At 57.5% G+C, this 67,985-nt stretch overlaps 3 protein-coding genes across 5 annotated transcripts in view; 2 read left to right on the forward strand and 1 right to left on the reverse strand.

Annotated features, from left to right (window-relative positions):
• Positions 1 to 2,296: 2,296 nt before the first annotated feature.
• PDE2A (phosphodiesterase 2A) lies at positions 2,297 to 43,803 on the forward strand. The gene is made up of 31 exons (XM_064726084.1): positions 2,297 to 2,607; positions 20,790 to 20,841; positions 31,790 to 31,879; positions 32,382 to 32,470; positions 32,908 to 33,017; positions 33,477 to 33,532; positions 33,608 to 33,667; positions 33,766 to 33,925; positions 34,013 to 34,065; positions 34,555 to 34,629; positions 34,740 to 34,781; positions 34,867 to 34,935; positions 35,050 to 35,180; positions 35,309 to 35,420; positions 35,507 to 35,546; positions 35,990 to 36,053; positions 36,144 to 36,222; positions 36,305 to 36,482; positions 37,409 to 37,521; positions 37,778 to 37,855; positions 38,055 to 38,177; positions 38,382 to 38,452; positions 38,811 to 38,933; positions 39,037 to 39,124; positions 39,234 to 39,281; positions 39,389 to 39,463; positions 39,620 to 39,719; positions 39,949 to 40,061; positions 40,320 to 40,358; positions 40,505 to 40,611; positions 40,821 to 43,803. The coding sequence occupies exons 1-31, from the start codon at positions 2,540 to 2,542 to the stop codon at positions 41,044 to 41,046; spliced, it is 2,832 nt and encodes a 943-aa protein (XP_064582154.1). The 5' UTR covers positions 2,297 to 2,539; the 3' UTR covers positions 41,047 to 43,803.
• A 1,849-nt stretch (positions 43,804 to 45,652) lies between these two features.
• ARRB1 (arrestin beta 1) lies at positions 45,653 to 58,960 on the forward strand. Of its 2 annotated transcripts, XM_064726096.1 has the most exons (16): positions 45,658 to 45,991; positions 51,088 to 51,118; positions 51,709 to 51,769; positions 52,168 to 52,212; positions 52,546 to 52,742; positions 53,412 to 53,471; positions 53,591 to 53,658; positions 54,098 to 54,233; positions 54,313 to 54,397; positions 54,488 to 54,560; positions 54,871 to 55,008; positions 55,204 to 55,287; positions 55,484 to 55,507; positions 56,361 to 56,431; positions 56,808 to 56,859; positions 57,493 to 58,960. In XM_064726096.1, exons 1-16 carry the CDS (start codon positions 45,972 to 45,974, stop codon positions 57,602 to 57,604), a joined length of 1,257 nt encoding a protein of 418 aa, XP_064582166.1. In that variant the 5' UTR covers positions 45,658 to 45,971; the 3' UTR covers positions 57,605 to 58,960. The 2 variants fall into 2 exon arrangements, with proteins under 2 accessions (XP_064582175.1, XP_064582166.1); XM_064726105.1 differs by lacking the exon at positions 55,484 to 55,507 and having other exon boundaries at positions 45,653 to 45,991.
• Positions 58,961 to 62,469: 3,509 nt separating this feature from the next.
• Positions 62,470 to 67,985, reverse strand: part of WDR73 (WD repeat domain 73) — a 5,835-nt gene continuing 319 nt past the window's right edge. Inside the window, exons 3-8 of one of the 2 annotated variants that reach the window (XM_064726119.1) lie at positions 67,614 to 67,702; positions 66,873 to 66,961; positions 65,714 to 65,781; positions 64,902 to 65,075; positions 63,456 to 63,830; positions 62,470 to 62,870 (exon numbers count right to left, since the gene is read on the reverse strand). In XM_064726119.1, coding sequence (XP_064582189.1) covers positions 62,632 to 62,870; positions 63,456 to 63,830; positions 64,902 to 65,075; positions 65,714 to 65,781; positions 66,873 to 66,961; positions 67,614 to 67,702 — 1,034 coding nt within the window. In that variant the 3' untranslated portion in view covers positions 62,470 to 62,631. The remainder of the gene's footprint in view (positions 62,871 to 63,455; positions 63,831 to 64,901; positions 65,076 to 65,713; positions 65,782 to 66,872; positions 66,962 to 67,613; positions 67,703 to 67,985) is intronic. The other variant, XM_064726125.1, reaches the window with a different exon arrangement.

Genomic DNA, 67,985 nt, shown 5'->3' on the forward strand with positions numbered 1-67,985 from the left:
GCTAGTGAAGAGCAACCCAAATAGCTCTTTTTGGTGCAAAATCTCAACACACTAAGCCAAGTTCCCAGTTTGGGAGCGTGGTTTGGGCCTGTGGTGCAGCACACAGCATGAGGAGACAGTGCAGAGGATGCAGGTACCTACAGAGGGGTGCAGTGGAGCCTGCAGACCCCAGACATGCTCCTGGATTCACCTGTGTGCCTGTGCTGGCTGAGAACAAAAGTCCATGGCTCCGTGCTGCCAGCAGCCCAGAGATGCTGAGAGCAAAGGAAAGAGCAGGGAAAAGAGCAGGACAAAGGCACACACTCTGCAGTGTGATCACCATGCTGGAAAGAAGGGATGGAATTGAGGGGGACCTGGACAGGCTGAAGAGGGAATACTGTGCCAGCCTCATGAAATTCAACAAGGTAAGTCAAGGTCTTGCACCTGGCTTGGAGTATTCCCAAGCACAAACACAGAATGGGTGGAGAATGGATTGAGAGCAGCTCTGAGGAGAAAGACTTGAGTGTTGAAAAGCTCAGGATGCCCTGGTCATGTGCACTGACAGCCCAGACACCCCCTGTGCCCTGGGCTGGTCCCAGGAGTGTGGGCAGCAGGCAAGGAAGGGATTCTGCTCTGCTCTGCTCTGGTGAGACCTGTCCTGCAGAGCTGCTTCCAGCTCTGGGGCCCAGCATCAGAAGGACACGAACCTGATGGAGGGAGTCCAGAGGATGCTGTGGAGATGCTCTGAGGGCTGGAGCACATCTGCTGTGGGCATCCCTCTTATGGCTGAGAGAGTTGGGAGTGTTAAACCTGGAGAAGAGAAGGCTATGGGGAAACATTGGAGCCCCTTCCATTAGCTCTGTTGCCTAACAGAGCTCCAAGGGAGCTGGGGAGGGTTGTTGGACAATGGCCTGGAGTGACAGGACAATAGGGAATGGCTTTAGTGTGACAGACAGTAGGATTAGATAGGATACTGGGAAGAAATTCTTGGCTGTGAGGGTGGTGAGACCCTGGCACAGGCTGCCCAGAAAAGCAGTGACTGCCCCATCCCTGGAAGCATTCAAGGCCAGACTGGGTGGGGCTTGCAGACACTTGGTCTAGTGGAAAATGTCCCTGCCCATGGCAGCGGAGTGGAAATGGAGGAGCTTCAAATGTCCCTTCCAGCCCAAACCATTCAGTGGTTCTGTGATCCTGAGTTAAGACCTTCATCAGCTGGATGATCTCCTCACAGTCTTTGTCCAGGACCTGGTCCCTAGGAGCTTCCCTTTTTGTCTCTAGTGCTTGCACTGGAGGAAGCCGAAATGCTTAAAATATCTTTAAAAGCTCAGGTTGCTGATGCTCCTTCTTGATTCCCTCCCCTTGTGCCAGGAGGTTTCACAGAAACCTCTGACCTGAATTCAGTGTAGGATGGGTGTCCTTCCCCAGGGTCCCTCTTGGGAATGTAACATCCATGCGTGGGGTCATTGCCTGGAGAGCACAGGCAGTGCTGGCACTGCAGTGACTTTTATCCTTCTCCAGGCACCCTCTGACAATGTCCCACCCTGCTGACCCCTCTGACACTGTCCCACCCTGCTGGCAGCTCACACTGCCAGACTCCAGCCCACGGGGCCCAGGACAGGAGAGCAGCAGGTTCAAGCTGGAGACCACCCATGTGGCTGGGACTGTTTGCAGGGTGTCCACTATCTGGCAGGGACCTGTTTGTGGTCCAATGCTGCCCTATATGATAAAATCACAGAACCATGATTTGGAAAATCCCTCTGAGACCACTGAATCCAACCATTTTCCAGCACTGCCAAGCCCACCACTAAACCATGTCCCCAAGTATCACACTTACATGGCTTTTAAATCCCCACAAGCATGGTGCCTGCAGCGTTTGACAACAGTATTGGGGAAGAAATTGTCCCGAATACCAAATCCAAACCTCTCCTGAAAAACTTGAGGCCATCTCCCTTACAGAAGAGGAAATATATTGCTCAGTGCTGCTTAGTGCCCTCGGGAAAGCAATTCACCTGTGGTCCAAATGTTGCCTAGTGCAGCTTATTGCCCCTGGGACAGGAACCTGTGGGACCGGTGCTGCTCAGTACCTCTGGGACAGGGACAGATGGGAACACTGCTGCCCAGTGCTGCCGATGCCACCGGGGCAATAACAGCGCACGGCAGACGGGGCTTGCGCTCCCAGCAGGGCCGGAGGGGCGAGCGGGGAGGGCAGGTCCCGCGGGCGCTCCGAGACAAAGGCGGGCGCTCCCCGGCGCGGCGCGGCGCACGGGCGAGGCCGGGCGCGGCGCGGGTTGGGCGGCGGCGGGCGGCAGGTGCGGCCCCTCCGGCCCCTCCGGGCCCTCCGCCGAGCGGCGCGGCCCCCGCCCAGCCCCGCGGAGCCGCAGCAGCGCCGTCAATCAGCGTCGCCCCCGCTCCGTCCTCCCCTCCCGCACGCCTCGGCGCGCTGCATCGGGCTCGGTGACAGCAGCGAGCTGAGCGCGGCGGGAGGCTCCGCTCGCAGCCGGCACCGAGAAGCGGGCGCGGCGGCGGCGGGGCTGGGAGGGCTGCCGAAGCATGCGGAGCCATGGGCCAGGGCTGCGGACACTCCATTCTCTGCCGGAGCCAGCCGTACCAGGCGGCCGCATCTGACATGTGAGTTCCCTCCCGCCGGCACCGGGGATGGGGGACCACGCCAAGAGGGAGGGATGCTCTGGGAGTAATGCCGGGCAGAGGAGCGAAGGAGACGTCAGGGACGCAGGAAAAAGTTCCTCCTGCCTGACAGCTGTCAGGGAGGGGGTGGCAAGGAAATGACAAGAGACTGCGACCCCTCCCTGTTCCCCACTCGCCACCTCTGTTAGCCCCGGGGCAGGTCATCGCCGGTGTTTCTGTGCCAGAGGGCTGGTGTGAACTGAATCTCCCGGTCTCCCCATCACCCTCATCCCATAATGATTCCCTGCAAAGGTAGAAGGCTCCTGGCCCAGTGGTGGGCCGCAGGGGGGCCCGGGTGACTTTGTGAAATTCAGGTCAGCCTTCTGAATTGTGGTTTCGGCAGCTTCACACAAGGCAAGAGAAGCCAGCCCCTGCACAGCCACCCGCTCACCAAACAGATTTGGGGGTCCCAGTGTCACAGTGCCTGTCTGTGTAAGGCCAGGTGGGGATGGGGCTCCCGGGGTCACGGTGGTCTCCTGCTGCAGCGGGCACAGCAGGCTTTGTGTGACAGCGTGGGTGACCTTGCTGAGGGATGACAGTGCTCCCTGGAAGCAGGGAAGGGCGATACTCTGGAGAGCCCACGTGGCAAGAGGGGCAGCTTGCAGTGTGTGGATCCCCAGTGCCCAGAGGCTTGGCGGGGCTGGCAGAGCCCCCCGTGTCCGTGCACCCCCGTGTGCAGCGCTGGCTGTGCCGCAGCTGCTGGGAAGCAGGATGTGCGTGGATGTTCACAGTGCATGGGTGCTCTGGGCACCAAGGATCTGGGGTGCTCCCAATCCCTCCTCCCCCTGCTCCAGTGGGAGCAGATCCCACATTTTGAAAAGCCCTCTGGGAGGTTGGGCTGGACCACAGGAAGAAATGCAGGTCTAGGGCAGAAAGGAGGAAGGCTTCTCAGTGCTGGATTCCTTTGTTTGACAGTGCCAGCTCCACATGCTTGGGCTCTGGCCGAACTGCCTGGCTCAGCCTCTCACACTAGGACCACCAGAAGCAGGAGGGACTGGAATGTGCCCAGGAGCAGCCTGGGCTCTCCTGGAGCAGGTGCTTTAGGTGATGGCAGGACTGTTGGGGTGCAGGGAAGCTTCCATCCACTCCTGCTCCAGTGCTACACATTTCCCTCACCGAATTTTCACACCTTTATGAGTTGACCTTTGGGTGAGAACCTTCTCCCTCTCCACTGAAAACACCCTCCAGCATCTCTCTTGCCTACATGCAATGTGTGCCTTGGATCTGTTTTCTCAAGGCCCCAATAGGTGCTGATCCTCCCACGCTTCCGTGGGTGCTGGGTCTGTCTCTGCAGGCAGCATCCTTCCCCCAGCTCTCCTGGCTCACTCCCTGGTGCTGTGTGTGCTTTGTTCCCTGCAGAGATCCTTCCCTGGTGCTGCCTGAACACGTGCACGTGTCCTTTTCTTTAAGCAAAACACACAAAGGTCTTGAAATGCCATGCGAGCCCCATGTTCCCTCCTGCCTCTGCTGCTGCTGTTTAAAGGCTTTTTAAAAAAAAGTAAATGACAGAAAAGCTTGGTGTAGCAGGGCTGGCTGTGCCCAGGTGGGAATTGGCAGGCAAGGTGGGAATGGTGAGTCCAGCTGCTTCACCCTTTTAACATGGGATATGTCCTTCATATTTGTCCCTGCTCCTGTGAACCCCACGGGGTACAGAGAGGTGGAAAAGCTTCCCAGGAGTTGCCAGAGGATGATGTCCTCGGCCCTGCAGTGCTCCCTGGAGGGGCTGCAGTGTGAGGCTGGTTGTGGGGAGGGTGCTGCTGCTCCCTGCCTCCCCTCCAGTCCTGCTCTGTTCCATGGGCTGCCAGTGCTGCTGGGGCTGGCATCCAGAGGTGGCCCAGCTCTCCCATGTGCATGGTGCATTTTTTTTTTGCAAGGGGATGCAGGTGCAGCATTATCCAGGTCACGTTTTAACCCATTTCCTCCCTTTCTCCTGCCGGGATGTGTGCTCCCAGGTGGGTGGACGCTGACCTGGTTAGAGGTGGGTGGGGTGCCAGGGTGCCTGGAGCTGCTGCTTTCACAGCATCTGACAGCAGCCGGGGCTGGGGAAGCAGCTACTGAGCTCTGCAGATGGAAAACACAGAGGAAGAGATGCAGCTCTGAGCATCCCTGCGGGAAGGATCCAGCTCAGCGGAGGCTGGGAGGGGTCAGGGCTTCCTTCAGGGCACAACACTGTCTGGGACACAGGGAGCATGAGCTCAGCTGTCCTTTGGAAGCCTTGGAGCACCTGCAAACCCCTTGGAGAACCCCAAGGTTCTGGTGCCCAGACCCTTCATGGTTATTGCTGGTCCCTGGGCTGCATGTGTAAAATGCCATGGAAAATGCCCACCCCATCACTCCATTGTCCTGGCAGTCTGGCTGGATGGCTCTGCTCCCCCTCCAGGCACTGCTCCTCAGGGAAAGGGGTTCAGTGGAAGGAGGTTAACCTGGTCCCCCATTGTTGCGGTTCTTAGGTGAGGTTCTCCAGGTTTTTCAAAGCCTCAGGCTCTTCCTGCATTTGTAGCTGGGGCTCTTCAGGATCACCCAATCACCCACCTGCCTGTGCACCCACCCTGGAGCCTGGAGGTGCCTGGCAGGGAAATAGAGGGAAAACTCCTGGTTGCAAGCTCCCTGCATTCTGCATATGCCAGGAGCTTCCCAGCACCCTGCTCCTATCCATGGGAGGTCTCCAGGGGGAGTGAGGAATTTCCCCTCCGTCACCCCAGGGCATCTCCCAGAGAATCTCCAGCTTCTGAATATCCAGTTGCTTGGAAGTGATGGGATCTGGGCCAGATTCTGGCTCTGTTAGTGAGGATCCTCACCAGGTGTGCCCTGGCCATCATCTGCAGCAGAGCCTTGCTCATCCCCTGTGAGCTGAGCTGCTCTGGGGGCTCTAGGGGGCTGAACATCCATCTAGGGATGAATACAGCATTCCCTGGGGGCAGCAGTGGATGCAGCAGCAGTTTCTGGGAATCCCTCTTTCCTCCTGCTGCCCTCTGACCCTGGTCATTGCTTTTGTCTCATTGCCAGCTCCCACGTGGCTCAGTGGGAGCTGTGCTGGGCTCAGAAATGCCAGCAGGGCCTGGAGCTGCCTGGGAGTCTCTGCATGTCCAGCTTTCTCCTGGAGTGAGCTGGATAGGGAGTGTTGGGAGAGGCTTTGTTTGCTGCCATGGCTCCATCTGCACAGCAGCAGCAGGGTCAGGCAGTGCAGAGGCTGCTGAGCGGGCAGCAGGCAGCCTGAGCTTGGCTTCTCCCAACCCAGGTGTCAGGGGTGGGTGGAGGGTCTCACCTGCCTTAGCAGTGGGAGATGACAGCAAGATTTGATGTGTCAGGGGTTGGAGCCTGAATTGTGGGATGATTGGTTTGGGTTGGAAAGAACCTTAAAGCTCATCCCGTTCCTATGTCCCTGCCGTGGGTAGGGACACCTCTCAGTACACCAGGTCCCTCCTCATCCAATCTGGCCGTGTAGAAATGTGTAGGAAGGTGTTTGGAAACACCTTGTAGGAAGCTGTCCTCAAACCTTGTCATCCACACAGGATCCCCTGTGGGGAAAGGACCAGTATGGCAGCCTCAGGGACTTGCTGGGTGCCAAATGTCCCTGAAGCTGGTTGTTTGGCAGCAGCAGCCCTTGGTCCTCTCCTGTCCCCAAATGCTGCTCCCAGCAGCAAATCCTGCTCCTGAGCCCTGCCTGCATTCCTGGTGTGTGGAGTCAGAGAGGAGGAAGGACACGGGAGAATCTTGGGTGGGTTCAAGCCTTTTGGGCCTTTGTCAGTTTGTATATTCTATGATAAATTAAATAGGACAAAGAGAGGGATTTGGAAGTGGAATGGGGTGCATTTCCCACTGAAAATATGAAACCCAGACTTTTTTTGGCTGGGCCTGGGGCTGGGTTGGGGCTTAGCCTGAGCATTGCATCCATTGAGGACAGCCTCACTGTGTGTTTCGGCATCCCCAGAGCCCTCTGCTCTCCACCCAAAGAGGGAAAAGCAGACAGCAGAGCTGCCAGTGCAGCTCTGGGACAAAGTGCTGACTTAGCCAGAAGCCTCCTCTGCCTTCCAGTTGCTTCCCAGCCCCTTCCCAGGCTGTTAATAACTTGCACGTTTCAGCTGGGTGACTCAGAAGACGGTGAGCAGATATTTATAAGGCACATTTGAAAGGCAGAGACTGGTGGAGGGTTTTTCTTCCCCCTTTTCTTCTCTGGAGCTGGTGCCAGCTGAACGTGCCTGTGCTTTGCTTGGCTGTGAGGTGAGGTCTGGAGGGTGACCTGTCCATGTTCCCTGAAGTTCAGGGTCTGTTTCCTATGGCATGAGGATGCTGATGCTCCAGTGAAAACCTCCCTGCACACTTAATGTCACCCCATGGCAGCAGAGCACTAATGCCAGTGCCTGTGTGGGCAAAAGCTGGCAGGGCAGCCAGAATTTGGGAATGCAGGGATTTGCAGCCCCTGCTTGTTCTGATGGTCTCAGCCTGGCTCTGAGGCATGGAGCCCTGCCAAGCAGTGGCATGGATCAAGCCTGGTGAGGATGTTGCTGCTTCGTGGTGATGCTGTGGGATGTCTGTGCAGCTTCTTGGTGGTTTGGGGTTTATCCTCACACCAGAGCTGCCCTGTGTCTCCACAGCCCTGTCCTCAAGCCAACACTCGGCTTGAGCCGGGCTGGAAGGACACAAGCTGTGGGTGTTGCTGTGTTTTCCCTTGCTCTCCCCAAAATGGGGTCTTTACTCGTGTTTTTTACTGGTGTGATTACAGACAGGAGGATGGCAGCATCCTTCCTGCATGGAAAAAGCAGGTGGAAGCCATGAAGGCTTTAAGTAAGAAATTGGGGTCAAGGAAGGTGGTGCTAGTGATGGGGAACAGTGCCAGAGTCCTCAACCTCCTGACTCAGGCGGGGTGGTGGCAATTTTCACGAATTTGATTGTCAGCTGCTCAAGCCAGGAACTCCTGCAGTGGGATGGAAGTCCTGCACTGGGATGGAACCCCTGGAATGGGATGGGACTCCTGCAATGGGATGGAACTCCTGCTCCCCTCCTGAGAGGAGGGTGCTGGATCCTGAGCATGAACATCCTCAGGAGCTGCAGGAGGTGGGGACCCCCTCGGTCCTTCTGCAGCACCTCAGGGGTAGAGCTTGGCCTCCCTTTGGAGGCTGAGGGGCTGAAGCTGGGCCTGAGGTTAGGATTAGGGTCAGGGTCAGATCTAAGGGTAGGGGTAGATCTAAGATTAGGGTTAGAATTCGGGTCAGAGCTACTGCTAAAGTTGGACTAAATTTAGGTCTGGGTTTAGGGCTATGATCAAGTTCAGGGCTAGTTTGGATTAGGGATAGGTTTAATGTTAAGGCTAAAGCTAAGTTTAGCTTTAAGGTTAGGTCTAGAGCTAAGATAAAAGATTTAGGGTCTGGTTAGATCGAAGAGTAGTGTTAAAACTTAGGTTAAGTCTAGGGCTGGTGTTTGGTCTATGGCTAAGTTTAAGGTTCAGATTAGTATTAGGAGTAGTACTAATTTTAGGCTTATGCTTAGGTTTAGATTTAAGCTTAGGTTTAGGGTTATTGTTAGCCTCGGATTAGATTTAGGTCTAGGGTTAGAATGATGCTTCAGGTTAGTTTTAGTGTCTGTGTTAGAGCTAGATTTAAGGCTTATTTTATTGTTAGGGTTATAGTTAGGTTCAGATTTAGGGCTAGGCTGGGTCTGGGTTCAGGGTTCCAGCTATGCTAAGGTGTAGGTTTATGGTTAGGTCGATGACCAGTGTTATGGTTAGTGCTTGACTAGGGTTAGTGTCAGGTCTGCCAGGACAAAGGCTGCAGTGCTCCATTCTCCCTCAGCAGAATATGCTCCATTTTCCCCACCAGCACAGCCTTGGGGCCTTCCCATCCATGTTTTCCCCCTTTGGTTGAACCAAGGCTCTCTGGGACCTGTCATGGGCTTTTGTTTGGTCTTGCACCTGTCCTGGCCTCACTGGGGAGTGGGACAGGTGCTGAGTCAGCAACATTGCTGGATGAAACCCCCAAAACTGGGGATTTTTGCTAAAGCTCAGATGAGGAAAAACAGTACTGGCTGTGGACAATGCAGGTCTTGAGGCATGAGGAGTGTCCCTGTGGAAATGCCAGCCAAACTTCAGAGGCATTCCCCAGAATCAGCCCAAGGGCACTAAGGTGCCCTTTGGGTGCTGTTTTCCTTTGGTCAGACCCAGGTGCAGGTGGATGCAGCAGAAGAGCCAGGTGAGCTCTTGCTCCAAAGGATGCCACAGGAAACAAGCTGCTCATGGTGGGAGCTGGGTATGATGAACCCTGGGAGGCTGAGGAGGAGGCTGAGGGGACTGCTGTTGGATCTGACTGTCTCCAGGGAAATTATCCTCCTGGGAATGGCTGTGGGTCCCAGTCAGGCATCTGTGGCTGGTCCTGCACCTACCAGATCAACAGGACACAGCTGGAGCTGCCTGGGGCAGGATTTGTGCTGTGTGTGCCATGCTGTGGGCTGGGCAGCATGAGAGGGGCCACCAGTGCCAGTAGCTCCACGGGGTTTGGGAACCCCGAGGTCAGGCTAATGTCCTTGGGGCCCCCCATGTCCCGTTGTGACCATTCTCCCTTACCTCAAGGAGATGAAGCAACCTGTCCCACTGTGCAGGGATGGAAAGAAGGGATGGAAAGAAGGTCTCCTTCCCTGAGAAGCAGCGTGGGAGCTGGCTCCTGGCTCTGTGGGTGTGCTGTGCTGGTGGAGATGGAGGGCTCTGCGAAGGTGGGGTGCTGCTGGAGAAGCCCCTCTCCCCCGCAGCGCGGGCAGGGACAGGGACAGCAGGGACAGGGACAGCAGGTCCGTGGGCTGCCGAGAATGCAGAGTCAGGCACGGGGTGTGTTGCTGTGCACAGAGCCTGCAGCGATCTCCACGTGCCAGCTGACAGTGCAGGAGCTGCAGCACGGCCAGGGGGACCCCAGCTATGCCCCCTCCCTCCTGCAGCCCCCGATCTGCAGGCACAGCAGAGAACCACTGTGCTCCCAGGAGGGACCATGGGGATAATCTGGGAACCCTGTTGCCATCCTGACCTGTGCAGCTCAATTGGATCCCAGCTCCTGAACCTGCAGGCACATCAGAGAACCACTGTACTCCCAGAAGAGACCATGGGGATAATCTGGGATCCCTGTTTCCATCCTTTCCTGTGCAGCTCAATTGGATCCCAGCTCCTGAACCAGCCCTGTCATGGGCACTGTGGCACAGGGAAGAGGATGAGGCTGGGGACACTTTTCAGGTGGCACCTGGCTGCCAGTCATCGTGCCAGGGCTCTGTCCAGGCACAGGGTGGCGGGGGAGCTGGAGCCAGCAGTTCAACCACAGAAAAGCCATTAATTAATGGAAAGCATGGTCGAGGAATAAAAGCCTGACTGCTCCGGCACTGGTCCCAGTACCAGCGGGATCTTGGCTGTGCCAGGGAGCAGCCCAGAAGGGTTCACCAGAGGAGATTTAATTTGGATATTAGGGAAAATTCCTTCCCTGAAGGGGTGCAGCACAGGCTGCCCAGAACAGGGTGGAGTCCCCATTCCTGGAGGGATGTAAAAGTTTTGTGGATGTGGCATTTGGGGATATGGGTTAGTGGCAGGCTTGGCACTGCTGGGGGAATGGTTGCACTTGATGGTCTCAGAGGGCTTTTACAACCTCAATAATTCTGTTTCCATATTCCATGTGGCATCTCCATGCCAGTCCCAGGGCTGAGCTGCATTTCTCTGCCTGTTCCATCTCTCCCCCAGTACCCACACCAGCCCCACCACTGGCAGTCCCTACAGCCCATTCCCATTCCCAGTTTCCCCCTCCCCTCCTCTCAGGGAAAGCTGAGGCTTTGGAAGCCGAAAGCTCAACTCAGCTCTGGGAAATGGGTTGAAAGTGTCAGACAGAGCCACTCTTGCCCTGATGAGCCTCCAAGGCATGAGTGGCTTTGAGCTGTGTCGTCTCTTGTCCCTCCACAGATGGTCCCCACTCCCTAACTCTGCACTAACTCTGGCTCATGGGAATATTTGGATCATTTGAGAAGAAGTCCTGGCCCAGTAAGTGGCTCCCACTTGTGCCATGTTCACAGATGGATGATCCAGTTAGAAATCTGTGGTGTTGCTTGGGAGACGATCCCTGCTCCTAGAGCACTGTTGTTAATGGAAAGCTTGGGGTGTGGAAAGCACAGGCAAGATCCTGGCTCCTGCTCCATTCTCACTATTTTTAAGGGAAAACAATGCTGGAAAGGAAAAAAAAAAGAAAAGAAAGCAAAGTGAAAAAAACATGCTGAACCACGATCAACTGCAGCTTGCTTTCCTCCTCTAGTTACCAAATAAATGGACTAATTGAAAGATGAGTTGGCAGCATCTGTAGGGTTGCATTTATCCAAGGATAATTCCCCAGGGATTCAGGGTAACTGTGTGTTTTCCCTCTCACCTGGCTATGCTCCTGCCTGGTTTGGCTCCCTTGGGGTGCTGGTGGCTTTGCTTGGAGGTCCCCACGGTGGTGGGATTTGCAAGGATGCCATGCAACAGGGATGGAGATCATGCAGTAGGGACAGGGATTTGCAGCCTTGCAGGGCTGCCAGGCTTTCCAGCCCTATCACTGAGACCAGCTGCATTCCTGTGGCTCCTGGCACCCCTGGGGGTTTGCAGGGATGCCGTGGAGTGGGGACAGGGATTTGCAGGGATGCTGTACAACAGGAATGGATTTACAGGAACGCCATACAGCGGGGATTTGCAGGGCTGCCATGCAATGTGGACAGGGATTTGCAGCCTTGCAGCGCTGCCAGGCTTTCCAGCCCCCCCACCAGGGCCAGCTGCATTCCTGTGGCTCCAGGTAGCCCCGGGAGCTGCTCTCCAGCCTGGCAGTGGGGGCAGCTGCTTGCACAGGACCTGATGCTCCAGGGCGGAGCACCCGGAGCAGCGTGTTTGCCGAGCAAACAGGGTTCAGCCTCCGCAGCCGGATCAGCGGCCTCCCCTCGTTTGCTCAGCAAACAAATCCCACCCGGCAAAGCTCTGGTGCCACCGCTGCCCTTCCCGCAGCTCCTGCCAGCTGCCCTGGTACTGCCATGCAGCACCTGGCCATTATTGTGCAGCCTGGAGTTGTGCAGGGCTCCTGATGGCTTCAAATGGAACACGGCAGCTCAGCAGCCCTCCCTGCCTTTCCTGCCTGCAAATGCCAGGGTGCTGAACCGTGTGTGGGATCTGTCCTGGGGATGTGCAGGATGAGATCCTTCAGCTCCAGTGAAATGGTTTTGCTCTGGACTGAGCAATTGCAGGATTTTGTCACTGCTGGAGGCTGGGGGAGAAGGAAACTGCATTGGCAGGTGTTGGCCTGGGAGGCTGGCTGCCCTGGTGATGGAGGAAAGGTGTCTGGGTGTGTGGGGCTCCTGGAGCACTGTGCCATGCCATTGCTGCTTCCCTTGCTCCAGGCTCTCCATGGCCGCAGACTGGGTTCCCTCTGGGGTCCTGATCCCCCCATAAAACACTGCCCACAACCCAACTGAGGTGGGGACAGATGCCACCTCCCCCCCTCCCTTTGCCTGGAGACTGTGGGATGTATCCCAGCCATTTCATGGGCTGGTTGCCTGCTGCTCCAGCTGTCATCTTTCTCTGCTTCCCCTTTATTTTCCCCTCACAGATGCACTCTTTAGCCCCTGCTGCCTGTGGAGACGGAAAAACTCCCTTTGTCCAGCACTGTTGGCTACCTCAGGGACCCATTTTCTTCCCTGAGGTGCTGGAGGCATATTCTTCTTTTTATCTTCACTCCCAGAGCAACAGGACTGTGGCTTGGTCAGGGTGTGACTGTGGGTACTGAGCCTCCCACCTCACTGCACCATCCCTGGCCAGGCACTGGGGTCACCCCTGTCACCCCATGGGGACACTTCTGCTTTCCCCTCCACAGAGCTCTCTGGAGCTGGGGCCAAGCCACCCTCCAGCCTTCCAGCTTCTCTAAAGTCACCAGAGTCACTTGTGCACTTATAGGCCACTAAGTGCTGTAATTACAGATATGCTTTAATTAACATAATTGTGTTTCTACGCAAATAAAACATTTGGCACAGTTAATTCCAAGGCTGCAGCTCCAAACACAAGGCTTCCTGGCCCCCCTGTGGAGGTGGCAGGGGGGCTGGCAGAGAGTGGGGCTCTCACCTCCCTGCCAGAAAATCATCCCAGTCCCAGCCAGGGCCTGAGCCAGAGCCCCCCTTCCCCTCTGGAGTGCCCTGCCCTGCTTTGGTGCAGACAGCTGTGCTGGCAGACACTTGGATCGCTGGGAGATGGCACTGGCCTTGCTGGAACGCTCTGTTGGCCTCAGTGGAACAAAGCACTGGGATTTCTGGGATGCAGCAAACCCAGTGGTTTGCTGGGACACAGAGCTGGACTTGCTGGGATGCAGCCCCAGGATTGCTCAGACGCAGCACTGGGTTTGCTGGGCCGTGGTGCCCAAATTGCTGGAGTACCACGTTGGGCTTGCTGGGATGCAGCCCTGGGTTTGCTGGGACACAGCAGTGCCCTTGCAGCAGTGCCAGGGGTGCTCACCCTGGCTGGGCAGTGGGCACAAAGGGTGGATCCAGCCCCTCCATCCATCCCAGAACATCCCCCTGAGCTGCCCCAGGGTGTTTTGCCCTCCCAGCACCCAGAGAGCTCTCACTCCCCATTCCCTCTTCAGCAGACCCCAGAGCTCCCCACGCTCTTGGGAGCCTTTGGATGAAGGCTGGAGCTGGAGGCAGCATGCCAGCCCTTTGCCAGGAAGATGCCAGGAAGAGCTGGGAAAATGGCTGGTGCTTATGTGCTAAAATGCCCTTTTCATTTGAAAAAACAGAAGAAAAGGGGAAAAAAACATATTCCATTTTTCTCCAGCTGAAAATGAAAGTGATTATGTAACGAGCAATAAATTACAGAAAGGAATGAGTCATTGGAGCAAATCCCAAGAAAGGCACAGTATTTTTAGCTCCAACACCCTGTGCTGTATTGTGCATTAACCCTTGCAGGACTTGGGCCCCCACTGCAACCTGCCCCTAGGGTGCCCCCCCCAGAGGCATCATAGTGGTTTCTGTGAGGATTTTATCCTTGTGGCATTCCCAAGGGAAGATGGAAATGATGTAAGCTGTGAGCCCCTCATCCCATGGTCCTCCTTTGTATGGGATGCTTATGGGTGGTCCAGGGAACACTGCTCACCCCAGATCCATGTCCCCATCCTGGGCTAAGCCCCTGCTTCTCTTCCCCTCTGCTCATTCCCACTGGGATAATAAATCCTGATCCCTTCCTGAGACCCTGGGCACCACTGTTGTTTCCTTGCCAAAGAGCCTGAAGAATTAATTAGGAAATAAAAGCGAGGAACAAATTAATTGGAAAAGAACTAGCGAGGGAGCAAGTGAGCAATGCTGCTTTAATCCAGGTTAAATTGGGGAGTGATTGCTTTGCTAGCAGAAGAGATGATGAGGGAGAATTGGAGCAGGCAGGTGCCAGGTGAGACAATGGCAACAAGCATCCAGGTGCCAAGGGCTGCCCATGGAGAGCTGTGCTGAGTGGGGAGCAAAATCCTGAGGGTGCCAGTAGGAAGCTGGAAGAGGAATCTGGAAGAGGGGCTCAGGGCTCAGAGTGTCCCAGGTATGTCTGACATACCACTCAGACCATTCTGGGGAGCCCAGAGCTTGGAGCACCCCTAGAAAGAGGGTCAGAACATTCTTAGGATGGAGGCATGGAGCACCCCTGGGATCAGGGCTTGGAGCACCCATTGGAGCAGGGCTTAGAGCATCCCTGGAGTCAGGGCTTGGAACATCCCTTTCTGAAGTGACACTATCATCCTGTGGGATCAGGCACCAGTGCAGGGACAGGGACCCTATTCCCTGTGTGCCACATTTCTTTGGGGTCTCCAGGCTGATGGGAACCAGGCCTGCTTCTCTGCCTCTGAACAGATCCCTGGGTGCTCATGGTAGCACCCCACTCCATTGTCACCTGGCAGCAACCCCACCCCTAATAAGGGGCCAAGGACAGTGGCATGGACCAGTGAGAGCAGGTGGCCAAGTCCTCATGGCCTGCAGCTGGAGTGGGGTCGGCTCAGAGTGACACAGCCAGTGCCAGTGGATGTCATCTCCTCATCTTTTATTTAACCTGGCAGTAAATTCCTGTCCCCCATATGCTTGGGCTGGGCTGGGACCTTCCTTATTGCTGCTGGGCCACCTGGAATAGTGGCGTGGCACTGCATGTCCTGGGGCTGCTGTGCCCCCAGTACACACTGTCCCTTCTCCTGCTGCACACTCTCATTCTGGCACACAATTTCCCCAAAATCCATGTGACCCTCCAGTGACATCCTGTTCCTCCAGGCAAGCCCTGTCCTTATGGACATGTGCTGTCCCTTGTCAAACATGCTGTCCCTCTGCAAACGTGCTGTCCTCTCAGGCACCTGCTGTCCCTCATACACGTGCTGTCCCCAGGTGTGCCATGTCCTTCCAGACACAGGGCGTCCCCCAGGATGGGGGACATGTGCTGGTCCCATGAGTGCATGCTGTCACCCTGGAAGCAGGTTGTCCCTCTGGACACACGCTGTGCTGCTGGGTCCAGGCTGTCACCCACGGACACGTGCTGTCCTCCGGGATTCAGGCTGTTTCCATGGACACACTTGTCCCTGTGGATGCATGCTGTCCCCATGGATACACAGTGTCCTGATGGATACATGCTGTCCCTTTGGATACACGCTGTCCCTTTGGACACATGCTGTCCCTCTGGGTGCCTGCTCTCACCATGGCATATGCCAATCCCTGGATGCAGGCTGTCCCTATGGATATCCCCTCTCCCTCACCCCTCTGAGGGCACAGTGGGGGTGTGTTCTGTCCCTGCCCACAGGACAAGCTCATGGGACAGGTGTGTGCAGCTCAGGAGAGGAAATCCCACCAGCCAGGCTGAAGATGCTGGTGGCCACCATGACCAGAGCTTGTCCATAAGGACTGTCTGAGCTGGCTGGGAAAGGATTCCAAAGAATGGAAGCAGAGCCAAGAGCTGTCTCAGCCCCACAGGGACCTGACCAGCACAGTGGGGCCAGCAGGGCTCTGCCATCCCATCTGTCCCCCCCCATTAGCCCTGTCATGTCTGTGGGCTGCTGGTGGCCCCCCGGCCCTGCTCTGAAATGTCCCCACAGAGACCCTCCAAGGGCTCCATCACTCATTCATCAGTGGTATCACTTATCAGCTGGCCCTTCCTTATCCCTTTGTCACCCTTCCACAGAATCCACTCAGTTGGAAGAAGCCCACAAGGAGCATCCAGTCCAGCTCCTCGTCCTCCCCAAGAGTCACATCACATGCCCAAAATACTGTCCAAATGCTGCTTGATCTCTGTCAGGCTTGGTACTGCTCTGGGGCACCTGTTCCAGTGTCCAGTCACCCTCTGGGTGAAGAATCTTTTCCTAATATCCAACCTAACCCTCCAATGACACAACTTCAGACCATTCCCTCGGGAGTGTCACTGGTCACCAGGCAGCAGAGGTCAGTGCCTCCCCCTCCTGTTCCCCTCACAAGGAATTTGTACCTGCAATGGGGTCTCCTCTCAGTCTCCTCCTGTCCAGGCTGAACAGCCCAAGTAACCTCAGCTGTTCCTCATACAGCTTCACCTCAAGGCCCTTCACCACCCTCACGGCATTTCTTTAGACTCTCTCTAGTGGCTTTAATGTCATTTTTACTTTGTGATGCCCAGAACTGCCCCCAGCACTCGAGGTGAGGCTGCCCCAGTGCAGAGCAGAGCAGGACAATTCCCTCCCTTGCTCAGCTGGTGATGCTTGCCTGGTGCTCCCAGGACATGGGTGTGACTCGTGTGACTCCTGTTCAACTTGCTGTTGTCATGGAAAGGTCTCTTTCCACTACACTGCTTTCCAGCAAATCATTTCCCAGTCAGTGTGTGCACTGGGGTTGCCCCATCCCAGATGCAGAATCCTTGTTGAACTTCACACACGCGGCAATTGTCCAACTCTCCAATTTGCCAGCAGCCCCTCCCAGTTTTTTATTGTCTGTGAACTTGCTTAGTCTGAACTTCCAGTCCTGTGTCCAATTCATTTATAAAGATGTTGAAGAGTGCAGGGCTTTCTCATCCCTTTGTTATCCTGCTTTGAATCCAAGGACAGCCCAAGCCCCAGAGCTGATGCAGCCAGGTCTCTGCAGCTGGCACCTCTGGGGGCCATCCCCACTGGGGGGCTGGTGCCAGGACACCCCATCCCTGCCCAGCCTGAGATCATTCAGCTCTTCCTTGTGTCCACACATTCCCAACTCTCCTGCTGCTCCCAGCAGCTCCATGCAGTGAACCCACCCGATGCCATGGAACCTTCTAGCACCCCAGCCTGTGAATGGCATTGCTTGGGTGAGGGATGCCACAACATTCCCTGTCCCTCAGCATTCCCTGTCCCGCAGCATTCCCTGTCCTGCAGCATTCCCTGTCCCACAGCATTCCCTGCCCTGCAGCATCCCCTGTCCTGCAGCATTCCCTGCTCTGCCATATTCCCTGCCCCACAGCATTCCCTGTCCCTCAGCATTCCCTGTCCCACAGCATTCCCTGTCCCTCAGCATTCCCTGCCCTGCCATATTCCCTGCCCCACTCGGGCACTGCATCTGCATCCTGGGCACTGAGTGGGATTTATCCATGGGGAAACCACAGAGGAGTAAATGGGATATCGATTGGGTGCCATTGTGGGGATTAGTGCAGAGAGGAAGAGCAGATGGATTGATTTCTGGTGGGGTTTGGAGCTGCCAGTGTACCTTGTGCCAGCAGCTCCAGACAATAACACCCCAATTCATTCACGGATCCAGCAGCTCCGTTTGTGGCCGTGTCCCCAGGCTCAGCTGAGCCTCTGTCATCTCTGTTCTTGGGCAGGACCCCAGCCCCATGTGCCACCTGCACTGGCCACTGTGTCCCCTCCTTTCCCAGAGGACAGGGATGCTCCAGAAGGCAGCACAGTGCTGTGCCTCCGCAGAGCCAGCATCCAGCCCTGGGTCCATACTGGTGCAGTTTAATGGAGCACTGCTGATCCTACATGGCTCACAGCACTCCTGGCCCAGCTGGGAACAGCCATGCTGCCCTCCTGCCCTGCTCTCCCATCCCAGTGCTCCCAGGATTTCCAGTGTGCCCACAGATGCTGCACAGATGGAGAGAAATGGGATTTCAGGGTTACACAGGGTGTGAAGGCTCATCTTGGTGCCTTAACCCCCCAAAATCTTCAACTTTGGGAGTTTGGTACCATTTTGCTGCCAGCACCTCCCAGGAAAAGATGGAGTGGGGTTTATGTGAGTGTCTTTGGTGTGGAATATTCCATTAGCATGGAATAAAGGTTAATATTTACTTGTCTGCATGAACTTTATTCCCACTGATGCCATCAGACACCCTCCAGATGGGATGCGGCGTGGCTGCTCCCCAGTTCCCAGGAAGAGACAGGAGGCACAGCACTTTATTGATCCACTTCAGGCCAGGAACAAGGGAAAACGACAGGATGGATGGAAATGTGGGAAGCTCACACTGCTGCCTCTCCTGAGCACCTACAGTTACTTCCCAGCAGCTCCAGGGCTGGGTTCTGAGGCTGTGTGTGTGTCCATCTGACTGCTGTGATGTTCCCATCCAAGGAATGCCATTCCTGGGGCACACAGAAAAGCCAGGGATCAGCTCATAATTACCCCGGGACTGACTGGGAGATGAGCAGTGATGCATGGATGCAACAGTGGTGCTGCAGCACAAGTCCCTGCATCCTTGCATCCCTGCACCCTTGTCCCATTCCCCTGTTCCCAGGTGCCCCTGTGTCCCTACACTGCCATGTCCCTGTGTGCCATTTCCCTGTGTCCCTGTACCTGTGTCTCCCTCTGTCCCCAGGCCTTTGTGCCCTGTGTCCCACCACTTGTCCCCCAGCTCCTCCCCACCATATCCCTGAACCCTTGTGTCCCTGCATCCCCTGCGTCCCACCCCCTGTGTCCCATGCCCTGTGTCCCTGTACCCCTGTGTCCCATCCCCTGTCCCCAGGCACCTCTGGGCGAGCCCAAAGGACAGCTCCATGCTGTGTCTTTGTGCCCAGCAATGTCTCTGTGTTCCCTGGGCAGCTGTGCTGGCTGTGAGCTGCTGTGGGTGGCTCTGGTGACAAGATTGTGCCAGGTGGCAGGACATGGATCCTGCCAGCACCCAGCTCCTTGGGGTGTTCCCACTGTTGGCCCCACAGGGAACTTGCTGTTCCCAGCTGCTTTATTCATGGATCTCCGGACCCACATCCGTGCCAGCAGGACCTGTCCGGGCTGGGGTGACACTTGGTCACACCTGCAGCACGGTGACCCCAGAGCGGGGGATTCCACAGCCTGATCTCGGGGATCTGGCGGCTCTGGTGGTGTCCTAATCAGAAAGATGGGCGCTGTGAGCCGCTGCCCTGAGGGGTATCCATGATCCTGTGCCACCCCAGGCGAGAGACGCCCATGGCCCTGTGTCACCCGCAGGGTAGAACCGGCCCGCGGCCGGGGCGCTGCGGCAGGGTCCGGGAGCTCCTGGTGGCTCTGGCCGCTAGATGGCCCCGCGGCTCCACGGCCCGCCCTGAGCCTCCCCCGGGCTCCCCGGCCCACCCTGAGCCTCCCCCGGCCCACCCTGAGCCTCCTCTGGGCTCCCCGGGGCTTGGGGAGCAGGGAGCAAGATGGAGGGTGCAGCATGCAGTGTCCCTAAACTCTACCCTGCTTGGCCCCTGCCTCGAGGTGGCATTTCCTTATCACCACCTGTCCTAGTGAGGGTTCAGAGACCGTGCGAGGAGTCCTTTGCAAACCCCCAGCCAGGGGGTTTTGCAAAGCCTCGGGGCACCCTGTCCCTGAAGGGCACCCTGGGGACAGGGACACAGAGGTGCAGCAACACAGGGGTGCCTGGGCAGGGAGTGGGACACAGGACTGCAGGGACACAGGAACATGGAGGGGCAAGGATACAGGGGTGCAGGAACATGGGAGTGCCTGGGGAGACAGGACTGGAGGAACACAGGAACATGGAGGGGCAAGGATACAGGGTGCAGGGACACGGGAGTGCCTGGGGACACCGGAGTCCCGGCATCCGGAGGAAGAGCAGGCCATCCTCCTCCAGACTAGAACATTCTCTTCTGCCCAGAGAAGGAGGAGGGAGAGGGATGGAGATTATCACACTGCCGATATCCCTCTCACCATGCGATATTCCTCTCACCGTGTGGCATGTGGCCGTCGTGTTGAGGATGTCCACTCTCCGTGCAGATTCCCTGGGGCCATTGGGGTAGGGGCAGCATCCCGAAATCCTTGTAAGCGCCGGAGGGACGGGAGGAGGTGTCAGTCCTCACTGAAGGCAATGGGGGGTTAATATAGGAGGGTGGGGGTGAACAGACCCTATAAAGAGTTCCCAGGATGAGGGTTCCTCCCTATCCAAGACGCTGGGTAGGACCCCCTGCAGTATCCTATAGGATAGTATAGGATACTGCAGGGGGTCAGGGGCAGGGGAGGCTTTCTTTTCTGAGCCCTGCATCAGGGTTACCCCAGGGCGAGGGAAGGGATGAGATTCGGCCCCTCCGTCAGGGAGGATGAGGGGAAAACTGCCCCAACCCAAACGTGAGGCGCAGCCTTTGAGGTGACAGGGGTCTCTTTATTGGGAGGTGAAACACGCCCCAGAAGGGAGAAGGGGCAAGGGGAAACTCCTGGCTCGATCTCCAGGAGGGCAGGGTTTAACACGGAGGGGGGTTGTTGCCCTCCCGGATACCAGAGCCGTGAGGGCACCCCCGGCACCTGCCCCGCAAGCTCCAGAGTGGGGAGCCATGCCCTGATCCTCCCACACATGGGCGCCCCCGCCCCACTCCCGTTTCCCCCTTCACCACCCCACACTGGGACTCCCACCCCTGACCCCCTCCCAACACCGGGGAGTGACATCCCGTCCCGATTCCCACATCGGGACCACCCTCTCAACCCCGGGGACCCCCACCCCCGGCTGGAGAGTGATGTCCGATCCCCCGGCCGCCCCACAGCCCCCACCCATCCGCGCTTCCCAGCGCCCCGCGGAGCCCCGCAGAGCAGGTGCGGGGCGTGTCGCGATCGACCGTGTCGTGACGGGGCGTGTCGCGGCGGGGGCGTGCCCGCAGCCCGCGGGCGGTGCGGGGGTGCGCGGGACCGGGATGCTGCCGGGATGGTGCCGGGATGGTGCCGCGGCTCCTCATCGCGCTCCTTCGCTTTTTCAGCCGCGGGTTCCTGCGGGCGGGGGACGCCGCTCCCGGCCCCGAGGCGCTACAGGTAGGGACGTCGGGACCTGCACCCCGAGGGCTCCCCCGCACCTCCCTCCCTCCCTCTCGGGACCCTCCTCTTCTCAACCGGGATTTCCAACCCCCAGCCGCATCCCCTCCCATTCGGGACCCCCATCCCAGCTATCTATCACCCGTTCCACCTGGGACCCTCAACCCACCCCCCATTCCCCCGCCCCATCCCACCCGGGCGCTCAGACTCCCCTCCGCTCCTGCCCGGGACCCCCACCCACGTCCCCCGACACTTGGGACACCCGACTCACCTGCCCTGTTACTGTGGACCCCCACCCCAAGCACCTCTCCTCCCAGCCGGGACCCTCCGCCCTCCTACCCTCCCAGACCACGACACACGATTCACCCCCTCTCCCACCCGGGACCCCATTCCCGCGGCCTCCCTTCCCACTGGGTCCGGAGGTGGGGGGATCCCCGCGTTCACGCTGTGGGGCGGGGTTGGGAGTCGGGGCTCCCGATTCGCCGTGCTCGGACCCCCCATCCCTTCCCAAGGGCGGAGGGGGCTTTCTGCACCCGCTTGTCTCCCCCTTTTCGGTGGGGGGCTCTGAACCCCACGGGGAGAGCTTGACAGGGAAACTGAGGCACACATGGGGCTCCCGAGGCGGGGGTGACGGTGCCGTTTTGTGCCGTCGTCCCTTCCCCCCCGCCCCGACCGCATCCGAGGTTCGAGGACACGCAGGGAGGAGGCAGCGGGCTGGGGGGTGCGGATCCCGGCGGGATCCCGGGAGGAAATGGGCTGGACTGGCAGGGAGGGGGGCGGCTCGGTCCCGGGGGGACCCTCACGCCCTCCGGCAGCCGCGCCAGGAGCCGGGCCGCGCCATGGGGACTCTCCAGGACAGTGTAAGCGACCCTGGGGAAGGGGACACCATGGGGGTCCCGGGGGAGCTGTGCCCTCGGGCTAGGGGTCCATCCTGCCCTGGGGCTTTGGGGTGCGGTGTGCTTGGGAATGCCTGGGGGTTTCATTTTCCTGGGGGGGTTGGAGTCCCCCCTTCCCTGTGCCCCCTCGCCCCTCTGGCCATGGGAGCCTCAAGAGCTCGGCTGCGAATTCCATCCTGCTGCCAGACCTCGGGGTGGGTGTGCGGGGAAGGACAGAGCCCCTTCAGCACCCCCAGCAGCACCCAGCCCTGTGCCCCCCACCCTCCTTACACCAGCTGCACATTTTGGAGAGATGGAGGCTGCATCAGTGGGAAAACACTTGGTCCCTCCTGCTCCTGCGCCTTCGAGCACACCCAAATTTGGGGAGGGGGTGACTTGAGGGGGGTTCTTCCCCTCTGTTCGCCTGGATGGATCCCTGCCCTGCGTGCCGATGGTTTGGGGTGTGAGATCCGTGGCCTCCGTCCCCCCGGGGGTACAGCTGCTTGTGGGGGCTCCAGGGGGCTGCAGGTCCAAGACAGGAGCGAGGACCTGGAGATTGAAGCTGGGAAGCGAAGGGAAGGAAACGCTCTCTGGGAAATTGCCGAAAGCTGCTGACGGAGAGAAAGAAGCTGAGCAGGGCCAGTGTGCCCCGGGCGGGGGGAAATGAGCCCCCCTCCCCCTCCGGATGGCAAGGTGGCGGCTTGGGGACATCTGAAGTGTCGCTGAGCACGGCGGTGGGGTGTGACCCTGCTCACCGCCCAGCGCAGGGACACGGGGGTCCCCGTGATCCCTGTGGGTCCCAGCCCTCCAGAACCCAACTGGGCCGGACCCAGGAGGCTGCTGGCAGCTGGGCAGGCTCTGAACGCTGGGCACAGCCCCCCAAGAGGATCTGGGGTGGGAGGGGGTCAGGGAGCCACAACTTCCAGCCTGGGAGGGACAAAATGCACCCATAGGGAGGGGGTGGGCAGGCTGGTTTTAACCCAGTGCTAGTGTGGCAACGAGGAGGAGGAGGAGGAGGAGGAGTGGTCACACGGTGGGGCAGAGATGCAGCCCCAGCCCCAGTGTGTGAGGCCACAGTGGCAATGGGGTGTGACCCAGGGTGTATGAGGAGTGAGTGGTGGGGATGGATCCTGCCCCTTCTCCAGCACATCCCAGCCTAGGGGGGATGAGGAACAGCTCATCCCCAACAAAATACCACAGCACCCCTCTCCCCATTGGTGTCCTGGGTGCTGACTGCATCTGGAACTCCCATCCCCGAGCCTGGAGGGCATATAGGGGGTATATACGGCTTGGGGCATTATTCCCCTCCAACACCCAGCAGTGGGGTGAGGCTGAGAATGTCTGTTCCTGCTCTCCCTCCCTGCCACGAGCTGCAATGCAATTACTGGCAGACTGGGTCATGAATCAAACGGTAATTGATACATGTTCACAGCCTGGAGAAGCAGGAGGGGCTGTGGGGGACAGTCAGGCACCTTTACTGACCTGCCAGGGACTGGGGGGGCTCAGCCAGCACCACGGGGCTCCTCCTGCCTCAGTCCCCCCGTGTGGGGCCAGCCACGTTCAGTGGGCCCAGGGCCTGCTGAGGCCAGTGAGGGGACATGCGTACGCGGGCGTTTGTCCTTGCGTTTCCTCTGGCAGACACAAACACATCAGCAGGGCAATAAAGGGGAGGAAAGGGCCGTGGCGGCTTCTTTCCATGACATGCAGCAGGGCTGGCTTCCTCCCACACTCACCAGGGTCAGGGACAGAGCTGGATCCCCAAACTTGCATGGCTGGGTGCAGCACGGTGTTTCCCAGCCAGGCCTGGGATCCCCACAGATCAGGGATCAAGGAGTGATCGAGGCTTGCAGTGTGGAGTCAGCCTGTGCTGGCACTGCAGTGCCTTGCTGATGGTTTTTGACGGGCAGTGGGGTTTGGGATATGGGTTTCAGTGCTCTCATGCCCCGTGACATCACCCAGGAAGGGAGGTCTGGAGTGGGAATGCCCTGCTGGACCCCAGGCAGGGGAGCTGGGATGGGGATGTTCCTGCTGCACCCCAAGCAGAAGGAGTTGGAGGGGATTAGCCCTGCTGCATCCTCGGCAGTGAGAGCTGGGACAGGATGCTCCTGTTGCAGGATGACATGGTGGCATCTTCCCCCTGAATGGGATAGGCCCCGTGCGTGACCTTGGCTTTTTGGAGTCGAGCTGTGACATTTGGCAGGGAGGTGGTGGGCTGGGATCCCCTGCAAGCCTGGCTCTGGAGGGTGGTCCTCTGGGAGCTGAGTCCATGGATCTGGGGACTGGCCTGGGACCTTTGCAGCTGAATCCTGATGCATACCCACCCTGGCCACTCCATGGATGTGGGGGAGAGAATGGTGGGGACCTGCCCGAGAGAGCCATGGGGTGGAAAATGCTGGGGAGCAGTGCTAGCTCCCAAGTCTCCCTCCTCTTGGTGCAGGAGAGAGCACTGCTCCTGGCCTGGCTCTGGCAGATGCAGGGTGTCTGGCACCTTTGGATGCCCTGGCCACAGCTTTGGAACCCCCCCAGACAAGGGGGGGCTGGAGGCCAGACCGCTGCCTGGGTGCTGACCTATTAAACACCAGCACTGTGACCCTTTCTGCCATGCAATGGGCTTTGGTCTTCTCCTGGCTGTGCCTCAATTTCCCCATCCGAGCAGTGAGACACCCCAATTCCTAGACCCCTTCACGGCAATTAAGAGCTGCATCCCACCATCAGACCCTCCCAGGCATGGAAAATAAGAGCAGTCCCTGTACAGACAGAGTGGAATCCCCCAGGGGAGCAGCTCTGGCAGCCCCCAGCCCCCCACACCCTGCTCCGGAGCACTGCCCAAATCGAATTCCTCTCCAGCTGCAGATGGCCAGGAATTCAATTTTCCCAGATCCCATCAGAGTCTGATAAATGAGGTCCCTAATCACTGTGCAGATCCCATTAGCACCAGCCATGCCAGGAGGGGCTGCACGGATGGATGTGGGAATGCTGCGTCCCCCTTCCCACCCCACTGATTCCTATCCCCCCAAGGGATTTACATGTCCCCTGAGCCCTCTCTGACTGCATCCCCTGAGCTTTGCCATGATGATCCCAAGCAGAGCCAGGCATGGAGAGCCCTGCATGGCTAATCCATCAGAAAACATCTAGGAAAGTCCTGGAAACCCAGCCAGCATGGATGGGAAGGGGACTGTGTGCCAGGGAAGTTTTCCCAGCCATGCCATGTCCCAGGAATGGCCATCATGCCACCTCTCTCCCAGCACTGCCAGCACCCCAAGCTGGGTGCCAGGATGCCTCTGTCCTTTGGGGTGAAGGCAGCACCTGCTTATCAGGGATTCCCCAAACCATGGAGCAGCTTTCCTGCAGCTGCTGCAGGAGTGCCCACGTGTCCCTCCCTGACATGAGTTAGGGACAAGTGACACCGGGCTGAGGGGGGTCCCTTTCCCCCTCTCTGACTGGCTTAGACACAAGTGACAGTGAGACCCCAGCCCTTACCACTTCTTTCTGAGAATAATGAGCTAATTAGTGACAAACTAGTGACAGATCATTAGGCTGGTGGCCGAGCCTGCTGTTCCAAGAAGGCCACGATGTTCTGGAGACGGAAATCCTTGAGGAGTGTGGCTGCTGTCCCGCCCGACAAAGGGACATCAACAGGAAGCAACCTTGACTCCAGCCCAGTTCTCTTGGCCCCAGGAGGCCAGGCCAGGATGTGGGGGGACAGGCCAGCAGCACCCCAAGGGCTTGTGAGCTGCCAGAGGTTAGGAAATTTGCTTGGTTCAGCAAACCTCCCACTCAGAATGTATGGGGTCCTCAGGGAATGACATCTGTCTGGTTCCAGGCTGTAGAAACTCCATGTGCAAATGTCCTGTGCAGTGTGAGCATGCCAGGCTCCAGCCAGGCTGATGGGTGAGGAGGAGAAGGATGGGGCAAGGGATGCACTGAGCTCCAGGGAGACACTGGGCTCAGCACGGCTCATTCCACCTCTAGTGGAACCAAACTATAGTGCCATTCTAAGCAGACCCTTTGCAGGTGGGGAAACTGAGGTAGGAAATTCCACAGAAAGGGAAACTGAGGTAGGCAGAGGCATGCAGGGCTACTTGTCTGTTTTTTTGGGATGGCTGATTCCACAGATTTGAGTCCTCCAGCCCTTGGAAGCCTCAGCCTGGACCACTGGGTGCCAGGGTAGCTCCATGACAGGGTCCTGCACCTCAGCCCTTGCTTCCCATCCATACATTGCAGCAGGACCCCAGGCAAATGACCATGAGGAGACAAGAGATATCCCAGAAGTGTTTCCTTCCTGTTTGCCCTCATTATCCCCCTGGAAAAGATGAGGTAATTAAGGAGCTACCGTGTTGCAGGTTGTTGCTGCCTGATTAGATTAAAGCAATGTAATTTGGGACTAAGAGCGGTGCTGAGAGGAAATGGATGGATGGCTTCCCAACTGGAGTTGGGCAGAGCTGCCAGCTCTACCTTCCATCCATCCCTCCATCCTCTGCTGCCCTGCACCTTGCTCCAGGGACACTGCTGGAGGGTTTTCAGGGATGCTGCTTTGGGGCACTGGGGATGCCACTGTTTTCCCACCCCTATAGAGAGATTTTCCTGGGGAATTGTGACTGTGGGGCAGAGGGAAGGAGCCTGGAGCAGTGTGGAGGGTGACAGAGACAGGGTGACAGGGTGTCAGCAGTGTAACAGCCTGTTGCAGAGCTGAAGGGTGTCAGGGATGCTCCTGGCAGAGTGGGAACAGGGATGCTGCCTCTATTTCCCCAGCTCTGTGGGGAGGATTCCCTGGGAAATCGTGGCCTGGGGGAAGGAGCAATGTGGGGAACAGGGACAGGGTGACAGGGTTTGAGCAGTGTAACATCCCATAAGTGGGATGGCAGAGCTGAAGAGTATCAGGGATGCTCCTGGGTGGTGGAACGCTGCCCAGCTCTGTGGGGAGGATTCCATGAGAAATCGTGGCTTTGGCCCCAGGGGAAGGAGCGGTGTGGGGAACAGGGACAGGGTGACAGGGTTTGAGGAGTGTCACTCTGCCCACAGCACAGCTGGTGACCTGCTGCCTTCAGGAGCTGCTTCCCTGCTCCTTGGCTGAGTTTCCCCATCCATGGCCGGTGTCAGAGCTGTGCTCTCCTGCCTGGCCCTGCCCCTGGTTGTCAGCCCGGCGTTGCCACAGAGCCGGGCTATATTTAACCACCACGGCCAGAGCAGCCAGGGGAGAGCAGCCCCCCAGGGCTGGAGGGAGCTGGGGCGGCTCAGCATTGCTGGAGGTGGGAGAGGAGGATGAATCATGGCTCAGGGATATTTTGGGATATTTTTAATGCCGCCAGATTGCTCGGCAAATGCTTGGGCAGGGCGGCGCGGGCGCGGGCTGGGTGTTTGCTGGCAGCTGTGGCTCAGCTTGGAGGCCCAGGGGGATCAGCTGCTCCCCGTGGTGCTGTCACTCTGCAGCCATGCATTGGAGAGGTGACAAAGGCAGGGACATCTGTCCCCGTGCACTTGGAAACAGCTCGGGGTGTGATGGGTGGGGGCAAAAGGGGGTCCTGGAGCAGCATCTTCCTCCTTGAAGGGGAGGCAGGAGGGGAAAATGGTTCCCATCACTTTCCCTGGAAAGGGGAAAGGGCTGGGAAAAGGCAGAGAGAGGGTGGGTGTGTCTGCCTGCAGGGCTGTGGTGGATAGGGAGCCCTTGGACAGGGACAGGTAGCCAGGCACCCTGTGGGTGGGACACAAGGAGAGGTGAGGGTCTCTGCAGGTGGAGGTAGGCTGCCTCCCAGGAATCCAAACGGGATTTTGCTTTTCACCTGTCAAATGTAACAAGATCCAGAGGCTGGTGGCTAAAAATGCACCCTATCTGAAGAGACCTCAGTGGGAGGGAGCCCTGAGCCCCCAGCACTGGCTCTCAGCCTTGCAATGAGGTGACCACATGGTCACCCTCCTCATCCAGGGCTCTGCTTGGGAGGGAATTCCCTGGGGAGCAGCTCCCCTGTCCTTGAAGTCTGCAAACCCTCTGTGAGAGACATTGGGGCTGGTGACACAGGCAGCAGGGGGGTCCTTTGCTGTGCCCCAGACCCCTCCTTGCTGTGTTCTGCACTCCCAAGCATCCCAGTCCCTTTGCAACCTGAACCTGCAAAATGCATTGAGAAACATCTGCATGGGATGTGGGCACTGGGATGTGCTGCCCACTCAGCATCTTGGAAGCTCTAATTTGATTTGGGGCCCACAACTGGGGATGAAGTTGTCCAGACAGAGCGATGTCCAGCTCCATCCCAAAGGTCATTGCTCAGGCAGGGGCTAATAGACTAATCCACTGCCAAAATTAATTGGGCTCATTTTCCCTGTGCTCACAGATGGATAAGGTCCCATTGGAGGGCAGGAGCTGAGTGAGCTCTGAGAGCTCACTGTGCCATGGATGCCTCAAGCTCAAGCGGTCACCTCTGGGAGATCATTTACTTGGAATCTTTACAGCAAAGCTGGGCTGGAAGCTCGGCAGGGAGATGATTCATTTCCTCGAGGTTCTTTGGGGAGGGTTGTGGCAGGAGTCTGCCACTGAAGCCTGGGCTGCTGCCAGCATTCCCTGTAGAATCAGCACCCATGGGTGCTGGCAGCGATGTCAGCATCCATCTGGGGCCTCCCCAGCCCAGCACTCCCTTGCAAGGCAGGCTGGGGGTGCTGCAGCCCTGCTCAGCACTCCTCTGGGAGCAGAATGCTCCCAGGCACCTGGAATTGCTTCCTGGATCTCTGGGCCTGCTTTCCCATGGTTAAAGAGGAATCCAGTGGGAGGCAGGGCCCAGTTCTGAGTTCTGCTTCATGCAAACTCTACTCAGTGAGTGCTCAGGTGTGTCCCCATCAGAGAGACACCCCAAGGTCCCTCAGGAGGGCTGGACATCCCAGTGGGTGCCTCACTGCACAGATCCAGCCTCTGCCTGCTGCCAGGGGTTTCCTCCTCACCCTTGGGGGTCCTCCATTCATCTCCCAGGAGTAAGGCCCAGGAGAAGGGGTGCGAGCTCAGAGACCTGAGACCCTGTGACATCAGTGTCCTCCTCCTCCAGGCCCCCACCCTGCACATGGCAGGTGTGAAATGAACCTTTCTGGAGAGGAAGCTGCCCAGGATGGGATTTCTCTATTTCATAAACACCCAGAGAAGCTGGGGGTGCCAGGGAGGACAAACCAAGCTTTCACAGCTGGTGGGGGTGGGGGGTGCCACGGGACAGACAGTGCTGATCCTCTTGAAAAAAGTCATGCTTTCACTGCTGGTGAATTCCATGTGATAAAAAAAAAAAAAAAACCAAACTGTTTTTACATCCCAGCAGGATCTATGGAAGCCTGGGATGGGGGCTTGGGAGCCTGTGCTGAGTGGGACAGGATGCATGGGGGCAGGATGCTTCTGCAGCTATCCAAAGGGAAAAGAAGGGCAAAAACAGCAGGGGAGAGAATGGGCCATTTTCCATGAGGGAGAGAGCAGGAGGCTGGCCTGTGGCAGGATTTGGCTTTGCCAGAGTGGGGGTGTCTATGTTGGAGCAGAGACAAATCCTTACTCCAAGGAGATGAATGGTGTCATTAATCTTCCACTGGCTCCAGGGAATACTGAGGCAGATGTGGCTCTGGTGCTGCACCCACCATGGGATGCTGGCCAAGGAGAGCTGGCAGAATTCCTGCCAGCACTGAGATCCTGTGGGTCACCCTGTCAGCTCAGGGAGTCTGGCAGGGTGACATCAGTATCCTTGTCCTCTTGGGCCAGAGATAAGGTGACAGCAGTCCCTGGGTGGGGACTTCACAGAGCAGGTGTGTGCACCATGGGGACAGGGCAGGGACAGGGTGCTGTTCACCTGCTCTGCAGGAGCAGCATCCTCAGCTCCTGGGGCTGTCAGTGATACCATGCTATGCTGTGTCCCCTTCCCAGACCCTGTCCTTGGATCTGTTCCCAAAGCCCTCTCTCCATGCCCATTTCCAGACAGCATTTCCCTCCAGAGCTGCTGGATGTGCAGCACCTGGGATGAGGGCGTTGACTCTGCTCCAGCAGCCAGGAATTGCAATCCCTCTAGGCTTTCTCCTGTTTTAGTGATGTTAATTAACCCCCTGTGCCCCCTTGGGAAGTGTTACCATAGCTCTGCCCTCCATGGAAGCTGGGATGCAGAGCAGGTGCTGGGAGCTCTCCCTGGGAGAGCTCTGGTCCCCACTGGGTGCAGGTACAGGGCTGTGTGGATCCTAGTGACATTCCTGGTGACAGGCATGGTCTGCTGATGGTTTCATCTCTCCACTGGGGCTGGGGATGTGTGTGCCAATGCAGCCTCATCCAAAGACCCTGACACTTGTGGAGTAGTGATGGATCTGAAGTAGCCCTCACCCAAACTGGAGTAGTGCCTGGATGGTGTGGATTGCTGGGAATAGGACACAGGGGACTCCTCAGCAAAGGGAAAGGCTGTTTATGGCAATAACTGGGATGTGGCTGTGGTTGTGGCTCTGGCTGTGCTGGCTCTGGGCCCAGGCTCTGTCCTGGCAGAGCCTCCAGAGTGGGTCTGCAGCATTCTCTGGGCTGGGGGACAGGGTGGGTTGGGGTGAACCTCTGCTCTGGGCTGGAGGATGTGGACTGGGAGTGGGATGAGTGGGACAAATGGAATTAGTGGGATGAACAAGTGGGACATGCAGGATGAGTGGGGCAAGTGGAAGGAGTGGGATGAGCCATTGAATGGGATGAGCCATTGAGTGGGATGAGTGGGTTGAGCTGGATGAAAGGAACAAGCCATTGAGTGGGATGAGTGGGATGGGCAGGACAAGTGGGGCAAGGAGTTGAGTGGGATGAGCCATCAAATGGGATGAGTTGGATGAACTGGATCAATATAGTGAATAGGCTGGTGTGAGTGGGAGAAGCACTTTAGCAGGATGAGTGGGATAAGTGGAATGAGTGTGATGTCCTTCCTAGCCCACCCTCACTTTCTCTACCTTCTTGCAAGGCTGCAAACTCTCCTGCCAGCATCTGCTGCTGTCTCTTTGTCTTGGGAATATCTTCTTTTAGCTCCTGCAGCTTTCCCCTCACCGTTTCAGGGATGGACCTGTATTCCCAGCCCTAAAAAAGCCACCACCCATGTCCAGCTGCCACCTGTCCATCCCCACACCAGGAATGCCACTGGCATTTGATGCCCCAAGCAGACCCAAGGGACCCGCTCAGGCTCTGCCCCATCTTCCCCCGCCCCAGGGGGCCACTGTGGAGGATCTGGTGGGACAGAGGGACGGCAGGACAGCCACCTGGCTGAGGCCTGGCTGTATTCTACAGTGCATGTGTCTCCAGTGTGAGTAAGTGACTGGAGATGCGGCCCTGTTGGAATAACATCCAGTGCCCATGTCTTCAGCTGGAAGCACCCTCACCGCCAGCCACGCTCCCAGTGCCACGTGGATCTGGCCCCGTGGCCAAGGATGCTCCCAGGGTGGGTGGGTGGCATGGCCCTGCACGGGGCTGCTGTCCTGGATGGGGTCATGGGAGGCATGACAGTCCCCAGGTCTGGTTATCAGGAATGGAGCCTGGAGCCACCTGGCAAAGCTGGGGCCAGAGGAAGAGCAAATCCCAACGCCATTATCCAGAGTCTGATTCCCAGCATCTACTGTTTCCATCATAACATCATCCTTATCCCAGTCTCCCAGACAAGGCTGGAGGCAGGAGCAGAGCTGGGAGGGTCACACCACAGAGCCCCCTGTGCCTTCCAGCTTTTCCATGTGTCCCCCAGCTTTTCCATGTGTCCATCCTAACACCTCTGCCCTCCACGGGGTTGTAATCCCCCGATGAGCTTTAATCCATCTCCTTGCCTCATTTCTCTTCTCACTGATGCTTTATGGCATGGCTAGCACTGAGGGCAGTGTGGCTCAGTGCCAAAGCCTCCTCTCCCTTTTTGGGGACCTCCCACCTCCCCACATGATGGACATTGACCAGCACAGGAGGGTTTGGCTCCAAAAACGGCACCAGGCAGATGGGAGGCCACTGCAAGGGGTCTGGGAGCAGAAGGACCTGTGCCATGGTGGGGGTCAGAGAGGGTGGGTGCTGCAGTGCCCTTCTCCATGGAATCAACCCCCAGTGAGCCCCTGCTCTGCTCTTGTCCCTGCAGGATGCTCTGCTGAGCCTGGGGGCTGCGCTTGATGCCGCCGCCCTGCGCGATGCCCTCCGCCATGCCCTTGTCACCCTGCTGCCCGCCGTGGTAGGTGGGGGATGCATCTGCATCCCCTGGGGGCTGGGAGGGATGTGGAGCAGAGCATCCTCCTCGGCTGGGTGGGATTATGGGGGCGCTGAGACTCCCTGGATTGAGGGAAGCCCTGGAGGGAGCAGAGAGTGGATTATCTGCTGGTTGATGCTGGGGTTCAGCCTGGGGTGGTGCTGGTGGTGTCCCCGGTGCTCATGGTGGCCCCAGGGTGCTAGTGGTGACCCTGGGGTTGCTGGTGGCCCTGATCTGGTGACCCTGATGCTGGTGGTGGCTGAGCATTGTGCCAGTGCCATGCCATGGGCCCCCCAGCCATGGGTGGGTGTGAATGGGGCACACGTGCACAGGTACCTGTGCACACTTGAGCATGGCTCTGTGCGTGGGCAGGGCTGGGTTTGTGAATGTGTGCATGTGCCACTGCAGCTGTGCACACGTGTTTGTGCACACCTGTGGCTGTGATCACGTGTTTGTGCACACACGTGTGGCTGCCCCTGTCCCCCAGGAGCACGTCTACATCTACCTGCTGGATGGGGACACACGGCTGCTCTGCGATGACCCCCCCCACGAGCTGCCGCCCAACGGGAAGCTCAGGTGAGCTCGGCCCCCTGCCCAGCCCTGGGCATGGATGGGCACACAGGGGGGACCCAGCTGGAGTGCATGAACAGGCATGGTGTGTATGGAAGGCAGGAGGGTTTCCATCCCTGTCCCCATCTCCATCCCCATTCCATCTCCATGCTTGTGGCCATCTGCTGTCCCTTCCCATCCTCTTCTTCATTCTGGACATGCACATGTGCACAGGGGCTATGTGTATGTGCAGGGACACACATGTTGGCACAGGGGCTGTGTGCGTGCAGGAGCACACACATTTGTGTCCAGGGGCTGTGCATGCATGCAAGGACACACATATGTACACGTGTTGCACAGTCCTTGAGCCTGTCCCTGTCCCGTGGGTGTCTCTGCCCAGGGAGTTGTCCCTTCCTGGGGGTTGACCTTCCCAGGGATTGCTCAAAGTATCCCTGTCCCCACAGAGATGCTGTGCAGAAGCAGAAGCGGCTGGACTGTGGGGGGCTGCTCCCTGCTGAGCTCCCTGGCCGGCACCTGGGACCCCTGGCAGCACCCCTGGCCGCTGGCACGCAAGGTGGGAGCTGTGGGAAGGGTGCTCTTGGTGCACCACCCATGTATGGGGGTGTGGGCCTAGGGCTGGGTGGTGGGACAGGGAGGGGGATTGAGATGGGAGTGGATGGAGGGAGGGAGGGAGAGATGGATGGATGGATGGTCCATGGGTGGTCAGAGGCAGGGGCTCAGACAGCAGTGTGTGAGTGAGTGATGGTTGCATAGACAGGTGGGTAGAAACAGGATGGAGGCATGAGGGACAGGTGGGCACTGGGACTGAGAGGTGTTCTCAGGGACAAGGAAGCAGAGAGGTGGGCAGATGGATAATGGATGGGTGGGAAGATGGAGAAATGGCTGGCTGACTGGCTGACTGGCTGGGTCATGACACATCAGGATGAAATGGGGTCATGCACCCCAAGAGCTGAGTTCCACAGCTCCAGCTGTCCCTGGGGCCTACCTGGGACCAACCCTCTCTTGCTTGCAGTGCTCATCATCCCGTTGGTGGACAAGAACAGTGGGGCTGTGGTTTGTGTCATCCTGGTGAGTGCAGGAACATGGGTAGGGCTCTGGGAACAGGGCCTGGCCATGAGGGTCCTGACCCCACTCCTGCTCCAGGTACACTGTGGCCAGCTGAGTGACTCTGACGAGCAGAACCTGCGTGCGCTAGAGAGACACGTGAGTGACTACTTCTCAACTGTGGACCTGCCACCTGGGCACCTGCCAGCCTTCCCCCCAGCCCTGCTGCTCCTTGTCCCCTCTGCCCAACATTGCAGGCCCTGGTGGCAGTCCGGCGCCTGCAAGCCCTGCAGAAGCTGCAGCCCTGGCCCCAGGTCAGCCTCTCCACCAGCTCCTCCCAGACCTCTCTGGCCAAGGCTGAGAAGGCACCTGACAGCAGCTACAGTGACCTGGACTGCAAGATCCTGCAGCTCTGTGGTACCTGGGGGGACACTGGGCAGGGAGGGGTGTGTGGGCAGGGTGAAGCCATGCTCAGCCCCTCACAGCGCTGTGACCCTCACGCAGGTGAGCTGTATGACCTGGATGCCGCCTCGCTGCAGCTCAAGGTCATCAACTATGTGAGTAGCTGCTCCACCAGCCCCCTGTCCCCATCTGCCCCCAGCCCCAGGACACACCAGGGAGCCCTGTTTTATTTCAAAACAAGAAAATTCCCCAAAGCCAAGAAAAGCCTCAAGCATCACCCGTGGAGTCATCAGTAGTGACCAGAGTGAGCAGCCTTGTAACAACCATCAATAGTCTCCAGAGTTAAAAGTGCCACTGTCACGCTAAAAGCTCCTTGAGAGAACATCCAGGTTCCTCTCCTGCTCTCTATCATTCTGTACCTCAGTATGACCCTCAGCAGTCCAGAGTGAGCAGCCTTCCCCTTGCCATCAGCAGCCTCCAGAGGGAACCTGCTGTGTCACGGGGAGGAGGTTCTGGGGAGGGGCACCCAGTTCTCTGTGGCATGTGTGGGTGCCTTGGGTACAGGGAGGCACAGGAGGGGCTGGATTCTGCCTGGGGAGTGCTCGGGACAGGCTGTGGTGCTGACCCTCCCCTTAACTCCCCAGCTGAAGCAGGAGACCCAGTCTCTGTGCTGCTGCCTCCTGCTCGTCTCTGAGGACAACCACCAGCTCTTCTGCCAGGTAGGTGCCACTGGGCCAGCCCCCCAAGCCTGACCCCCACAGAGGACTACAGGTCACCCCCTGGAATGGTGTCTTCCTCATGGGCAACCCCTCCTTCCCATCTTTTCCAGGTGGTGGGGGACCGTGTCCTGGATGAGGAGATCAGCTTTTCAGTGAGCAAGGGGAAGTGGTGAGGGGTTGGGAGGTCTGGGGGTGGGCAATGGGTGCTGTGCACTAACATGTTCCCTTTCCCCACAGCTCACCTTTGGGCGCCTGGGGCAGGTGGTGGAGGACAAGAAGCCCATCACGCTGAAGGACATCAGTGAGGTGGGTACCAGCTCTGTGCCTTCCACGCCTGGGGACACAGGTGTCACCCCAGTGTTCCATGGGGCTTCCTGGAGTGGGCCAGGGGTTCCAGCCCCATATTCCCTCTCCCTGCAGGAGGAGCACAAGCAGCTGAGCAGCATGCTGGGCTGTGAGGTCACCTCCATGCTCTGTGTCCCTGTCATTAGCCGGGCCACCTCCCAGGTGGTGGCACTGGCCTGCGCCTTCAACAAACTCAGTGGGGAGAGGTGAGCAGCGTTTTGGCTGGGACTCTCTGTGGGGCTGCACCCACTCACTTTTGGGATGCTGGAGCATTGTCCCCATGGAGAAGGGAGGGGACCAATGGGGATGGACAACTAAGGTGTACCCCTGCCAGCTTCACAGACACGGACGAGCACAAGATCCAGCACTGCTTCTGCTACACTTCCACGGTGCTCACGAGCACCCTGGCCTTCCAGAAGGAGCAGAAGCTCAAGTGTGAGTGCCAGGTGAGCATGTGCAGGGCTGTGCCACGTGCGTGTGTGCGTGCCCCATCTTGCACTGGTCACTAATGGCATTCTCTCTGTTCCCTCAGGCCCTGCTGCAGGTGGCCAAGAACCTCTTCACCCACCTGGGTAGGTGCACTGGGGAGCACCCGTGGTGAGGGAGTGGAGTGGGGAAGGGGTGATCACTCCCCAGCCCTGGAGGGTGGTAGCAATGGGGTCTCTGTCCCCAGCCAGGGAGAACCTCGTCCCCTTGTTGGGGAATGGTAACAGAAAGGTGATAGGAGCTGGCATAGAACCTGGCATGCACTGATGCTGCATGGCTGCATGCATGCACATAGCATGACCACAGAGCTCTTAGAAACACGCGTGCACATGTGCAGCTGCACTGCTGCACACACATGTGCACTGTTCATACATGCACATGCCCCACACTGCCCCTGTCCCTCTGTGCCCCCCAGAATTCCTGCTGGGACCCAGAGCTAAACCCTCCCCCTGCTTTCACTGCATGAGTGGGGAAGAGGGGGCAGCGCTGCCTGGCCTGGGTCCCTGACCCTCCACTGCTACCCCTGCAGATGATGTCTCTGTCCTGCTGCAGGAGATCATTACGGAGGCCCGGAACCTCAGCAATGCTGAGATGTGAGTGGTGGTGGTGGGGCACGTGGGTGAGGGGACACAGGGGACACCGAGCTCCCCAGTGGGTGAGAATGGCAGCGGGGTGTCTTGCAGATGCTCTGTGTTCCTGCTGGACCGGCTCAGTCACGAGCTGGTGGCCAAGGTGTTCGATGGTGGAGTGGTGGATGACGAGGTGAGCACAGCATGGAGCTGGGGGGCCTGGGGTTGTGTCCCTCCCCACAGGCCTTGCTGTGATCTCCTTCCCCTGCCCACAGAGCTACGAGATCCGCATCCCAGCAGACCAGGGCATCGCTGGGCACGTGGCCACCACTGGCAAGATCCTGAACATCAAGGATGCCTACTCACACCCGCTCTTCTACCGCGGCGTGGATGACAGCACCGGCTTCCGCACCCGCAACATCCTCTGCTTCCCCATCAAGAATGAGAGCCAGGGTGAGCCAGGGATGGGGGCTCACTGGGAACAGGGGGCACAGGTCTGGCACAGGTCTGGCCCAGCAGGTGTCTTGCACATGGTGGTTTGGTCACCCATCATGTGGACAGGATGTTGTCCCCAGCATGCAGCATGGCCACAGCATCATCCCCAGCCTGTGGGCATCAATCCTGTTCAAGCACAGGGGCACAATCCTGGCTCAGCTCTGTCCCCAGCATGTGAACCCGCTTCGTCCCCAGCATGTGAGCACCTTTCTGTCCCCAGCCCATGGACTCCATTCTGCCCCCAGCCCGTACACAGAGCACTGCCCCAGCGCATGGGCATGACCCTGTCCCAATCCCATGGTCACAGTCCTGTCCCCAGCATCAGGGCAGCATTCTGTCCTGTGAATGTAGGCATGGTCCTGTCCTGACCCTTGGGCTCAGTGCTGTCTCCTGGCACAAGAGCACAGTTCCTGGATGTGGCCCTGTCCCCCTGCAGGCAAACACAGCACTGACCCCAGCACATGGACATGATCTTGTCCTATCCATGGGCTCAGTATGGTCCCTGGACATGATCCTGTCCCCCTACAGACACCCAGCACTGTCCCCCAGCCCATGGCCATGATTCTGTCCCAACCCATGGGCACAGCACTGTCCTTGATCACAGGGGGACGATCATGTACCCTGCATGTGGGCACGATCCTGTCCACCAACACATGAGCACAGTACTGTCCCTGGGCATGAGCCTGTCCCAGCCCCACAGGCTCAGCACTGTCCCCAGAATGTGGGTGTCATGCTGTCCCCAGCCCACAGGCACAGCACTGTCCCTGCTAGTTGGGCACAACCCTGCCCTAAGCCCACGGGCACGGTGCTGTCCCCAGCATACAGGCATGACCCTGTTCCCAGCATGAGGGCCTGATATTCCTGCTGTCCCCCCTCTGCTCCAGAGGTCATTGGGGTGGCAGAGCTGGTCAACAAGATCAATGGCCCTTGGTTCAGCAAGTTCGACGAGGACCTGGCCACTGCCTTCTCCATCTACTGCGGCATCAGCATCGCCCATGTATGTGCTGGGGGTCCTCCACTTGGAGGGGGTCACACACAGTGTGTGCTCCCAGCTCTGCCACAGCACAGAGCGATGGGGGGATGTGTGTGTGTGGTCCCCATTCCTTGGGGACAAGTGGTGGTGGCCCTGGGATGGGAAGGGAATTGAAGGGAATTCATGGGCACAAAGATGTGCTGTGGTGCCAGGGTGGGCTGGGGGGTGCTGGAGGTGTCTGCCAACCCCCAGCACTCCCATCCCTGATCCTGCCCTGCAGTCCCTGCTGTACAAGAAGGTGAATGAGGCACAGTACCGAAGCCACCTGGCCAATGAGATGATGATGTACCACATGAAGGTGAGGTAGCATGAGGACAGGGACAGGGATGGGGACCCCCACTGCCAGCATGGTGCCCCCACCTTTTATCCCAAGGTGGTCACACAGCTGGGTGGTGGTGATACCCCAGGGCTCTCTGCTCTCCCCATGGTTCTTGTGGCCTTTGGGACACCTGGTGACATCTGGCCACAGAGTGGGTGACTGGCTATGGCTCCTGCAGGTGTCTGATGATGAGTACACCAAACTGCTGAGCGAGGGCATCCAGCCTGTGTCCACCATTGACCCCAACTTTGCCAGCTTCACCTACACACCACGCTCACTGCCTGAGGATGACACCTCCATGGTGAGGACCATGGGGACAACTCTCAACTCCCACCATCCCCTGCCTGGCCTCGGTCAGGTCATATATCCCAACCTTGGGGTGCTGGGGTGAAGGGATGTGGTTGCACCCCTGAGCATCTTCCTGCTGAGCAGGGGCGAGGGTGGCTCGTGGGGGACCTTGCTGGGCATTGTCATTCCTTGCCACTCCCTCTATCCCTTCTGCCAGGCCATCCTGAGTATGCTGCAAGACATGAATTTCATCAACACCTACAAGATGGACCGTCAGACGCTCACCAGGTGAGTCTTTATCCCTGTCCACCTTCCCTGTCTCCATCCTCATTTCCATTCCCATCCACCCACCTCATCCCCTCCATCTCCTTCCCTGTCCCTGTCCCCATCCACATCCTCATCCCTGTCCACCTTCTCTGTCCCCTATCCATATCCTCATCTCTATCCCTATGCCCATCCCCATGCAGAAAACTGTCTACCTTCCCTGTCCCTATTCCTCTCCCATCAGCCATCCCCAACCCTTCCCCATCCCATCCCATCCCATCCCCATCCCGATCCCCATGCCCATGCCTGCCTGGTGGGCACCTGGCAAGGTGGAGGTCCCTGTGGGGTGAGACCCACCCTGCATGGCTCTGGCCCTGTGCAGGTTCTGCCTGATGGTAAAGAAGGGGTACCGTGATCCCCCCTACCACAACTGGATGCACGCCTTCTCCGTCTCCCACTTCTGCTACCTGCTCTACAAGAACCTGGAGCTCGTTAACTACCTGGAGTAAGGCCAGGTGCTATCCCTGCCCCTGTTCTCCAACCCCTGGCCTGGCTGGGGTGCTCCCTGCTCTCCTGCCTGCCTCAGTTTCCCTCCTCCCCCTCCCCAGAGACATCGAGATCTTTGCCCTCTTCATCTCCTGCATGTGCCACGATCTGGACCACAGAGGAACAAATAACTCCTTCCAGGTGGCCTCGGTGAGCCGAGCCCAGAGCCAGGATGGGCGAGGGGGGAGGAGAGGTATGGGGAGAACTGTGGGGGCCTTCAACCCCACAGTTCCATCATTCTGGCTGCTCTACCTTGCAGAAATCCGTTCTGGCTGCACTCTACAGTTCAGAGGGCTCTGTCATGGAGGTGAGATCCCCCAGATCTCTCCTTGCCCATCTCTCCTGGGTTCTGGCTGCGTGGCAGCATCCTTGCCTGCTCCCTGCCTGCTTTTACCGTCCTGCCTTCTCCCACAGAGGCATCACTTTGCCCAAGCCATTGCTATCCTCAACAGCCAAGGCTGCAACATCTTTGACCACTTCTCCAGAAAGGTGAGCCCCCCACCTAAACACCTCTCTCCTGCCACCCCCTGCCCATGCTGAGCCCCTGTGTCCTCTCCAGACCTCCTGCTCCCCATCCCTGGATCCCGGGGGGTGTGGGAGCTGGCAGGGGCACAGAGCTGGTCATAGCAGCTGCCTTGCCCACAGGACTATCAGCGCATGCTGGACTTGATGCGGGACATCATCCTGGCCACTGACCTGGCCCACCACCTCCGCATCTTCAAGGATCTCCAGAAAATGGCAGAAGGTGAAGATCCTCAATGAAGATTGGGATTGGGATTTGAGGGGTGGTAAGAACTCATCCCACCAAAGCTGGGAGGTGGCACAGGAGGTTCTTATGGCAGGGGTGATAATGGCTGGGACATGACACAGAAGGTTCTGGCTGTCCCTTTAATGCTCACATGTGGCATGAGGGGGGCTATGGAGCTCTGTCCTGAGCCGCCCATCCCAAGCCCTGCCCCACACTGTGCCCACAGTGGGATATGACTCCAAGAACAAGCAGCACCGCAGCCTGCTTCTCTGCCTGCTCATGACCTCCTGTGACCTGTCTGACCAGACCAAGGGCTGGAAGACCACCAGGAAGATTGCAGTGAGTGCCACACCACCGAGCTAAACCCCCGAATGCCACCTCAGAACCCACCTAGGCCACCTGCATGTCCCCAGGCACACACCTGCCCCTCGTGGGGTGGGTTCCTCTATGCAGGACCCTGGACCATGCAGAACCCAGTCCCTCCAAGCCAGACCGTATCCCTGCTTGATTCAGAGCTGTGGGGAGGGGTGTGGAGGACAGTGGGGATGGGGGATCATCCCAGACTGCACCCCCTGTGCTGACACCTGTCTCTTGCAGGAGCTGATCTACAAGGAGTTCTTCTCCCAGGGTGACCTGGTAGGTACCAGCTGGCAGGGTTGGGCTTGGCCAATGCTCTTAGACAGCACCAATGGGCTGGGGGGTGTGGGCAGTGGGCAGAGAGGTCTTGCCTGGGAATGGAGGGAAAGCATCACTGGCACTGACCCTCCTCACCACCCATGCAGGAGAAAGCCATGGGGAACAGCCCGCTGGAGATGATGGACCGGGAGAAAGCCTACATCCCCGAGCTGCAGATCAGCTTCATGGAGCACATTGCCATGCCCATCTACAAGTGAGCCCCAGTGCTGCAGCTGGGATGGGGAGGACCCCCTGCCACCCCCACCTCCCTCAGGGTGGGATCGGGGGCTGTGTGTGCCAAGTCTTGCAGATGTTGGGGAGTGTTCCAGGCTGTGGGGATGGGGGTTGCAGTCAGCCAAGGGGGTTGCACTGAAGTAAGGGGGGGCAGCCCTGTGCTGATGGAATGCATCCCCCACTCCCCAGATTGCTGCAGGATCTCTTCCCCAAGGCAGCGGAGCTCTACGAGCGGGTGGCCAGCAATCGGGAGCAGTGGACCAAGGTCTCCCACAAATTCACCATCCGGGGGTTGCCCAGTAACAACTCCCTGGACTTTCTGGATGAGGAATATGATCCACAGGTCCCTGACCCCCAGCTCAATGGCTGCCTGGAACCTGAGGTGGGGCAGCCCGCCGAGGCTGGGGCCGAGTGAAGAAGGCAACGGGGGGGCCACAGCCATGGCTGGGCTGGGAGCATCCCCAAGCCTCATCCCCCAGCTCAAGGGGAGGAGGTTTGGGGGGATATCAGTGAATCTGGACTACCACAGCAAGGGCTGTGTGCTGCCAGCAGCCGCCACTGGTCCTTCCCCACCACTGAGTGACTATCTCCTCCCTCCAGGGTGGGTGTTCAGGTGTCCCGTCCACCTGGGAGTCCATGGGACACTGCCTTGGTGGCTGGGAGCACCAAGGGACACAGTGGGGCTGGGGGATGGATGTGCTTTAAGCTGCCTTAAGACTGCAGGTCCTGTCCCCATGGGGTGACAATAAGAACGATGTCCTTGGTGGAAGCACCCATGGAGGGCTCGGTCACCATGACATGGGCGTGCATGGGTCAGCAGGACAGAGGGGGATGGTGCGGGGCAGGGTGGTGAGGGGCAGTGGGACATCTCTGGGGTGGCTATAGAGTGTATGGGGGGTGTTATGGAGATCTATGGGGACCATAGATCAGGTTCATGGAAGAAGGTTGGCTCCAACTGGAGGAGGGAAGGGGCACCAGAGTGGGATGGCCACGGCCATGGGGATGTGCCTGCATCCCCTGCTGGGATCCACACTGGAGAACCAGCTGCAGCCTCTCCCTAGCAGCTGCTGAGCATCCTTTGGCTGAAAGCTCCAGCCCTCTAGGACCCCTGAACCCACTCACCCATGGAAGGGCTCATATCTCACACAGCCCAGTCCCATGCAACCACACAACCACATCCCCTACAAGGGCTACACACCTGCCAAGGCTGGGGGTCCTGCTGCTGGTTTGCATGCACAGGGGAGGGAGGCTGTGCTCCACAGGGAGTCCATGTGGTCCCACACATCACCTTCACCTTCTGGTCCCATTCATGTCCTTGCCATAGGTAGAGGAACATGGGTGTTCCTCTGAGGTGTCCGCCTGGAGCCTCCTCACTGCAAGCAGCTTCTCTGCTTGGTGACCATGTTGTGAGCATCCCTAGCTCACAGTGGCTTCACAACTCCTGCCATACCAATCTCTGTGCACGGATCCTGCCAACATTTGGGATCCTTCTGGTCTTGCAGACCTCTGGACATGACCCTCAATGGTCTGCTGTGGTCCCTCTGGTCCTGCAGACCACCATGGCATCGACCCTGCTATTTTCCTGTGGTCCCACCAGTCCTACGTGGCACCATGCATGGATGCTGTTGGTCTACCATGGTTGATCTGGTCATGCATGGACCCTGGTGTTTTCCCATGACTCCCTCCTTGTCCTGACTGCCATGCATGCACCCCACCAATCTCCTGTGGTTTTTCTGGTCCTACAGACCACTGTGCATGGACCCTGCTGCCCTCCTGTGGTCTCTCCAGTCCCACAACCCAACCCATATGGACCCTCCCAGTCCCAGGGGCTCCACCAGCCCCCAGGGTCTGACCAGCTGTATGTGAGGGCTTCATCACCCCAGCCAAGGCCACCTGAAACACCCATGAGCAGGGGAAGTGCTGGGGCTGAGTGCGTGGGCTCAGCATGGGGGATTAGGGTGCACTGAGCCCTCAGGCTGCATCATCCAGCTTGTGGGGGCTGGATGAGTCCACCACCACACCAGGGAAAGGCGATGGGTGCAGCAGGGTAAAATTCCAGCACTGCTGGCATTGGTGTTGGTTTTGTTGGGATCAAGAGTGCATATGGGGCCCTTTGCCACCCCATGCCCACTGCTCTGCAGTAACCCATGGCACCATCCCCAGTGGTGCCACAGTGGGTCCCTCCTGGATTTGGGCTGCATGGTGGCTGCTTCTCTCCTTGGCTTGTCTGTGAGCGATGACTTGCCAGTGTTCTCGGGATACCTGGAGCGTGTGTCTGCAGGAGCAATGGGAGACCTCAACGCTGAGCTGCTCCACGTGGCTGAAGTGGCCTGAATTCCTTTTGCCTTACCTACTCGGAGATGCCTTTAGTGAGATGCTTTGCCCGAAGCCTGGTGGGACCCACCTGCTGACTGAGTCTGTCTGCTGGCCCATGGTTTTGCCTCCAAGACCCCCTTAAGCCCTCCCCCGCTCCCCACACTGCCATAGGGGGTGGGGATGGTCCCAGAAGGCAGCAAACCCCCAAGCTGCAAGAGGAGGACAGCAGCCCCATCCCTGTTGTGACGTTGGCACAGCCCTGGCACCAAGGTGCCAGTAGGTACAACTGTTCAAAGACAGCCCCCGCATCCCAGTGCCGCCCAGGGATGCCTGACAATGCACAGATCTCCCCATCCAAGAGATGTGGGGGTGTCCTGCACTTGGGTTCTGCATCCCGGGTACCACACCATGGTGGGGGCACCCAGGGATGCCCTTTTCCCAGCTGTATCCCACTTCTCCAGCCCCTGCTGCTGGTGTGTGTAGGTAGTCAAAGCTTTCCCAGCTCCTGCCCCTGTATATACCCCTCTGGATAGTGAGGAGTGCAGCTCACAGCCAGCCCAGCTCACCCAGGAGTGTGCACAGGCGTGTGTGGGTGCACAAACCTCCTCCAGCTTTTCTGTCCTTCTGTCTTGCGGCACTGGTTGTTCTGGACTCCAATGGAGCCTAAGGAGGAGATGGCTTCTCTTTCTTCCTCTCCTCCTCCTTTTCTTATTCTCCTTTTCTTCCTCCTCCTTCTCTTCTTCCTCCTCCTCCCCCTACTGTTTCTCGTCCTCCTGCTCCTTCTTTATTATTATTTCTCTTTTTTTGGTGGGTTTTGGTTTTCCTAAATAAATTTCATATGTCAACCTTCCCGTGACAGGTTGGTGGGTGGCCTTGTTGGGGTCTGGGGAGCTCCAATTGAAACTTATGAACACCAAAATCACCCTCAGGGGCAGAATCCAGCTTGGGCCGTGTAGCTCTGACTCCCCAGGAAGCTCCAGCCCCTCCTTGGATGTTCCACTGTCATGGAATGCTCCAATGCTGGGCCCCATCCAGCCTGGCAGCTGGGGGAGCTGGGCCTGGGGCAAGATCCAGCTTTGGCTGGGCATGCAGGGGGATCCTAGGCTGGGATGCAGGATCAGGCCTGTGTTGGGACCCCTCTGAGCCTGGGATGGGGCTGGGGCAGAATCCAGCTGCTCCTCTGGCTCCTGCAGCCATCCTTGCATGGCCCCAGAAGGGATCCCCTAGCCTGCCCATCATCCATCAGGACTGCAGCTTTCATTCCCGTCATCTGGCTAAGGAGCAATTTATTATCCAAAATCAATGCAGCACTTTCATCCCAGCCCAATCTGACAGCTTTTGGACATTTTATACCCAGAGGAAAAGTCCCCAGAGGCTTTGGTGCTGGCACGCTCCGGCACTCCATGAGCTGCCAAAATGGGGGTGAAAAACTGTGAAAAACTGCCCAAACTACCAAATGCCTCCATCTTGCTCCAAGTGCCGATTCAAATCCTGGGATTAAACCCTTTAATCCTCCGAACTAGTCCCAGAGCAGGGTTTATGGTTCCCAGCCAGGAGCTGCCCCACTTTGCCTCTGTCACCGAGGGCTCCGTGCCCTTAGGTGACATTCCTGCCCGGATCCGTCAGGGTATCACGGCCTTCCTTCCAGTCCCTCACCGCAGCCTCGGCCCGTCATTGCTTCCTGTCCTTTCGTCCTGGCTGATCCCAACAGTGGGGAGCAGGTTTCCCCGAGGATGGGGTAAAGCTGCCCCGTGGGTGGGGTGCAGGTGTCCCCACAGTGGGCACAGGTGACATCGCGTGTCCATCCTCGGTCCCCTCCATCCGCCCCACGATGGGGGCGGGATAGGAAGGGATGCTCCAGCTGGGGATGCACCTAGCACCGGGATCACCTGAATCCCCGTTCCCCACGCGCTGCTCCGCGACAGGAGGCGGGCGGGAGTGGGACACGGCCGATGGGGAGGGCGGGGCGGAAGGATGGACGTGTTCCTGCAGGGAAGGCGGATTCCATTGGAGAGGGGAGGGACACCTCGGGGGCGGGGTGTTCGCAAGTGCGTGTGTGTCTGTGTATGTGTGTCTGTTTGTCTGTGCAGGGGTTGTAGGCGCACATATGTACATGTGTGTGCACATGGGGTGTATGCGCACGTGTACACACTATTTTGTGTGCACGTGTTTGTGTGAGCACACACACGTGCATGCATGTTTGTGCACGTGTGTGTGCGTGAGTTCACGCGTGTGTGCATGGCGCCTGTATGCAGATGTGTGCGCGTGTAGGTACAAGTTACGTCCCTCCCCACAGACACTTTGTACTCACACTGCCGCGTGTGTGCTCACGTACGTGTCTCTGTGTGCCCTCAGACGTGTCCCGGCTGACACGCCGGTCTCCGTTCCCCACGCGTGTCCCCAGGATCACACGCGGGATTCTCCCCGCTGTGCCCACGCGCAGCCGCTCGGGGGCGCCCCGAGCCGCGCGCGTGCTCCCGCCGCTCCGTGTGTGTGTGCGCGCGCACTGGCCCACACTCTCCTACCCCCTCACCGCCTTCCCGCCCCCCCCGTGTCAGCCCGGTGCCCCCCCCCCCTCCATATCCTCTCGCCGTATCCTCTCCCCGCCCGTGCGGCCCTTGCGCGCCGCCGCCCCCGGCCCCGGGGCCGCGCCGTTCAGGGGCGGGCGGAGGCGGCGGCGGCGGCAGCGTCCGCACCGGAACCGGGACGGGCCGAGCCCTGCCGAGCGGCTCCGAGCGTGTCCGAGCGGCTCCGAGCGGTTCCGAGAGGCTCCGAGCAGTTCCGAACCTGCCCGAGCGGTTCCGAGCGGCCCCGAACCGGCCGGCGTGGCGTCCGCCCGGGCCGAGCCGAGCGGTTCCGAGTGTTTCCGAGCGTGCTCGAGCGTTTCGAGCGGTTCCGAGCGGGCCCGAGCAGGGCCGCACCGGGCCCCGCGCCCGCCCCGCCGCCGCTCCCTCCACCATCCAGCCAGTAATTTTCCAAGCCCAGCCGGCGCTTCTCGGCTGAGCCCGCAGGATCGGCGGGGCCATGGGAGACAAAGGCACCCGGTGAGTGAGGACCGGGACAGAGAGGAGCATCCCGGGGGGGCATGCCCGGCAGTGGCGGGGGAGGGGTGGGACAGGCGCTGCCCGTGCCCTGCGCTGGAGCTGGTGGTCCCCTGAGGTGGCCCCGCTGCTGGGATATGGCACTCCCCGAGCGGTAGTGAGCACCCGGAGAGCGGGGGCGTCACTGCTCCCTCCCCATCAGATTTGGAGCCTGCATGGATTTGGGAATGGGGGAGGCTGTTGTCATCGCGGTGACGCCGGGGCACCCAGGCCCTGATGTCACTCCCGGCATGCGGCACAGCTGGGGGTGTCAGGGAGCACGTGCCAGCCCTGGAACATAGGGACACGAGGGCCTGCGACGCCTTCATCCCATGGGAATGCTGCCATGGGGATGCTGTCTTTTAGGGGCCCCTGTGCAGAGGTGGATGGGGACCCCCCCTGTGCCCCTCCAGGGGCAGGACGGTGGCAGGACCTGCTGCACATCCTGCAGGGAGCTGTTGGGATTTGAGGGGAGCTGCAGGACCAGGGGAGCTGCAGGACCGGTGGGGCTGCACATCCTGCAGGGAGCTGTTGGGATTTGAGGGGAGCTGCAGGACCGGTGAGGCTGCACATCCTGCAGGTAGCTGTTGGGATTTGAGGGAGAGCCTGATGACCCCTGCCAGCCCTTGCAGGGAGGCCTGGGGGTTTGACATCCGCTCACAGGTGTGACATCCTGTGACATCCGCTCACCGGCTGGCACTGGCAGAGTGGTCAAGGTGTTGACAGTCCCATTCCTCGCCCCAATCCCTCTCTGCCCCCTTAGCCATTAATCATGGAGGATCAGGGATTTCAGAGTGCTGCTGCTCACCCCTGAACACCATGGCCCTCCCTTTGCTCATCCCCATGTCCCCTGGCAGCAGGATCAGGGGCTTTGGTGCAGCCTCTGCTCCCCCCCGCCGTGGCCACAGCGTGAGAGAAGGGTGAGGGGGTCTGGCCTGCCTGGGCAGAACCTTCCAGAAGCATTGCAGTGTTTTGGAGTGGCAGGATGGGAGCTGTGGGTGCCTGTTGAACTCATCCAGCATTCTGGGAAGCGGCTGTTGCTGCTGCCGGCCTGCTGCTGGGTGTTGGTGCCCCAGCCATGGCTGACAGCATCCGCTTCCTCCTTGCTCAGTATCCTGAATTCTTGAGAATTTGTATTGCGCTCCTGGGGCCGGCAGGCAACCCCACAGATCAGGGGGCTGAAGCAGCCACTGGATCCCCCCAATGTCTGAGTGCACACCCCAGGATGCAGCTAGATTGGCCTGCAGGGTTTTTCAGGTGCCAGGGGGAGCTTGGTGAGCAGCATTCCCATCAGCAGGCGTGCCGGCAGGAGAGGCATGAGCTGATCTTCTCCCTGCCTACGCAGTGGGTACCGTGGGAGCTGGGGGAGGGTGAGGGGGGAAGAATTAGGCTGACAAATCCCTCTTGCACTCCAGTTCGGATCTCCAAACCCAAATCCACTGGGTTTGATCGGGAGGTTCAGCTGTGGGAGCTGATTTACTATGTGATTTCCCCAAAAGCCCATTTTGGCTGATTCCTGCTGTGGCAACCCACTTTTCTCAGGAGTCACCAGTGGGAAGAGTTGGAGGATACAGCTGAGTTGGTGGCTGTTGGCATCATTGATCACCTTTCCCCATGTTTCCCACTCAGCACCCAGCCAGGGCAGCTGCAGCCCCACACAGGATGCCCAGCTACTGGAATTCCTGGCTGTTGGGATTCTTAGCCTGTGGCTTGCGAGTGGCTTCCTGGTGGCTGGGAAGTGCTGCAGTGCTTCTGGTACACCAGAGCCCACCTTGGCTGGCATTAAGCACCCCTGGCACCGTTCCTCTGGCCCAGCAGTATCATCCAGCCCCTCAGAGCATTCCACCACAGCACCTTGCTGCTAGGGGGGCGACCCTCACCTACCGCCAGACCTGCTGCTCAGTCCCTCCACCACCCCATTCATCCCCCTAGGTGAAGCCATAGGGTGTGGGAGCAGGACAGGGATCTCCACTGGGAAGAGCCCTAGAAGGTGGCCCAGGACTCCTGCTTCCTGGATGTTGTTTGGAGAGCAAACTCTGGTAATAACAGCAGGATCCAGACACATCCCGGATCCCACAGCTGAGGCGTTTCCTTGCCAAGGAAGTTGGTGGAGCTCTGACCCAGCTGCTGGGGGATGCTGCTGCTGACCCAGGGAGGGGATAGATAGACAGATGAATGCAGCAGCGATGCAAAATGCAGCACTGGGCCTGTGGCATGCTCTTGCTTTGGGATTGGCTGGCATGGTTCTCCAGGCTTATCCAGGCACAGCTGGCATGGAGCTTCTGGCCGCCACCACGGGGTTGTGCCGGTGTGTGTGATGTGGTTGCTGGTGGTTCCATTATCCCTGGAGGTCCCTTCTAACGTGGCCCTAGCTAATTAGATCTGCCAGCCAACCTTGTTAGCATGAGGGCTGGCAATACCCCTGAATTCTCTGCCCGGGGTTCAAAGGCAATCAATGGTGTTGCCATCGGATCCTGTTCCAATGCCTAGGGGAATTAAATCCTCATAAATCTTCCAATCAAGATCCAACAGACCCCACTAATAATAGCCCTGGCTGGGTGCCTAACAAGCTCATTAAGGGATGGGATCCATGGCAGGGAGAGGGCAGGCGGGATGGGATGTGGCTGCGTGGCAGCGTGACAGGCTCAGGGGGCACTGGCACTGCCAGCCCAGGGCATGAGGCCCCAAGGCTCTGATGGGCAGCAGCAGAGGCCACTTCCTGCCTCATGTCTCCAGGATTTCGACACCAGGAAGGGCTGGAGGGGGAGGGAAGGCTTCACACTTCCTCCTTTCCTCCCTCTAGATCCGGAGGCGGGTGAGGGTCACCCCGCTGGCAGCAACAGGCCAGCGTGTCCCCATGTGCCCCTTTCCTTCTGTCACCGGTGCTGCAGGGGAGGTGAGCGCTCCTGCAGCCGTGCTGTGGGGCCAGGCAGGGCTGCTGCACCCACAGGATGAGGGCACAGCACACTCATGTACCCACATGGGGAGCCCGCCTGGGCTCCTGCATGCACAGGGTGCAGCTCTTGCATTCTGTGGTGCTTCTGCACCCCTAACCTGGGGCTTCTGCGCCTGCAGTGTGTGGCTCAGCAAGGCTCAGGCTCCATGGGGCCTGTTCCAGTGTGGTGCCAGCACGAGTATGTGCCAGGCAGGGTGGTGAGGAATGGCTTCCTGCAGCACCTGCTGTCAGTCTCACTCACACTGGGTTCATTAGCAGCTCTGTTAGTGCTTTCAGGGCTGGCTGGGAGCACCACCCGTGTCTCAGGGGCTGGCAGTGGCACCCACGGAGCCTCCAGCCTTCCCAGTGCACCTCAGATTGTGATCCAGCATGCTGGACCCTCTTTGGGGCTTCTCTTGGGAGCTGGTCCGTGGGGTGTGGGGTGACAGGCTGTCAGGGGATGTTCCTTATCCTGCTCTGAAGTAATGCCTCATTAATTACCCATGAAAATCCTGCTGTTAGTTGCTCTGTGCTCTCAGGAGGATGCATTCATTGCCCCTCCATCCCTGACTATGGAGACTGATCCCCCCATGGCTTTCAAATCCCAGAAACTGTGGGGTGCTGATGCCCTTCCATGGCCAGCTGAGGCCTTTATCTCTCCAAGTTACTTAATTGGAACAGCATTCCCATTAATTCCACCTTTCTTTGCACCAGCACAGGATCACACCTTCATCAGCAAACCCTCATGACAAACATCCTACTGTGGAAGTGCTTTCCCATTTCGGCTGGGAAGGGTCAATCCCCCAACCCCCACAGGGAAAAGCCATCCAGGAAGAGCCAGCAGGATGTTCCTGATGCTCCTAGTGGCTTGGGACAGCCAGAAGGATGTCCCCAATATTTTATGTGTGTGGCAGAGGGTTCCTGTGGCTTATCTGGGGACAAGGGAATGAGGGCCCCCAACCCCCACACTCCCTTATCCAGACCAGATCCTGCTTCCTGGGCAGAGCCTGGCCAGGCTGTGCTGCTCCCTATGGCTCTCAAGAGAGGGATGTGGAGGCTTGGGCGTGCAGGAGTGCACAGACACACAGAGGCAGGGACACAGGGAGGTGGGGACAGAGCATTTCAGGGCTATGGGAGTGAGGGGTGTGCCCACACATCTCCTGATGCATCCTCCCCCATCGCTGGGGTGCTGGTCACCCCCAGGCTGCAACCCAGCAGCTGCTGCCTCCCCTGCCTGCCCCTGGCTTGGTGTGGGCAGCTGCAGGCACTGGGGTGGCTGAGGGTTCATCATCCACTAGCAACCTTTGACATTTTGGCAGAGCCAAGCAGCTGCCCTGGGAAATTGGTTTTTTTCCAGCCTAAAACCACTACTAATCTTCCCGGATGGTTTTAATGGAATTTAAAGGCGAGGAAGGATTATCTGAGGAGAACCCATTATGGGTGGCTTTGTGCCAGGTCAGGCTCCAAAATATCTGGCAGCACTAGGCACCCTACCTGCCTCTGCCCACTTCCTGCCTGCAGCAGGCAGGCTGGGAATGCTCTGGTATTCCCCAGCAGTGGCATGTTGGATCCACATCCGTTCTCCCATATCTCTGTGGGGTGTTCCAGAAGGATTTTGGGAGTTGAGAGGGGTGTCTGGGGGCTAGTTCCATGGTTTGGAATGGCAGTAAAAAGCCCTGGGGACAGGAGCACCCAGACTTTTCTGCTTCTCCAGTGGCTTTGGGATGCATCCATGTGAGGTAATGGTGAGGTGGGTTCATCCCATGGGATGCTCCCATCCTGTGCATGCCTTGACCCCATGGTCCCACAAGCTGTCCCCAGGGCCAGGTGAGTGCTGGGGTGCTGCTGCCTTTCACAGTGGTCTCTGGGCACCATCCTCAGGTGAAGGGGTGGGCTGGGGTCCTGATGCCTCCATTATCCAAAACTGGGTCCTGGCAGTGGGTGCTGAGGGTTGGATGCACCTGGCACCATGGGGCTGTGCCTGTGGATGCTTCTTCCCCCAGGGACCCTTCCTGAAGGGGAGAGCTGGACAGCTCCATGGGCAGGGAGCCAGGAGCAGAGGGGGGGTTCAGGAGTGGGGGGTAGCCCTTGCTCCAGCACTCACCCCCCCTTTGCTGTTTTGCAGGGTGTTTAAGAAAGCCAGTCCTAACGGGAAGGTAAGGGGGACATGGTGGGGGGAACCATGGGGTCACAAACATGGCTGGGAGTGGGGGGTGGGCATGTCCCTGAACCCTGTCTGCCTCAGCATCCTGCCAGGGTGGCAGGAAGGGAAACTGAGGCACAGTGGGGCTGGTGGGCGGCTTTCCCAAGGTCAGGGGTCCAGCAGACAGGTTTTGGAGTGCTGGGATGCAGGTGACTATGCCTGTGGGGGTTTTGAGTCAGGCAGCAGCAGCTGATGCAGAAAACCTTCAGCCTGGCAGCTGCCTGCCCTGTGCCTCAGTTTCCCCATCAGAGAAAGGTGAGAGGGTGACACTAGGGGGTTCATCCCTGCTTGACAGTGGAGTACAAACCCCTGTCACCCCTGTCTGGGGTGCCACCCAAGAGTCCCCAAATGCAAAGTGTCTCCTGTTCTGGGGACATCTGGTTCCAGGCTTTCCCTGGAATGGGGTGGGATTGGCTTTTGGCTACCACAGGGACAGGGTGACACTGTGGATGATGAGGAATATGGACTCGTGTGGGTGGTGACAACATGGGGGGCCCTGGGGGGTCTGCTCTGTGCACCCTGACACCCTGTTCTGCCCTGCAGCTCACTGTCTACCTTGGGAAGAGGGATTTCGTGGACCACATCGACGTGGTGGACCCCGTGGGTATGTGGTGGCAGGAAGGGGACCTCAGTTGTAGGGAAATGCATGCCAGGGTGGGCTGGGCTGTCTGGGAAGATTTTGGGAAGCAGAAAACAGCTGATTTGGGATAATGTTCATGTCCTGCTGTGGCTTTGCATATGTCCTGGGTGTGGTTGGTGCAGACTGTCCCTGCTAGCAGTGTGTTGCCCCCAGGCCCCAGCTGGCAGCTCGGAGGTGATGATTTGCTCTGTAAAGAGGGAGCACGGCCCCCCTTAACTGTGCTGGTGTCCCCCCAAACCCTGCCTGTACATTCCTATCTAACCTACCAGCATGTCCTCTGACCCTGCCATCGTGTCCCTTAACCCTGCCAGTGTGTCCCCCCGTCCCCATGGCGCATTTCTGACCTGGCTGTTCCATTGCAGATGGAGTAGTGCTGGTGGATCCTGAATACCTGAAGGAGAGAAAAGGTAATGTCTACCCCTGAGGCCACAGAAGTGGCACTGCCACATCCCCATGCAATCCTACCCAGGCACTGGCATCTCTGGGCTCTTTGGTGACAATTTCCAGCCCCTGTCCCCAGGACAGATTCCCTGTCCTGTGGAGAATGGGGGTGCTGTGGTGGGCATCCGAAGGCACAGCTGGCTGCTGAATCCTCATCTTCTCAACATGGCCTGTCCTCAAGCCACTGCTTCCCAGTGCTGGTGGCACTGGCATGAGCCAGGGTGCCACCTGCCCCCATGCCATGATGGTCCCTCCATGACCCACACCCTGCTCCAACCTCCCCTTGTCACCCTCTCCAGTGTTTGTGACGTTAACCTGCGCCTTCCGCTATGGCCGTGAGGACCTGGATGTGCTGGGGCTGACCTTCCGCAAGGACCTGTTTGTGGCTAACTCCCAGGCCTTCCCCCCGGTCCCCGAGGACAAGAAGCCCCTGACACGGCTGCAGGAACGGCTCATCAAGAAGCTGGGCGAGCACGCCTACCCCTTCACCTTCGAGGTACGGTGCTCTGGGCTGCTTGAAGGGACAGCGAACCCTTTGGTGGGGACAGCAGGGTTTCATCTGGCACAGCTTCTGGTGGTGGATCTTCAAACTTGTGAGCAGAAAGTAACCACCAGTAGGGAAACTGCCAGTCTGTGTCAGCACCAGGGGTCCTTGCTAACACTGGGAATCCATGCCAGCACTGGACAGCTCTGGCAGGGAATGGGGTGGGGGTAGATGCCCTGCTCCTCTGATTTCCCCAGCAAAGCTTTGGCAATGCTGGCCACTGTGGGATGTGAGCTGCTGGCATCTTCCCATTGTCATAACCGTGTAATGAGAGTGATGCTGGAAAATACAACAGCTCAAGGCACGTTCCACAGCAGCCCCGTCCCGTTCGTGATTTGTACATAGCCCCCGGCTGGCGACAGCCACCCTCTCTGGAGCTCTGTGACATTTTACGGTGCTCAATGCTATGGCCTCAAAAATGTCCCTGACGCCCTGATTTGTCAAAATCCCCAATTAATTAAAACCCTCTAAAATAATGTACTTTTGTAACACTTTGGGATTTGGGAAATGCAATAGTAAATTGAGGAAATCCTTCCCGTATTTCCCGCTTTCCATTGTGGATAGGGATAGGGAAGTACTGGTAGCCCCCCAGAAAGGTCCTCACCCCCCTTTCTCTTCCAGATCCCCCCCAACCTGCCTTGCTCCGTCACACTGCAGCCAGGCCCAGAGGACACGGGGAAGGTAAGGTCCCCCATGTTCCCATGCCACGAGGCTGTGGTGAGTGGCCATTGCTGGGGTCACCTCTTTGGGGAGTGCAAAAGGGTTTCTCTGCCTCCTTCTCCCCCATTCCTGGTTTTCAGGCCTGTGGAGTGGACTATGAGGTTAAAGCTTTCTGTGCTGAGAATCTGGAGGAGAAGATCCACAAGAGGTAAGCAGAGGGGATCCATCCAGCCTGGGTGGGAACAGCATCCTCCTGGTACTGGCAGCAGGAAAGGGGCACCGCAATTTGTTACCCACCTTGGTAACCATGGGATGTTTTCCAGAATAGGATAGAGTTGTTATCCAGGAAGGGGCTTGGATGGGGATATTTTCCACAATGGGGCTGGGATGGAGGTGTTCTCCAGGGTAGGGATGGGTCAGAGAACATCTAGGGTCTGGGATATCCACCACTGTGCAAGGAGCCCAACACCTGCTGTGGGCAACCTGGACCAGCCATAGGGCTTTCCCCTTGTAGCTGTGGTGGGCATCCAGACAAGACCTTCCATGGCATCCTTCTGACCCAGCAGAGCAGAAGAGGGATTTGACCCAGAATGGGCCAAGAAAGAGGGTAGCCTGTGGGCAGCCTGAATTCTCTTGTCTTCCCCCAGGAATTCGGTGCGCCTGGTGATCCGTAAGGTCCAATATGCACCGGAGAGACCCGGCCCCCAGCCCATGGCAGAGACCACCCGGCAGTTCCTCATGTCAGACAAGCCCCTGCACCTTGAGGCATCCCTGGACAAGGAGGTGGGCAAGGACTGGGGTGTGTACACTGGTGGGATGACCCTGGGGACCTCACCATCCTCTCTGTTCTGCTGCCCTACAGATATACTACCACGGGGAGCCCATCAGTGTCAACGTGCATGTCACCAACAACACCAACAAGACCGTGAAGAAAATCAAGATCTCAGGTGAAGAGTAGGCCTCCACCCCACTGGTGTCCCTGTCCCCATCCCTGTGGCGGCCTACCCTGATCCCCATCTTGCTGTGTCTCTCCCTAGTGCGTCAGTATGCTGACATCTGCCTCTTCAACACTGCCCAGTACAAGTGCCCAGTGGCTGTGGAGGATGCTGAGTGAGTGGAGCCCTGGAGACCTCAGGGAGGTCTTGGAGGAGCATTGGAGGTCTCCTGCCCCAGTGCAGCCCCACTGGGATGTTGCACTTGGAAAGCAGGAACCAGTGGGAGGAGCAGGGAGATGGAGACCTTTTTTCTTGTGGCATCTTGGGGACGACACCCTCTGCGTCCTCCAGGAAAGAGATGTTTATCAGTCTGTGGCAGGCATGGGAATATGTGGAGTTCACCAGGCTAAGATGGAGATATCTGGGATAGGCTGTGGGAGCTGTGGGTGGCTGGGGCTCTGGCTGACCTTGTAAATCATCTCCAGTGATATGGTGGCCCCGAGCTCAACGTTCTGCAAAGTCTACACCCTCACCCCCTTCCTTGCCAACAACCGGGAGAAGCGGGGGCTGGCGCTGGATGGGAAGCTCAAGCACGAGGACACCAACCTGGCCTCCAGCACACTGTGAGCCCCTCTAACCCCCCAGGGCTCCTGCCTCCCCTGCAGCGTGGGAGCAGGACCTGGCCCTGGGGGGCATCCAGCCCCTGCTCCAGGGGTGATGCTTGGGGTGGAGGAGATCCCATGGGGGACCTCCAGGAGGACAGGGGGCTGGTCCCCATGGACATTCCCTCACTTATGCCCACCTGCCCCTTCCTCCAGATTAAGAGATGGAGCCAACAAGGAGATCCTGGGCATCATTGTCTCCTACAAGGTGAAGGTGAAGCTGGTGGTGTCACGAGGAGGGTGAGTGTTGGGCACCCCCCCACCGTGCTGCACCTCCTCTCTAACCTTGGGACTGGTCTGTGCTGCAGGTGGGGCCCCATCATCCTTAAAGCTCCCCTGGGACTAAGCAGCATGGGTGGGACAAAAGGTGTGTGGGGGTTGTGTGTCCTTGGGAGGGGTCAGTGACTAACGTGTTGTATCCTTTGACTCATGCCAGCCTGCTGGGAGACCTCGCCTCCAGGTAACACCGCACTCCCCCCAGCGCCCCCTGATCCTCACTGCACCCCCTCAGCCCCTCAGGGTGCTACCTGATCCCATGCCTGTCCTGGGAATTCCACTGTGTTGGGGATGCTGTCTCACCTAGAGCAAAAAGCCTGGCAGAGGTGGGGCTGGGGTGATGTGGCTGGGAATGCTGGCAGGGTTTGAATTCTGCATCATCCTACTTGTACTGGAGTGAGAGGCCTGTGGGTGCTGCTGGGAGAGTGAGCTGGGCACAGAGGTGGCTCCATAGGGCTGAGCATCTCTGGATGTGGGGAGGCAAATCTCTGGGGCTTCCTAGGTCTTCATCCTCACATCACTTCCCTCCCACAGGGAGGTCCCTACAGGGACCGTGGGACTACTTGTCCTCTTTTGGGACATTTCTGTCTGAGCTCTGTCCTACCTGCCCCTGGGGCAGCTTGTGGCTGTGCTTAGGCTGTCATGCCCTGATGCCACCATGCCCACTGAGCACTGGGAAAACTTGGTGCACCTCCTGCCATTCCCATGGCACTGCTGGCTGCAGCCTAAGCTCAAGGGATTTTGGATTACCCCCCCACAGCTGCTAAAGACAGATTTTTGTCATGCTGCTCTCCCTCCTGATTCCCCTCTGCTTCCCAGGGGGCCTGTGCTGATCCCCCACCCTGGAGTCCAAGCTCATCCAAGAGGCATGAGAGCTGCTGAGCAGCTCCATGGAGATTGACACAGGGGGTTGTCCAGCTTTGTGGTCTCTATAGCAGCTCTAATGGGGGTGCTGTTCTGCTCCCCCTCTGCAAATTTGCCTTGCTCTACATGTAAAGTGCAGGCAGGCCTGTGCTTTACCCTGGTGTCTCTTCCAGCGACGTTGCAGTGGAGCTGCCCTTCACGCTGATGCATCCCAAACCCAGGGAGGAACCAGTACACCGGGACAGTGAGTGTCTGTCCCTGAGTGACAGGGCCAGCATCCCTGGGGGTGGGTGGGGGCAAAGGGAGCCAGTGAGGCTGCATAGAGGGAGACTCTTGGCTCCTGTTGGCCCTGTTCACAGGGCCTCAGCATTAAACGGGGGTGCTCCCATCACCCCAGTGTAGCCAAACTCCAGGGGGGGTTGCATCCACACACTGGAAGTGGTGATGACTCCAGGGGAATCTCAGCCACCCCAGTGGGATGGCAGTGATGGTGGCGGGGGGGGGTGGGGTCTTGCCCACCCTGGTAGGAGGGCAGAGATGATCCTGGAGAAGGTGTCACCCACCTCGGTGGGATGGCACTCACCACCCTGTGACTAATCCTATGTCATCCCTTTGTTCAGTTCCAGAGAATGAAGCGCCCATAGATACAAATCTGATAGAGCTTGATACAAAGTAAGAGACTAAAATACACCCCTCCCCCAATTCCCACATGTCCTGTGGGAATGTGAAACATGGCGGTTGCATGGCACCCCCCAATTCTCTAACACCTGCTGTGCCATGGGATTGGCACGTGTGATTAACCCCACGCATGTCACCTGTAATGCATGACGCGTGCTGTTCCCCTCTCTCTTCTCTCCTCCTTCGCCCTTCCCTGCATGGCTTTCCAAAAAACAGGAGAAACTGCAGTAAGAGGCCGCCGGGATCGTGTTGGGGTGCGGGAGGTTGTTGCCACAGCGTTCCAAGGGCTGGTGATGTGTTTGGGAGGTTTTAGGGTACTTAATCCACCCAGCTACTTCCTGCCCGTCTGTGGTTCCCCCACAGCGGGACAAATGCCCATGGCTCTGGTAAAGCTGCACCTGCTGGAGAGCTTGGGGTCTCTTTTTGGGGTGCATTGGGCAAGTGTTTAATAACGCTTTGAAAACCAAGGCTGTTTGCTAGGGATGGGGAGTTTTGGGGCCCCCTGAGCTGCTGTAACATGGTGGCCGTGCAGGTTGATCTCACTGGGCAAGCTGGGACAGCTTTGTGGGAGAGGAGGTGTTTCACCTTGCACCCCACCTAAACCCACTTCCCTTGTGTCCTCACTAGCGATGATGACATTGTGTTTGAAGACTTCGCCCGCCAGCGACTGAAAGGCATGAAGGATGACAAGGAGGATGAGGAGGAGCGGACAAATTCCCCACAGCTCAACGACAGATAAGCGAGCCCCCCCCAGCTCGCCACCCTGCCCCAGGGACACCCCTACATTAGGCTGCTTCTCTTTTCTATAATTAATTAATTTTGTTTTCTACCTGTACTGGGAGCCTCCCAATTGCCCGATGGCCACAGGACCTATAACCGTCCAGCTGTGCCGTGTTGTCTCTTCATCCAGCTGCCAGAGCTGCTGTTTCCCGTGCAGGGCACGGCCAGGGAGGTGCTGGAGGCACTGGGGCTCACTATAACTCCGTCCCTGTCCAGCCTCCTGCCACTCACTAGAGCCCTTTACTATGAGATGCCCCTTTTATGAGTTTTATATAAGCCCAGTCTCAACAGCAGTTTGCTACAGGGAGGGGGGTTGCAGCAGAATTGTGGGGGGGTGTTTTTTTTAGGCAGCCTTCTCATGGGAAAAGGCACCTGTGCACTTTGGTGTCCCTTTGTTTCACCCATGACCAATCCCCCTCTGTCCGGCCCTGCTGCATGTGTTTCCTCCCTGGGATGCACGAGCCTGGCTTTGACTTTGGCCCCTGCCCCAGCTGCTCCAAACAAAGGGGGTGGGCAGCACCTGCCCTTTTCTTCCCCCAAGTCCCCCCAAAGTGGCCAAGCCCAGGCGTCCTCCCAGCTGCATCTGTTTTCACACCAGTATAATCTCCCTGGAGGAAACCAGCTCAGAGCTGGGAGCTGCTGGTGCCAGGTTAAGGCGGCAGAGGGGACCCTGTGGGTCTGTGCCATCTGCCACACACTGCTTGCTCTGGAGAGGCCTCAAATGCCTCTTCACAGCCATGGCAGTGTTGTGGCAGAACAGCTTTGTTCCCCAGCGGGATGTTGCCAGGGATACTTTTGTCCTGCCAAGCTGCAAAGCCCCCCTGGTTGATGTTTCGCTCTGCCTGCATGGGATCCAGCACCTGTTTGGGGGTAGGGGAGAATCAGGGCTTTTGCCACCCTAATCAGTGTTTTAACAGATGCTTGTACCTCCCAGATTGGTGGTGCCTGGACCTCCGTTCCCCTCCGAGGGTCTCTGGTCTCCCACCATTCACTGAGAGGCCATTCCCACTATTTATTGTGCTGTTGCAGTCAGCGTTGTCATCTGAGAGCATTTTGTAGGGATAGCTCCATCCCCCCCACCCTGTTTGTGGGGTGCTGAGCTGAGCCCACCCCCCTCCCCCTGTAATTTTTGAGTAAAGCTGATGGGCAGCGTGGTACTTCTTTTTGTAAAGTGGTTCCTTTGTACTGATCATTGATACCTGCTGCTTTGGTTTCTCCACCCTGTCTGTGATGTTTCTGTGTTCTGTCAAATAAATTATTCTAGTTTATTAAACTCAGAAAAAAAATAGAAAAAAAGAAGAAACAGTAAAACACAGTCCCAATGCCTGGACACTTTTCTTGGCTAAGGATGGGGGAACTGGCACAGGCAGCAAGTCACAGAACCATAGAATGGTTTAAGTTGGGAGGGACCTTGAAGCTTATCCAGTTCCATCCTCCCTGCCATGGGCAGGGACACCTTCCAGTAGAGCAGGTTGCTGAAAGATCCATTGAACCTGGCCATGAATACTTCTAGAGATGGGGCAGCTTCTCTGGGCAACCTGTGCCAGGGCCTCACCATCCTCATTTTTTCCCTCCTGCACAAGGACCAGGGAGCAGCAGCTACCTGCCCTGCTCATGCCACACCATGCCACTGATGACAGCCTCCCTGGTGTGCATGCAGAGGAGTCAAGGAGGAGAAGAAGGATTCTGTATCCCACAGCAGGGACTGGGCATTATTTTGGAAGTGAAATGCATGGTCATGCAGTACTTGATGAGCACAGGGCACTAACAACCTGCTTGTTAAACAAGCCATGTCCAGTCTGTGTCCTGCTGAGGAATTGCTCAGAGCTGATTGTGTTAATGATCACACAATCATGGAGGTTGGAAAATCCCTCTAGGATCATAGAGTCCAGTGGCTCCCAGCCCTGCCAAGGCTGGGACCATATCTCCATAGACCACATAAAAACCACTGACCACATAAACCATATCTCCAAGAGCCACATCCAAACATCTGTTAATGGTGCAGGGAGCTTCTCATCCCCTTTGAGAGCAGCAGGAGCCAGTACTGGGGAATGAGCCAAATGACACCTCCATTTCTGGACCTGAATTTGGAGACAGTCCCTCATGGAAGGGCTGTGGTTTGTCCCCTCACAGCCAAGGAAGGAGAAACCCTGCCTCAAGTTGTGCTAGAGGAGGTTTAGATTGGATATTAGGGAAAATTCCTTCCCTGAAAGGATTGTTCAGCCTCAGGACAGGCTGCCCAGGGCAGTGGTGGAGTCCCCATCCCTGAAGGGATTTAACAGATATGTAGATGTGGCAATTGAAGACTTACATAATTTAGTGATGGACTTGGCTGTGTGTGGGTAAAGATTGGACTCCATGATCTTAAAGAGCTTTTCCAACAAGAATGATTCCAGGATTCTGTCTCCAGCTGTGTTACCTTGCCCAGGGGTTAAAACTCTGTGGCCTCAGTGAAGACAGGCCTTTCTTGAGGACCTTTCCATGGTCCCAGGGAGAGCAGAGGTTGGACACATTCATGTCCCATGCAGCTTGAGCTGCCCTTGCCATGCTGATGCTATGGGGAGGAAGAGACTGTCGCTAAGTTGGTTCACTTCATGGGTGTTGGCATTTGTGCCAGAGGCTGTCCCAACCTTCCCTGCCAAAGACAAATCTGGCTCCAGCAAAGCCAAAGTCTCCATAGTCACACAACCAGACTCTGATTGCACATGGACATTGCCAGAGACTCCATGTGGTGCATTCCTGAGAGCAATGTCCCTCCTGCCCAGCACAACTCTCCAGATCACTCCTATGTGCATAATCCCTTCCCACAGCATCTGTGAGTACTTAATATTTTTTTATATCTCCAGTCCCCTGTCAAATCTGCTTCAAGCTGGACAAGAAGGCTTAAGTTATTTTAGGAAAGAAAAGGGAAGTTTAGATGGGTACAAACTGAGCTATTGCTTAAGCCCCATTTTGAAAGCCAAGCAAATTCAGTTCCCTGTCCTTGTTGCACTCTCTGCATCACTGTGATGAGGGAGGAGGTCAGCTGCTCCACACGTCCCAGCAAAGGAGGCAGTCAGGAAGAGGTAGCTGGGGTCCTGGGAAGGCTCCAGTGGTCTTCTCTCTGCCTCAGAGCTCACCTCTCCAAGGTGAGACCCTCCCTCTGTGGGTGTTTCCCCCAGGAAGGAGAAGCTGCACAATCTGAGTGCACCTCTGCCAAACTGCCTGCTCCCAGGGGTGCTTGAGGAAAACTCACTGAGCTCCAAGATCCCTCTGTGGGAGCCCTTCATGTCTGTGTACTACAGGCTGCCCTTCCTGGGGCTGCTAGGGGTCCCAGCCATGGGGCAGAAAGGCCCCACCTGCTAAACACAGAACCCTGCAGGTCTTGGTGCAGGGGAAGGGCACGCTGGGCTCTACCAGAGCCGGAAGGAACTGACTCAAGAGCAGATGGAGAGACTTGAGAGCCAGGAGCCCTCCCCCATGCCCACATGGGGCAGAAATGCTCCCAGGCTCTTGGTCAGAACCCATTTCCTCCAGTTCAGCTCTGGCTCAACTGCATTGGTTTTGCTGTGGACCCCTGGAAGCACAAAGGATGCTCAGGCACTCCTGCAGGAGAGCTCAGCTCCTCTAGGACTCAAACAGGCTTTTCCTTTTGTTGATTGCTGGTGACAGAGATCCATGCCTTTAGTAAGTGACAAAACATTACCATGCCCAGCCTTGGGCAGGACACATTGCCCCTGCTTCACATGCTGCCAGGCAGTTTTGGGACGAGCAGAAATGCTCATGTGGCTTGTCCTGGGAGAAAAATGAGGCACGTTCCCAGCTCAGCTGCCAGGTAGACAACTGTTGCCATGGCACAGAATGAGTCAGTACAGCACATTCCCAGTGTAAGGTTTCCCCAGGTGCTCTTGAAGTACAGATTTCACCCCCATCTCACCTGTCTTCAACCCCATCTCACCTCAGTGACACCCAAGCAGAAGGGAGCCTTTATGCAGCAGGTTGTTCCTCCCAATTAACACCTTGGTAAAAGTGTGAGTGTTGTACGAGCTGCAACACAGCCCAGGAAATCACATCAGTTTCATCAAATCTACGTGCTGTTGGTGGGAAAAGAGCCAAAGGACACCAATGCCTTGTCTCAGACCAGGTGCTCTCAGGATCTGGAGGAGGAGGGGCAGAGTTTGCAGTAGGCTGTGGCAGGAAAGGTTGTTCCTGTTCCTTTTGCAGGCTGCAAGCAGGAACACAAGTGCTCACACTGAAACTTCCTGAGCGGAGGTCACTGCTCGTGACATGTGAGCACGTGATAAATGTCAACAGCCCTCAGGGGTGCAGCTTCCACTTGGTGCTCTGGGCCTGGAATCCAGTGGGTAAATATCCCACTGAAGAGCCTGTTTCCCCAAATTCCTGGGGTTTTTTTTCAGAAAATTGGAGAATGGTTTGGTTTGGAAGGGACCCCAAAGCTCATCCAGTTCCAACTCCCTGCCACAGACAGGGACACCTTCCAGTAGACCAGGTTGCTGAAAGATCCATCCAGCCTGGCCTTGGGCACATCCAGGGATGAGGCAGCAGCAGCTTCTGTGGGCAACCTGTGCCAGGGCCTCACCACCCTCACAGGGAAGAATTTCTTCCCAATATCCCATCTAACCCTGCCCTCTGGCAGTGTGAAGCCATTCCCCCTTGTCCTGTCCCCCAGGCCTTTGTCAAGTCTCCTTTTTGCTCCTCTCCCTTGCTGCAGACATGACAAAGCCTATGATCAAACAAGAGCAGGATGTTTTCTGCCAGCAGCAGAAACACAGGCAGAACCACAAGCACAGCTCTCATCTGAAGGCTGGTACACTGGAGAACAAATAACACAGGCAAAAATTTTTACTATTATTAAAATAGAAAATTTACAGTTGTTCTGCTCACTGCAACAGTCTCCAAACAGTATCTGCAGGCAAACACACACACACTGCAGCCCACGCAAACTACAGCAGAGGCAGGAAATGCCCCATCTCACCAAAACACCACCTACCCACACTTCCCACAGGGCTGAACCCAGTCCCAGACGTGCAAGGAACCATCACTCGCTGCTGACAACAAAGTTCTGGGTTTCTGCAGATGCCACGTGTGCACAGTGACCAGGGGAGGGTCCCTGCTGCCACCTGCTCCACCGAATGTGTGGCCTTTGTGAACGAAGATGGGCTCTGCTTCCCTGCCAGAGCTGTCCCAGCTGTGTGTGTCATACACATGCACGGTGCCATCAAAACCTTGGATAAAAGGGAATCAAAAGGATAAAGAAGGAATAGAAAGTGCAGAAATTAACAGCTTATTCTAGTCCAGCTGGGCTCAGGATCACCTCCCAGCAGGAACAAGGAAAAATGGCCCAGACTAGAAACCTGTGAGAAGAGAGCAGCTCTGCCTCTGAGGAGAGTGTCTCAAAGAAACAGCTGATGTGGAGAGCCCACACCAGATCCCCAAAGTTTGTGGACTCATGGGTGTGAACATGCAAGGCTCTGGTCAAGAGGCAGCGTTGCTGCCCAGCTGGCATTATCAATGCTGCATCCTGCAGCCAGGCTGTGACTGGCACTGTCACACAGTGCTTGCGGTCAGCTTGGGGCCTTTGATCTCACAGAAGGGCAGCAGGCATCTTCCAAAACCCACCCAGGCCCCTTCTGGAGTTGCTGGAAAGAGGCAGCTGCAGAGGACAATTATCTGGCATCTCTGCTCGCTCCAGAGGCAGCACTGAAAAGCCACCTTGTCACTGGGGGGTTTTAGGTGAAGTGAACTGGCCTTCACAAAAATATAAATCAAAAAAGCACCCAGAAAAGGAGATCTCTGCCCTAAGCACCTACCTGAAATGGCAAGGTAGCCTTCCAGAGCAGGAGCCCAGGAGACGCACAGGAACTCCGCACCTGAGCCGGGAGAGGGGACTCTGGCCTTTGCCACAGCCAAGAACTCCGAGGTTTTCCTGAGGTCTGTCAGGGCCAGGAGCCCCCTGCTCGAGAGGCGAGCCACGGGCTGGGAGCTGGGCTGGGAGCCCTGGGCTGCATGCTGGGTGCCCATGCACCAGCGCTCGCTGCTGGGCGCCGAGGGTGCTGGCACGGCCTCCGTGAGACCCTGCGGCTGCCGCGTGTCAGCCAGGCACAGCCGGCCCGTGGCGCTGCACAGCAGCAGCAGGCTGCAGTCCAGGAAGGCCAGGCTGCTCAGCTCCTCGCTGCCTTGGGGAGCTGCAAAACAGAGGCAGGGCTCAGGTCCAGTGAGGAGCATTTCAGGATTTCTGTGCTGCAGTATTGCCTGAGAGAGAAAGCAGGATGGATGCTCAGGAGTAATGTGTCCAGCTGGAGCTGCTAGAATGAGTCCAGAGGAGGCCATGGAGAGGCTCTGAGGGCTACGGCCCCTCTGTCCTAGTGACAGGCTGGGACAGCTTGGAGTGTTCAGTCTGGAGAAGAGAAGGAGCCCCTGCCAGTGCCTAACAGAGCTTTCCACGAGCTTTCCCTTGTCCTAAGTCCCTCTCCACCTTTCCACGAGAATTGGAGAGGGACTCTGGACAAGGGCCTGGAGTGACAGGACATGGGGGTATGGCTTCCCACTGACAGGGAACAGGGTTAAATGGGATACTGGGCAGAAATTCTTGTCTGTGAGGGTGGTGAGGCCCTGACAAGGCTGTCCAGAGAAGCTGTAGCTGCCTCATGCCTTCAAGTTGGTCAGGGCTTGGAGCTATCTCTTCTAGTGGAAGATGTCTCTGCTCATGGCAGGGAGTTGGAATGAGATGAGCTTTAAATGTCTCTTTCAAACCAAACCACTCGAAGGTTCAGTGAGTCCCTCTGGCACAGGGACAGTGACAAACAGACCTTCCTTTTCCTCAGTGCTATGATACTGCCACTGGACACACACATCCCCTCTTCCCTCCCCAGCAATGAGCTCTGTGGGGACTGAGTCTCACTGCACAGGTGAAAGCACAGTCCCCAGATCCCCAAGGAAACCAGACCTGCACCCACCACCTGTTGTAACCAAGCTGTCACCTCCCTTGTTTGGGACAGCACACAGCATCCCTCTGTGAACCCAGTGCCCAGATTTGGAGCAGAAATGTGAGAAATCAGTGTAATGTGAGTGTAAGCAGCTGGAGATGGACCTGACCATTGTCACCTCTTTCCTCAAAACAATATACTTGTGGCAAATATCTTTATAACCACTTGCACATGTCCAAAAGTACCTGCTCAGTGAAATGTGTGCTACTCAAGCAATTAGCATTGCTTGACCCAAACTCCACCTTTCCAAAAACAAGACATTAGACTTGCCTTGAATACCTGCTGTGTAGACATTTTTCCTTGATTCAACCTCTGTAATTTGGACTCTGTCAAGTCTTGAACCATGAAGGACCCATGGGGCTCTGGCTGAAATGGTGTCAATTTTAGCCCAGGACTGCCCAGTGCCATTTTCTGTTGCTATGGTGCTTATGGACTTAATAACATCTATTAGGAAAAGATAAAAACAGATGTAAAACACATTGAGAATCAAGTAATCCATCCAATTAAGCTGCTTCACAACAATACCTCACAAAGGTAAAACTGACCTGCAAAACCAATAAGAAATCTAATTATGCCTAACCCCTTCTTCAGAGTAAAACCCCTTTCTAACTCATCCAGCAAGGCTGACAAAATGCTGAGCAAAATGAATGAACATTTGTGAATCCAGATGTTTATGTTCACTGAAGAAGTTTTCTCCTTTTGCACTTCCTTTCTGGTGGTTCACAAGTATTTCCCAGTAGCAGCCTCTCTTTTTGAGAGAAGGTGGATCACAGTCCATCCCAAAAGGCTAACCATTGGAGTTACAAGGGGACAGCATGCAAACTACATGCAGTACAAGGCTACTGTGATAGGCCTGAACATACTGATTCTCTGACAAGGTTTGTGCTGTTAACTCCAAACCACCAAAACTGGTGTAGACCCTTGTCTTGTACCCTTCTCCAGCCTGTGCCACACAAGTGTGGTCACTCAGGACAGGGAAGTGGCACTCCTCTCCTCGTTTTTGACACACAGGAAGAAGGGGAAGCTAGAGATGTGAGATGCAACAACTGCATTGGGAAATACTTGAGCTTAGAAAGCCTTACCAGAGTCCTCTGCTGACACCTGCCAGATGTGGAGGGAGCTGTCGGGTGGGCCACTTGTCACCAGCAAGCTGAGGAAACAGAAGAATCACACAAAAGTGTCTCCTCAGGAGGCAGAGAACAGCCTTGTTTTCCCCAGCCTGGGACAAACTGGTCTGCTGCTCCTGTCAGCAGGAACTCCTGCCTCTGCTTGGAGCAGAGTGGTGGCTGGAAGGACCATAATCCCAGAACTCTTCATGCAGGGATGCTCCATGCAGCCCAGGCAAGAGCATTTATGAGGATATTTTATGAGGATCTGCTGAGTAGTGGCTGAGGGAGCTGGAGATGGTGCTCAGCCTGAAGGAGGCTCAGGGGGCATGTTTTTGCTCTCTACAGCTCCCTGACAGGAGGGTGCAGCCAGGTGACAACTTGGGTGCTCCCAAGGAACAAGGGACAGGACAAGAGGAAATGGCCTCGAGTTGCACCAGGGGATGTTTAGTTGGATACTGGGAAAATTCCTTCCCTGAAAGTGTTGTCCAGCCTTGGCACAGGCTGCCCAGGACAGAAGTGGGATTGCCATCCCTTGAGGGATTAGAAGCTGTGTGTGGCACCTGGGGACATGTGTCAGTGGTGGGCTTGGCAGTGACAGGGGAATGCTTGGAACCAATGGTCTCAGAGGGCTTTTCCCACCTAAATTATTCTGTGATTTAATTATCACATTTTCCAGAAGGACTAGGCTGAGAATGATCCAGACAGCCCCAAAGTAGTCAGTGGGGCCTTGTGTAGGAAGAAACACTGAACAAGAGATCAGCCAGCAGTATTTGTTTGGTCTAAATCCAGAGCAGGACAAAAGCTCCTGAACCTGCACACAGGGTCCTGCAGAGCAGTGGCACCGGCCACCAGTGTCCTGTTCTGCTGCTGAGCAGCTCCAAACAATGTCAAATGCCAAAGGAAGGGAAGGTAGAGCAGGAAAACTCTACAGGGCCCTGCTGCTTAGAACTGGGGTAGGGAGCAGCAACATCAGCAGTTCTTGGTATGTAACTGGCCCAGACTCTCACTGTTCTCAGAGCTGGCAGGATTGAACAGCTGGGTTGGGAAGCAGGAATGGAAAAGGAGTTTGCTCTCAGTGGATAAGTCCCTTCTCCATTTCCAATACACCCTGGGAAGGACCTGGTGGTCATACCTGGTGTCTGGCACGTATTTCAGGCTGTACACTGGGCGCTCTGAAAATCCACCACATTCTACCTTGAAATCTCTCTCTGGACACAGGCCCTAGAAATCAAAGGCAAAGCCATTTCTTCACACAGTGGTGCACAACTTGTGCTCAGTTATCACACAAAATGACAGAGACATGAGGCAAACTCTTGCTTGGTACAGCTCTTCCCTGTCCAGCGCTGCCCTTTTCAACAGGAGATACAGCACTGAAGGATTCCAAAACAGTCAGAGAGAACAGAAGCCTGGAGAAAGGTGTTGCCAAGAGCTCTGCCTGCGTTTGTTGCCATCAGTGCACATCTAGCTCAGGAGCTTTCTACTTACCCAAACAGCACCTTCTACTCTAGTGCAGAGATCACCCACCCAAGGGCCAACCTTGGTGCTCTGCAGGGTGGTCCCCCAGGCCTGAGCTGCTCAGCAAGCCCCTTCTTCACGTGGCTTGCTTTTCTCTTTCTCCATGAAATGCTTTCATTCACATACCTGGAGATGAAATGTCCACAACCCAAGCTGTCTGCAGAACAGCTGCAGGACAACATGACTGGACAACACACAGGTGACTTATGTGCTTTTCCTTTCAACCAAAGCTGCTCAATCCCTGGTCATGTCCTTGTCACAGCAACAGGTAACAGCTCAATGAAGGCCACCAAGCCCTGCCTTGGCCTCTGAAAACATTAGGCCAAGGAGGTCAGAGAGGTCTGGCTGCGACACCCACCTGGGTCTCCTTTGTCAGCAGTGTTGGTGGTGGGATCAGCTGCAGGATCTCGTTCCCATCGGACTGTCCATACCCGGCTACACAGACACCTTGGTGGGGTGGGCATGAAGAGCCAGGAACACGGTGAGAGCTGCCCCCCTGCCCAGCCCACCCTCCCTGAGACAAACCCGAGTTACCGCACAGTCCATGGAGCGCCGGGCCCTGAGCTGGAGCCCAGACTGAGCCCGGAGCAGCTCCAGCCACTCAGCCCCACCTATGGGGTCCCGCACCCTGGCATCCCTTCGGGACCCCAGACTGGCCCATGCCCAGAGCCTCCTTTCCCCCTTCTCCCGCCCACGGGCCCCGGCCCGGCCCCTGGGCCTCCTCCTTTCC

This window comes from Zonotrichia leucophrys, chromosome 1 (genome assembly GCF_028769735.1).
Source record: "Zonotrichia leucophrys gambelii isolate GWCS_2022_RI chromosome 1, RI_Zleu_2.0, whole genome shotgun sequence".
In the NCBI taxonomy this organism is placed as follows: domain Eukaryota; kingdom Metazoa; phylum Chordata; class Aves; order Passeriformes; family Passerellidae; genus Zonotrichia; species Zonotrichia leucophrys.

What these genes read in the sequence shown, in the direction of transcription:
- ARRB1 (XM_064726096.1), top strand. Translation starts at nt 45,972, where the DNA reads ATGGGAGACAAAGGCACCCG. An exon ending in GAGGAGAAGATCCACAAGAG is followed by an intron (nt 53,659 to 54,097) that starts GTAAGCAGAGGG and finishes GTCTTCCCCCAG; the next exon opens with GAATTCGGTGCGCCTGGTGA. An exon ending in CTGGTGGTGTCACGAGGAGG is followed by an intron (nt 55,288 to 55,483) that starts GTGAGTGTTGGG and finishes GACTCATGCCAG; the next exon opens with CCTGCTGGGAGACCTCGCCT.
- PDE2A (XM_064726084.1), top strand. Translation starts at nt 2,540, where the DNA reads ATGGGCCAGGGCTGCGGACACTCCATTCTCTGCCGGAGCCAGCCGTAC. An exon ending in CTGAGGATGACACCTCCATG is followed by an intron (nt 38,178 to 38,381) that starts GTGAGGACCATG and finishes CCCTTCTGCCAG; the next exon opens with GCCATCCTGAGTATGCTGCA. An exon ending in TCTCCAGAAAATGGCAGAAG is followed by an intron (nt 39,720 to 39,948) that starts GTGAAGATCCTC and finishes CTGTGCCCACAG; the next exon opens with TGGGATATGACTCCAAGAAC.